General features: G+C 53.6%; 2 protein-coding genes and 1 non-coding gene across 6 annotated transcripts; 2 read left to right on the top strand and 1 right to left on the bottom strand.

Annotated features, from left to right (window-relative positions):
• Positions 1–3,599: 3,599 nt before the first annotated feature.
• Positions 3,600–12,476, top strand: CD74 (CD74 molecule). The gene is made up of 9 exons (XM_066342842.1): positions 3,600–3,843; positions 7,622–7,794; positions 8,000–8,079; positions 8,600–8,662; positions 9,533–9,628; positions 9,978–10,065; positions 10,958–11,149; positions 11,633–11,695; positions 11,952–12,476. The coding sequence occupies exons 1-9, from the start codon at positions 3,767–3,769 to the stop codon at positions 11,960–11,962; spliced, it is 843 nt and encodes a 280-aa protein (XP_066198939.1). The 5' UTR covers positions 3,600–3,766; the 3' UTR covers positions 11,963–12,476.
• Positions 12,477–13,707: 1,231 nt separating this feature from the next.
• TCOF1 (treacle ribosome biogenesis factor 1) lies at positions 13,708–49,507 on the bottom strand. Of its 4 annotated transcripts, none has more exons than XM_066342946.1 (31): positions 49,341–49,507; positions 46,488–46,543; positions 43,555–43,691; positions 42,923–42,996; positions 42,287–42,461; positions 41,667–41,740; positions 39,629–39,859; positions 39,017–39,226; positions 38,625–38,840; positions 38,245–38,460; positions 37,900–38,115; positions 37,478–37,693; positions 37,127–37,348; positions 36,744–36,950; positions 36,406–36,588; positions 35,975–36,229; positions 35,690–35,887; positions 30,546–30,686; positions 30,239–30,358; positions 29,897–30,100; positions 27,400–27,510; positions 22,928–23,114; positions 21,606–21,709; positions 20,124–20,237; positions 19,666–19,858; positions 19,141–19,214; positions 18,498–18,678; positions 16,113–16,643; positions 15,471–15,565; positions 14,833–14,875; positions 13,708–14,113 (listed from the first exon to the last, which is right to left on the bottom strand). In XM_066342946.1, exons 1-30 carry the CDS (start codon positions 49,446–49,448, stop codon positions 14,849–14,851), a joined length of 5,076 nt encoding a protein of 1,691 aa, XP_066199043.1. In that variant the 5' UTR covers positions 49,449–49,507; the 3' UTR covers positions 13,708–14,113; positions 14,833–14,848. The 4 variants fall into 4 exon arrangements, with proteins under 4 accessions (XP_066199043.1, XP_066199044.1, XP_066199045.1 ...); XM_066342947.1 differs by having other exon boundaries at positions 14,833–14,872; XM_066342948.1 differs by lacking the exon at positions 35,690–35,887.
• LOC136377991 (small nucleolar RNA U13) lies at positions 32,884–32,987 on the top strand. The gene has a single exon (XR_010746583.1). It is a non-coding gene; the product is annotated as a small nucleolar RNA U13 (small nucleolar RNA).
• Positions 49,508–60,948: the final 11,441 nt, after the last annotated feature.

The following is a 60,948-nucleotide window of genomic DNA, read 5'->3' as shown; positions in this document are numbered from 1 at the left end:
CTGACTCACTCTCTGTCTCTGTAAAAAATAAATAAATAAAATTAAAAAAAACCCTTTTAATTATATGGTTTTCTGTAAATTTACAAAGTTGTGCAGCCATCACCACTAATCTAGAATGTTTTCATCCCCTCCAAAGGAAACCCCCTGCCCATTAGCAGTCGCTCTCCATCCCGTCTCATCCCAGCCCCTGGCAGCCACTAACCTGCTCTCTGTCCCTATGGATTTGCCTAGTCTAGATAATTCACAGAGATGGAATCACAGTATGTAGCCTTTTGTGTCTGGCTTATTTCACTTAATATTTTGTGGCATGAAGCAGTACTCCATTTCTTTTAAAAGAATAAGTTTTAGTGAGACATTAATTCCTCTTTATGGCTAAATAATATTCCATTGTACAGATATACCACCTTCTGTTTACCTACTCATCACTTGGTGGATATTTGTGTTGTTGTACTTTAGGGATATTATGAATGTTGATGCTGTGACTATGTGTATACAAGTTTGGGTGTGGATATATGTTTTCATTTCTCTTGTGTAAATATCTAGGAGTGGAATTACTGGGTCATATAGTAGCTTTATGTTTAACTTTATGAGTAATTGCCAAATTGTTTTCCAAAGTAGAGTTACCATTTTATACTCCCATCAGCAATATATGAGGGTTCCAACTTCTCCACATCCTTGTCAACATCTCTTTTATATTTTGGCCATCGTAGTGGGTGTGATGTGAGATCTCATCATGGCTTTGATTTGCATTTTCCTGATGATTAGTGATAATGAGCATCTTTCATGTCTGTCAGCCATCTGTGTGTCTTCTTTGGAGAAATGTCTTTTTATGTCCTCTGCCCATTTTTGATTAGATTGTATATAGTTTTTATTGAATTGTATGAGGTCCTCATATTTTTTGGAGTTCAACCCCTATTCAGTTATGTCATTTGTGAATAACTCCTCCCATTCAGTAGGTTGTCTTTCATTTTGTTGGTGGTTCCTTCGCTGTGTAGAAGCTTTTTACTTTGATGAATTTCCATTTGCTTATTTTTGCTTGTTTCCCTTGCTTGAGGGGACAGATCCAAAAAGATAGTAGCAGACCAATGTCAAATAGTTTATTACTCACCAGCTGATGAGTAGGTAAACAGAAGGTGGTGTATCTGTGCAATGGAATAAATTTTTTTAAATTTTATTTTATTTTAATTTTTTGTGTATGTGTGTGTGGCAGAGACAGAGAGTCAGGGAGAGGGACAGATAGGGACAGACAGACAGGAAGGGAGAGAGATGAGAAGCATCAATTCTTCATTGCGGTTCCTTAGTTGTCCATTGATTGCTTTCTCATATGTGCCTTGACTGGGAGGCTACAGCAGACCGAGTAACCCCTTGCTCAAGCCAGTGACTTTGGGGTGAACCAGATGAGCCTGCACTCAAGCTGGCGACCTCGGGGTCTCGAACCTGGGTCCTCCGCATCCCAGTCCGATGCTCTATCCACTGCGCCACTGCCTGGTCGGGCTTACCTGTTTTCTTCTAGGAGTTTTATGGTTTTAGGTCTTACACTTAAGTTTTTAATCCATTTTGAGTTTATTTTTGTATATGCTGTAAGAGAGTGGTGCAGTTTTTTCAAAAACCACTTGTTGAAGAGACTGTCATTTCTTTATTGTATATTCTTGCCTCCTTTGTTGCAGATTAATTGACTATAAAATGAGGGTTTATTTCTGTGCTCTCTATTCTGTTCCATTGATTTATGTGTCTGTCTTTGTGCTAGTACCATTCTCTTTTTTGATTATTATAAATTCATAGTATAGTTTGGAATCAGGGCAGAAAATGTATGAGTAAATATTTGAAAAATAACAGTTCCATTTCTTGAGCATTTCCTATTGTACCAAGCTCTGTGCTAAAGTGCTTACTTAATCTAACAACTCTGCAAGTTTAGTATTATTGTTCTCACTTTACGAAGGAGAAAAACAATACATAAAGGCTGAGGGACTGGCTAAGGGTCACACAGCTAGGATGTTTCCCACATGGGGTTTGAACTCAGGTCTGGCTGCATCAAATGCCATGCATGCTTCCCCCTCGCCCCCAATATACAGTGTGTCCGTAAAGTCATGGTGCACTTTTGACCGGTCACAGGAAAGCAACAAAAGATGATAGAAATGTGAAATCTGCACCAAATAAAAGGGAAACTCTCCCAGTTTCATACCTATTCAGTGCAGTTCGATGTGGGCTCACGCACAGAATTTTTAGGGCTCCTTAGGTAGCTATCCCGTATAGCCTCTACAGACTCGTCACTGACTGATGGCCTACCAGAACGGGGTTTCTCCACCAAACTGCCGGTTTCCTTCAACTGCTTATCCCACCGAGTAATGTTATTTCTATGTGGTGGCGCTTCGTTATAAATGCGCCGATATTCACGTTGCACTTTGGTCACGGATTCGAATTTAGCGAGCCACAGAATACACTGAACTCTCCTCTGTACCGTCCACATCTCTACTGGCATGGCTGTGGGCTGCTCCGCAGTATACATGGTGTTACGTCATCATCTGCGCATGCGCACATGCTGCCACATCATCCTACAGAAACTGGGAGGGTTTTCCTTTTATTTGGTGCAGATTTCACATTTCTATCATCTTTTGTTGCTTTCCTGTGACCGGTCAAAAGTGTACCATGATTTTACGGACACACTGTGTGTGTGTGTGTGTATATACATACACTGTCTCCCTTGACTCTTCAAATCTAAGATTCACTGAATCTTAGAACCACAGTCTTTAAATTTTAAAAAGTTTATTAATGCAAATTGAAAAACTCAAAGGCATGAGATTAATAAAATGAACATGGTATACAAGTCACAGATAATAGAATAAAACTTTGCCAACACGGTGAACTCTCGCTCGGGTACCCTTTCCCAGTCCCTTCTCTTTCCCTCCCTCCTCCTTCCCCCACCTCTTCTGAATTTGAGCCACACAATTTGAGCATTAGGAGGCAAAGGGAAGAGTGGTAGAAAACATGGGCTTCACCAGTTCCTGGATGCCTGATCCTGGGGCAGTACTAGCCATGCAAAGACTCCATGGCTCTGCCGGGAAATGGAGACGATAACAGTCCTTGAGGAGCCACTAGACAGATTAAACGGAACAAAGTAAGCAAACCAAGTCGCACAGGGCCTGGCACAAAGTGGGCTTTGTACATGGTGGTAAATATTAGTACCAGAGCCTGAGAACCATGGCCCTCAGGTTCATAAAATGCTTGAGTTGGAAGAGAACAGAGGGAACACAAGTCCAATTTCCTTCCCCCGTTTTTAGATGATATCACTGAGGCCAGAGAGATGGAGAGGGACTTGTCTAAGCTCACAGAGGGTGAGCAGCTCCTTTCTGAACTCACATATCTATGAGTGAGAAGGGGAGACAAACATAGGCATTTTCTGCTTCAAAACGATTTTCTGTCTAGGGGCTGATGCTTCTGGAAACATCCAAAGAGCTTTATGAATCCAAAGGTCTGCCCAGAAACAAGTGATGAGGGCCCCGGATAGCCAATGGAAGGAAGCGTGCTGGCCTTTCTACCTGCCTGGGGGGCTCCCCCTCCCTATCCTGCTCCATCAAAGGCAGCTTTACCAAGTCAGGGTATTTCCAGCTTTGTGGCTTTCACTTCCACTTATGAGGACGAATCAGATTTCTCCTCAGCCCCAACTTTAAAAGGTGAAACGTGTTCAGGGACTCAGACGCGCAGGCAGCAGCGGCGGAGGTGACAGGAGAGGCAGCAAGGAAGTTGGGTTAGACCAGAAGCCAGGACCATGGAAGACCAGCGTGACCTTATCTCCAACCACGAGCAGCTGCCCATGCTGGGCCAGCGCCCCGGAGCCCCGGAGAGGTATGTGTGGGCAGCAGGAGAGGGCACACAAAGCCTGGGCCCCACAGACACGCAGAGGGACTGGGGTCACAGAGGCACGGCGTCAGGCTCTGGCTCTGGCAACGTTGGGGGGTCTTGAACCAATCTCTGGCCGACCCTGGGCTTCGGTTCTCCCTCCTATAAAATGAGGGAGCTCCTCTAGGGCAGGGATTTTAACTTTAATCATGTATTTTGCTTCTGAAAATCCGGAGATAGTTTGGACTGTCTCCCTAGAGTTTCACACTATTTTAGAGGCTTCACAGACCCCCCTGAAGCTGGACCGTGAACCTCAGGGGGCCAGATTTTGAAAATGTTATAGATCCTAGATGGAGAAACAAAGTTTCTAAAAGAATGTTAGAGCAGCTCATCCCAGAGGAGTTCCCTCCCAATAACCAGGGTGGGTATACATGTTTGTGTCAAGGGAATTACTGTCGCAGGTGTCTGTAGAGTAGAGGGAGGCATAGGCCTTCACAGGAGAGATCAAGAGATGTTGGAAGGGGGTCAAAATACGGCAAGGAGTGGGGCTCTTGATAAATTTCTAGAAGGGGCTGAGGGTTGATGTGGGATGTTTTCTGGCTGTGCCTCTATTCATTATAGCAAGGGGCCATCTAGAGGACCCCCACACCTGTCTCTCAGCCTCAAAATGGTCTCAATCATGTATTTTCCTGAAGAAAAGGGGGGGGGGCTAGAGTACAGTTACCCCAGTGTCCCCTGCTCTCCTCAGTCTCCAAAAAGTTATTTGTGAATTATTGGGACTCACAGCTAGATGTCAGCTGTTGCCAGGCAGAAGGGGTTTGAGAAAGACACTCAGAGATGTCATGAGGACCTCCCTTCTTGGGAATAGGTCACTAGATACAGACTATTAGAGCAATGGCCTTTTAAAATCCTGGGGACACCTATGGCTGGGAGGGCCAGCTCTCTTGTGATGGCTCAGTTCTGGCCCAGGTTCTATACTGTCATACATGACTTAGAAAAATCACTGCTTCTTTCTGGGTCTCACTACTAATAATGACAATAGTTATAATAGGTCCCATTCACTGTGTACTTGTTACCAGTTCTCAGCCGCTGTTAGTAATTATGTACACAAAACTAAATGCTAAATTCAACCCTAATTCTCACAGTAACCCTATGAGTCAGGTAACTTGTATTATCCCCATTTTTATATGAGAAAATTGAAGCTCATTTTGGTAAGTGACTTACCTAACTTATTAGAGCTAGTGAATGTTGAAGTCAGAATTTGAACCCAGGACTAGTGTGGTTTCAAAGATTGGGCTGAATACCATCTGGTCTCCTTCTAGAGTTACAATTTGCAGAGAGGGGAGCTGGGGCCCCTCTGAGCTGAGGCCACGTAGTGAGTTGCAGACCCACTGTGGGCTCAGTGTACAGAGAGGTTGCCCCCTTGTCAAATCTTTGTCTGATTTTCCTTTTAATTCAGTTACTGCTTCTAAAACTGGCTCAGCTCTGTGTGCTCAGGCCATTCCAGACTTGAACCTGTTTCGGACCCTTCTGTGAACACTTCTGCCTGGCAACACCTGTGTCATCATTCCTGTTAGTTCTGGTTGGCTCCTGACTTTGGCCAGTTACTTTATTATTGAAGGACACAGTGAAAAGGAGGAAATGAAGAGAGGGGTGATGAGCTGGCCCCCGTCCAGAACCCAGAGGACAGGCATTTAAGTATAAAGAGGAAGGAAGCCAGATGTTAAAATTAACTATTAACTCCCTTGAGAATAGCAGTCAGTGTTACCTGTGGAGGGCTATGTGCTAATAATGGAGGTGAGAGCTTTACCCTCATCTTTTTATTTATTTTTTTATTAATTTTAGAGAAAGAGGAAGGGGGAGAGAGAGAGGGAGGAAGAAACATAGATCTGTTCCTGTATGTGCCCTGATTGGGGATCGAACCGGCAACCTCTGTGCTTTGGGGTGACACTCCAACCAACGGAGCTATCCAGCCAGGGCTACCCTCCTGATCTTACTTCATATAGCAATGCTTTGAGTAGACGTTCTCACTGCAGCTTACCCAGAGAGGCTGACCTGCCCGGGTCCCTGTGCTAGTGGAGCAGCAGAGCAGCTCAGATCCAGATTGTGTGGTCTCCCCTTTAGTGTGGCTCTCTGGGCTCTGAGGCCGTATGAGAACCTGAGTCAGGGAAGGGAAAGGACTTCCCGGGCTCACAGCCTGAGAGGCAGCGCTGGGACTAGACTGGCTGTGGGGATGTAGAAGGAGTGAGCGTGTAGATGATGAGCTGGAGGCCCAGGGCCCAGGCAAGACCCAGGTTTGGGTGGGCTTTTGCCACTTTAAAAAAATTTTTATTTAGAAAATTGATTTTTTTCACCACCTTTAGAGGCTAGGCAACCCTGTTCTAAGAAGTGGGGTTATCCCTTCCTGTCTGGTCTCCTCCTTTTACCCCACACAGGGTTTTTGCTCTCTCCTTCTAGAATAAAAATCCCTTGGGCTGGGCCTTGGCTCAGAAAGTGCAGCAGGCTGGCAAGGAGGAAGCCAGTGAAATGAGCTATGTTTGTGACGTCATTAGTTACTGGGCAGAAGGGTGTCCTGGAGTGCCCCAAACTTCCTTGCTGGGTTGTAGAAGTAAACAGGGCCCAGTCTTATCCGACAGTTTCCAGTGGGGTTTTAGCAGTCCCACCCCGGGGGTCAGGTGGGAGAAAACAGGTCAGGAACTGTCATGGGCCTGGGGCAGGATCCTTACGTCCCCCATACTGTAACTTGTGATTTCCCCCCCAAACTGCATCCAAGGCCAACAGCTGCTAGGGCTCCGAGGTCTGAGTCTGCCTACCCCTCCCTGTGCAGCTAGCCAGCCCAGAGAACACAAGGAGTTCTCCCAGGTCACACAGGCCCAGGCACCAGACTCGGGCAGAAAGCCCTACTGCGTGGATATTACCCGGAAACATTGTGCCCACACTCAGCTCTTCAGAGAAAACTACCCAATTCTAGAATTGCTGAGGTGAGAAGTACCCACACGACAGGCCCAGAGAATGGCAGAGACTTGCTCAGAGACACACGGAGAGTCGGGGCCAGTGGGGATGGCGGCTGACCTGCTACCGCCCGACGCTGGCCAGTGCGCGCAGCCTTCCCTAATGTCAGGGCCCACTTCTCTTTTTTCAGGTGGGCCTGTAAGCTCTGCGTGCCTCCTTCCCTTTTCTGACTTCAGTGCAGAGGCTGGGCGAGTAGGAGGGTAAAAATCCCCTGCGCCTGGCGCTGGCCAGATAGCTCGATTGGTTCACACATCGTCCTGAAGCTCAGAGGTTGCAGGTTCCATCCCTGGTCAGGGCACGAACAGGAGCAGATTGATGTTCCTGTCTCCCTCTTTCCCTTCCTCTCTCTAAAATCAAGACAATAAACATTTAGAAAAAAGCAATGAAAAGCCCACAAAAATCCTTCCCCTCAAGGGCAGGCCCGATCCTTAGGAGACCCCCTGGCAGAGGGGATCTGGGGAGACCCTCCCCCTCGACCCTCACTGAGGTGGAACTGAGGCGGAGAGAGGACAAGGCGTTTATCTCTGGCTCTTCCAGCTCCAGGACTCAGCCTGAGAGGACTGTAGGGCCAGCAGTGGTTGGAAGTAGGGGCTGGGCAGTGTCTTTCAGTTGCGTGTCCAAAGGCACTTATTTGTGCCTTAAAGTTTGTCAGGAGTCACTGAAGTGGGTGAGCTGATGAAAATGGGGGGACACATCCCCCCCCTCCCAGCCAGTCCTTGGGCAGCCACCTCCATGGGGTCTCCTCTGACTTATTCTCCCTCCCCCCCAACAGCAAGTGCAGCCGCGGAGCCGTGTACACAGGCTTTTCTGTCCTGGTGGCTCTGCTCCTGGCTGGTCAGGCCACCACCGCCTACTTCCTGTACCAGCAGCAGGGCCGGCTGGACAAGCTGACGGTCACCTCGCAGAACCTGGAGCTGGAGAACCTGCGCATGAAGCTTCCCAAGTGTGCGTGCCCCCCCTCCATCCTGCCCCCCTCCCCCGCCCCTCTCCTCAGAGACCCCATTCCTGCACCTAGCTGGGCTCTGTCCTCTCCTTCTGGCCTGGATATCCAGCCTCTCCTCATCTGGGTCTGAGATCTTGGTCCCGGATCCAAGAACCACCCTCCCTGGGCGTTGGGGCTACACTCACGCTGTACCTCCTGACCCCACAGCTGCCAAGCCTCTGAGCAAGATGCGGATGGCCACCCCCATGCTGATGCAGGCGCTGCCCATGGAAGGCCTGCTCCAGGAGGTAAGGACGGCTCCAGGGTGGTGGAGAGGGAGTGTTTCTAGCCTGGATGGAGGGCAGGTGCCAGGGACAGGGGAACAGCTGACCCAGGAAAAGCCCAGTTGGGGAGGGGATCCTGACTACTGGGGGAGGACAAGGCCCACCCCTGGAAGGAGAGGGGTCCCAGAGCTGGGGGAGAGCCTCTGGGGGCCGTCCCTGACAGGAGGACCCTGCCCTCTCACTTACAAGGCGCTTCTCATGTCCCAGAGCATCGTACCATTCCCTCATTCTCAAAGCCCTTATGTATGGATGCTGCTATTGTCCATAAAGCCCTGGGTGGGAACGTGTACGCAAATTTGACCAATAAGGACACTGAGGCAGAAATATAAAGTGATTTGCTCGAGTTCGCACATTCGGAGGTGGCAGAGCTGGTCCTGTGGAGCACCTGGGGCTCTAGACTCGTACCCAGAACCCAGCTGCTACCTCTGTGCCAGGGCCCCTCCTCTGGGGCCAGTGCTGAGAACCCCACTCCTTCCTCCCACAGCCCATGCCGAACGTCACCAAGTACGGCAACACCACAGCGGACCACGTGATGCACCACCTCCTGGTGAGTGGGACCGCAGCACGCCTGGCTCACCAGGACGTTCCTTACAGGCTCTTCAGATTAGTTTTGTTGTTTTTTTATTTTTATTTATTGATTTTTGAGAGAGGAGAGGAGAGAAAGAAAGGAGAGGGCAGGTATCTCAGTTGTTTCTTCTATGTGCCTTGACCGGGCAAGTCTGGTTTTGAGCCGGTGACCTGAGCACTCCAGGCTGATGCCTTACCCCACTGCCCGTCAGGCGGGCTCACCCATTAGTGAAGGAAAGCGGGAGTGGCCCTTACACGTTGTACGTATGTCAGGCTCGCTGCTCCCCCCCTTTTCTGAGTGTTTGAGACGGAGAAACTGAGGTAGGTGCCCACTTTTTCCTTCTAAGTTTTTACTGCACGTCTACTCTGGGCCAAGCACTGGGCATGGCTCTGGGCCCCAAAGGGGAGCAGTCAGACCCAGGTCCCAATTCCATGGGGACCCCAGGGCAGCATGGGAAACAGGCAAGCGACCAGGTGATGAGGGATGTGCAGGGGGCTTTGCGAGGAAAGACGCGGAGGACCCGACCCAGCTGGGGGAGGTCCAGAGTCTTCCTGGACGAGGTGCAACCTGGAAGATGAGTAGCCTTCTGCAAGGAGTAGAGGACTGGGGTTACTGGTCTGCAACCTGGAGCCTGGGCCTCCCGCCTCCCAGCCGTGGGGGCTTGCAGCTGTGCTGCTGGTCTTCTCTTACCGCCTCCCCTCGCCACGGCCCCGTCCTGGCTGCGGGCTAGGCTCCAAGCTTGCCGACGCCTGGGTTCACCCCTCAGAATGGAAGGCCAGGGGAACGTGGGCCACACATTTCATCGTCCCTGCCAGGGAGCTCTTTTTAACTTTCCTTCCTGCCCTGCAGAGAGCTGACCCCCTGAAGGTGTACCCACAGCTGAAGGGGAGCTTCCCAGAGAACCTGAAACACCTGAGGGGCACCATGGAGGGCCTGGACTGGAAGGTCAGCAGGCTGCCCGGCCCTGGCACCCTCTGCCGATGGCCAGGGAAGGGCTGGGGCGGGTGTGTGTGTGTGTGTGTGTGTGTGTGTGTGTGAGGTGAGAGGCAGGCCAGCAAGGCCACCCTCAGCAAGCTGGAGGCTTCCCAGAACTTAAAAGCCACAGACACGGAAAAGGGCTTGGTGCTAAGGAACCAACCTGACCAAGCCCTGCGGGTGTCTAAGGAGTGAGGCTGCAGCTGGACCAGGGGGGCAGGGGCCCTGCCTGGCCCTCCATGTCTCTGCCCCCAGGGGCAAGGCCAGGCCGGGCTGGAGAGGGCTACTGAGTCTGAGCCCCTGCCTCTGTCCCCATTAGGTGTTTGAGAACTGGATGCATCAGTGGCTCTTGTTTGAACTGAGCAAGAACTCACTGGAGGAGAGCCTCACTGAAGGTTCACCAAAAGGTACAGGGAGTTGGGAGCCTTGGGCGGTAGGGCTGCTGGGCCAGCCGGACTGCCGGCCGCTCAACTTTCACTCCTGTCTCTCCTGCCTGTTCCTTCTGGGCCTGGCTGCCCCCAGCCCCGATCCCGTCTGAGCCCCCACAGGGTACAGAGGTCTAGACGTGATCTAGCTTGTGCAGGGTGGCACTGGGCAAGTGGCCTGCAGCAGAAACCACCCAAAACATGCCAGGTGTCATGGCAGTGACCTTTGCCACCCCTCAGAGAGACCTGCCACAAGAGCCGTGGGGTTTCCCATAGACAATGTAGACCCAGAATTTTCAGCTCCACAGCCGTTCAGAATGCTGTCTTAATCCTGGCTATAATCTGCCATGCAACTTTGGGCACCTCTTCCCTCTGGCTTCTGTTTCAGAAGAAAATCAGTGGCTACTCTGTGTGGGCCTCAGATGTTCCCACCATAGATAGACTCAGAAGGCATCTTAGATTCTATCCCAGCTAACTCCCAGCTGATGTTTGAATCCCTTCTACAGCACCCACAAACAAACCCCCATTTCTCCTTGCATACCTCCAGGGACAGAAGCTCAGACTTCACAAGGTGTCCATTGCTTTTCCCTAGAAATCAGGATCATGCGTGCAATTCTAAACTTTGTTAAGTACAGAGTGATGGAAGAAATCATCAAATTCTAGGATGAATTGGCCACACAGCAATACACTTCCTCTGATCTTGGACCTTGTCGGTCCAGTCCTCAGTTTCCCCATCTGTGCAGTGGGTTAGAGCGAGCATAGCCGCTTGTGCAGAAGGCATCAGGCCTTATGGCAGTGTCACGTGGACCTCTGGTGCTGAGACCCTGGCTCAGAGTCCACTCGCTCACTGTCTTCACAATGCCTGTCGCTTCAGTACTGACCAATTGCCTGGAGGAGGCCAGCCGCATCCCCGCCATCCACCCGGGCAGGTTCAAGCCCCAGTGCGACGAGAACGGCAACTATTTGCCGCTCCAGTGCTATGGAAGCATCGGCTACTGCTGGTGCGTCTTCCCCAACGGCACCGAGGTCCCCAACACCAGGAGCCGCGGGCGCCATAACTGCAGTGGTAAGCAGTGGCCACTGTGCCAGGGAGTGTCAAAGGAGCAGGAAGGAACAGGAAGGCTGAGGGGCAAGAGGTCCCTCCTGGTGCCCACGTGGCGAGGACACTCAAGATGGAAGCTGGGGGCAGCCATTCAGCCATGCATCCACCCCTTTGTCTACCGACCTGTGCATCCCTCCCGTTTGTCCGTCAGTTCTCTCCTTACATCCACGCTCATCTCATTCAGTCATCCTTGAATCCTTTCATTGTGACTTTTACCCACTGTGCGTGATCCACTCACTGCATCCAGAAGTCCTACAGAGCCCCCCGTCTCATTCCATCACCCCCGCCCAGGCCTTTCTCTCAGGCCCCAGCAAGCATCCTTTCCACACAGTGCCTGGTCTCTCAGGACTGGCCTGCGGCCAGGCTGGGAAGAAATAACCCCAGGCCCTCACCAGTGGGTCTCAATCTGGACTGCAAGTAACAAATGGCCTTGTTGCTCCTTTGCAGAGCCACTGGACATGGAGGATCTGTCATCTGGGCTGGGCGTGACTAAGCCAGATCTGACCCAAGGTAAGGTCCCCTCAGCAGGGCCAACCCCCTCACGGGTGAATGCCCAGCACGGCATGACCCTGGTCCACTCTCCAACCTCCCGGAGACATCCATTTCAGAGATGAGGAACAGGCTTCTGGGTGGCTACCCAAGTCAGCACCTGTTCCTGAGCAGGGGGCGCTGGAGGGTCGAGAGCCCGACTGCTCTGAGGCCGGGATGCTGGGAAGGGGCAAGGAAAACCGGTGACTCCAACCCTAACCTGCAGCTCTTTCCGTAGCCATCATGTGAAAACCACAGCCGAAGACACCAGCAGCATCCAGACTGCCCTGCATGGCCACAGCTTCCTTGCTCTCTGTCCCCCAGCCCCATACACCCCCTGCCATCTCCACCCTGCACCTCATCCCATGAGACTGGCGCCTGGCTCTCCATCAGCCCAGACACGAGCCACAGCAAAACGGCCTAGGTTTGGAGGGCCCTGATGCCCTCGGAGGTGTTCTGACACCACAGCAGCCTTCAGCATGGAGCTCCAAGAGCTAGACCCACGGGCGAGGGGCGGGTGCAGGGAGAGGCGACACTGCTCCCCTAAGTCCCAGGGAGGACACATTTGCTGTCCCCCCTTCTGGCTTTAGCCTTGGCTTCCCAGCCTATGCCACAGGGGCCGAGCCCCCCTTTCCCTTGCCCCAACACCCCTCCCAGGAAGGACCAGCCCCCACCACAGGCCCTCCTCACTCTCTGCACAGCGAGCTTGTCAGTCAGCCCTGAGGGACGCGGCTTCTGGGAGAATAAAACGTAGGAAGTAGAACACTTGCTCCCGGCTGTTCTGTTGGGATCTGGTTCCCTTACCGTCCAGGAGGTGACTAGAGGTCTCGCCTCCGGCAGTTGGGCAGGACGTAGCCCGGGAGGCCGGGCATGGGCCCCTGTGGCCAGGCAGGGCCGGGCTGTAGTGGTCTTTGGGCACAGATACACTTGTTTCCACGTTTCACCACAGGAAGTGGGCTCTTACCCGAGTTCTTGGTCCTGCTTCCCCTTTCCCACACCCCCGTTCCCACTGCTGCAGAGACAAACGTGATGACAGACGGCAACAACACAGGACCCCAGCCAGAGCTGCCAGGAGGGAGCAGAGGCCCCTGTTGCCAAATTTCTTGATTTTTCGAGAGGAAGCCACAATCAAGATATTCAGTGTAGTCTCCATTTCAATGAAGGCCAACAGGACACCCCCGTGTTCTAGACCATTTCCGATGGCTTTAGGCGACCCCTGTGTTTTGGTCGTTCGACCCCCGCTGGGGTCGCGACCCACAGGTTGAGAACCGCTGTTCTAGCTGAACACACTTAAGACCAGGAGTGAGCTGCTAGGGGGGCCTTGCCCAAGGGCGCTGGGTTAAGGGTGCAGCTGGATGCCAATCTCGGTCTCCAAGACGCCCCAGCTCAGAGCTCACTTGTTCTGCACAGCCTCTTCTCCAGCAGGACAGAAACTTGGGAGGAAGATCTCCCTGACCTCAGGAGCTCTATATTGCTCTGCGCCCAGGGAAGTGAGCCTGTGTGTTGCTGGCCACCGCCAAGTCCTGTCGACGTCACCCTGACTTATCTTTCGAGTTCACCTACTTCCTGCCTTCATCCTTGTTACCGGGACACAAGGGCAGGCAGCTCATCCCCACCTGGTTTTCCTGTTCTTACTGTGCCTCCTAGTGACTCTCCACCAGGTACCTCAAAAGGGCTGCCCAGCTCCAGTCCTAACTTCAAACTTCAACAGGTGGCTTAGAATGCCTCCCTTCCATTGCTTGCCTCTGAGTATTTGCCTGGCCAGCATCTGGAAACCATGACCATGCTGGAGCCTCCCCTTAGCTATGATGCCACCTCCTCCAGGAAGCCTCCCCCACCCAATTCAGCACCACTTAACTAAGGCAGGCTGTCCCACTGCACAGCATCCCAGAGGCTCGGTACGTAGTCAAGAACAAATCCTGAGCGGTGGTCTCTTCACCTCCAGGTGTCAACCAGACTCCCAAGAATAAGTCAGTTGCAAAACGTTTGCCCCAGGTGCATGGAATTTGCACCTTTCTTTAAGTCTTTTATTTTCTGAGTTTTTACAAAACCACAAAATGGAAAAAACTGACAGATGGAGGACAAACCCTCAGCATCAGCCGAGGACCAGGGACATGGAGGGAAACAGGCTGGGGGCCTCACTGGGTCTGCATGGGAAAGAGAAGTAGAAGGTCCCACTGCCTCTGGACATGTCGGGTCTGAGTGGGGGGGAGCAGGTCACTTAAAAATATATATAATATATATACTGTACACATCTACACGAAGCGTCCCGTCTCGGGACAGAAGTCAGCGCGGGGTCAGTGAGCAGAGCCCTGGAACTGGGCGTGCTTCCTCTTCTCCTCGGACCACTCTGCAGGGCTCACGTGCTGGGCCAGCACGGGTCCTGGGGCTGGCCATCTCCTGGGGAGGAAAGGAAACTCAAAATTCAATCCCAACCCACGGTGGGTAGAGGGCAGATGCATGCGGCTGGGCACTGCTTGGCTAAGAAACCCCTGGGGGGAGAAAACCCATCTAAGCGGAAGATTTCCTGACTTTTTTCCTGCATGAAGGAGAATCAAATCAAATCAAACCTGGCACATCTGGATGCAGGGGCTAGGCCTTCACTAACCACAGCGGACACGGGAGCACTGGCCGCACCGGGAAGCACCGGGAAGGGGGCTGAGTGCTCTAGTGCCTGACTTCACCGGATCCTCGCCCCCACTTAGTGCAGGCTCTGCGCAGCCGCACTTAACCCTTTCACCACCACCGGGAGGCACGGGTCCATCGGAATGGCTTGTCTTGGGCAAACTATTGAATATCTTCTTTCTCACGAGTAAATGCCCTCAAGTTAGTAAGGAAAAGGATCATCCTCCTCCACAAGGAGGCAGCACCCCGAGCCCCGAGGCAAGTGCAGGGCCTGCTCCCAGGGAGCGCCGGGTGCTGGCCATTGCCAGGACTGCTGTGCAGCTCGGGCGCCTGGCATCAATCAGCCCACTGACGTGGAGGGAGGAAACCTCTTTCCCTGGGGGCCCACTACCAGGTTCTGCCTGGCTCCCTGGAACCAGGGCAGTGCTGGAGCTGCCCTCCTGCCCTCACCAGGGGTGGGACGGTGAGCAAGGGTCCCTGGGCCGGAAACATACCTGCTGCCTGTGCCTCTTAGTCAGTCTCCTGTGCTGCCTTCTTCTGTGAGGAGAGAAGTGTGAGAGGCTCTGCTCGTACCTGAACTGTCCCCCCCCCATAGGGCACGTGGGGCTCTCTCCTGAGGATGCGAGGCACCCCCAGACAGATGTTCCGTATACAGAGCCGAAGCCCAGGGCGCTGCCTGCATGCCCTCAAGGAAGCAGCCAGGCCGCAGTACGGAGTCCCCCACCCCTGCCTTCAGGCGAGCAGCCTTTAACACCCAGGAAGCAGACGGGGGCGGGATGGGGGGGAGCGTTTCTGTGGAGGGGAACCCTGTCAGCTGGGGCACACATGTCCCAAGCACTGTTTCCTCTCTGACCTGAAACCTGCGACAGCCCCATCTCCTGGGGATCTCCCTCCTCCATCTGCCCCAAGAACATGTCTACCTCACAGACGAGGCAGGGTCACTTCTAGAACTTTATACACACACAGTCCTGGCCCCTCCTTGGTGTGGTCGCAACTCACAAGCTGCCTCCCCCGCATGGAAAAGGGGCAGGAATCTGGTCCGGCTCCCACCTGTTGCCTGCTGTGCTTAGGGATGGGGCTGATCACATTTACCCTTGTTATTGGCCTGAAACCCCTCAGGGACTCAGCCTACCTTTTTCTTCTTCTTCTTCTGTGGTTGTAAGTCAGGGTCTTTGGCTGAGGCCTTTTTGACTTTCTTCTTTTCCTTTTGTTCCTTGTCTTTTTTTTCTGAGGGAAGAAAGTAAGCTTCCTAAACAACAGATATTAAGCTTAAGTGTAGGGGTCAGTGTCAGGAGACACTCGGGGCGGGTCTCTGGGACCCTGGCAGCCACCCCTCTTGATGTTGGCTTCAGCTCCCCCCACACCCTGGGGAGCCAAGGAAACAGGGCCGCAGGCCTCTGCCAGCTTGCCCTGGCCGCATAATTTCTGCCCCACCACAGACCACCTGCAGCATCACTATTTTTAACTTACTTTTAAAAACTTGTACATTTTTACTTAAAATACCTAAATGGGAATGGACTAGCACCTCACACAGGTTACACGAGGTCCCGTCGCCCAGAGTCCAGCACAGAGCTCAGTAAGGGCAGTTCAACCTGAGGGGCACGAGCTAGGCGGGGGCCACGGGGTCTCCTGGGCAGTGCTGGCCCAGTGCTGGCTTTGTCAACAGCCCCCCCCCCAGCCTCCCCCTCCCCTGCTGGCTGAGGGCTGTCCCACTAGTGACCGACCCCCAGTGGAGGCTGGGGAGACGCGCTCGGGGCTGTGCATGGCCACTTACTCTTGTCAGACTTCTTCTTCTCCTTTTTGCTCTTTGGGTTGGCTGGCTCTCCTCCCTTGGCCGTCCCTGTCTCCGGCTCCCCTTCTCGCTTGTCCTTGGCCCCTTGGGGGCCGGGAGCCTCCTTCTCCTTCTTTTTCCTGTCACCACTTGCTGCGTCTCTCTTAGTCTTCCCCTTGGTGGTCCCGGGGGCCTTTGCTGAGGAGACAGCACCCTCCCCGCCTTCCCTGGCCGCAGGCCGCTGCTTCTTCTTCTTGCTCTTGGGGGCCCTGGCCGCGGCCGGGTCGCCCGACAGCTTCCGCTTGCGGCCCTTCCCGCCGCCCTGGCCGGCTGCCTCCGCGGCCTTCCTCCTCTCCTGCTCCAGCACCTCCGTCAGCACCTTCACCACCGAGGCCTGGGCCTGGGCCTGATCCAGGGGCCAGGGCTCCCCCAGGAGGCGCTTGGCAATGACACTCTGCAGGGCCAGCGCTGTGGCCTGGGGGTCTGCAGCCCCCTTCCCAGGCTTCTGGGGCGTGCTGCGAGCCTCTCTGCTGCCTACGGAGAGAGGACTTGTGACATGGGTGTGGGAGACGGGGACACAGACCTCTCAAGGTCCAAGAGACGGGGGGACCCAAGGACAGGCCTGACCTGACAATGGTATGAACAGGGAAAGCAAGGCCCAGAGGTCACCTGCCCCCATGGGGTCGCCGAGCTCACATCTTTCTGCCACCTTCTAACTTTGAGCTCTTTTCTTGTCTCCTTACATTAAGATCTCAAGTTCGGGTCGGGATGGAAAACGGCTGCGGAATGTTAACAGAAAGCGCCTGAACTCTAGCATCACAATGAAAGGTCAGATAGGAGGATGGGTCGTCTGGTCAGGAGTCCAGGGCCGGAAGGCAGAGACTTGGGTTCCAGCTCTGACTGCCACTAACCTGCTCTATGACCAGGCTCCCCCACACCCGTTTCTCTGTTTGTAGAATGGGGGGGGTCAGGTGAACAGTGAGGTCTCCCTCTTCTAAACTGTAGTCACATACATGTGGCGGCCATGCAGCCATGCCCCACACGCCATCTACACGCAGAGGGCCAGGCCCTTCCTGCCCAGGGGCGATGGGTGCAGTGTGCGCACGCGGGGCCACTAAGCAGGTTTGCTGGCTGCCAGAGTGACTTCTGGCGCAGCCGTTGTTTAGAATTTTCCACGCCTCTGCTCTCCTGTGATAACTGTGCTGACTACATGTGTGAAAAGCTCTCTCCACGGCCCCTCGGAAATGCTGGCCTGTAGCACCCGCCTCTCACCAAGAGAATGCCGGGGAAGAAAGTGAGCCAAGACTCCTCTGCTGAGCCGGCTCCGGGCAGGCTGCAGGCCTGTGGGACACCAGCACTGTCCCAACGCCACCCGACTTCCCAGAGAGCTGGCGGGTCCCGGCTCCACTCCGGGCCTCCCAGTTACAGCCCCTCCTATACGCAGGGCTCCGAAAGGTGCTCAGGGCCTGGCCCTGCAGCGTGCGGGGGGCCAAGGCCCAGCCCTGAAGCAGCTCTGGCTCTGTGCCGGGGTTGACAGGGACGGCGGCAGGGCAGGGCAGGGCAGGGCAGGGCAGGGCAGGGCAGGGCAGGACGAGCAGGGGAGTCCTGGGACAGACAGAGGTCCAACTCATTCCTTTGGTGCTTCTTGGCAAGGGAAGGAGTTGGGTGGAGGGGAAACTGAAGGGGGCACAGGTGGCCCTGCCAACCTCCTTCTCTGCTTCCTGTTTCCAAACCCCCAGAACCCCAAGGCTAGGGAACCCGAGAGCTGTCCCAAGTATGCCCATCTGAGATATCTGTCCCTCGGCTCTGGCAGAATCAGGAGTGGCTGATGCCCCAGGCTGGACGCCCTCCAAACAGCACGTGACTCTTTTCTACATGTGCCATGCCTTGACACCAACTGGATGCTTCACCCCGTGCCCTGTGTGGTTAAGACCCGGAGGCCCAGAGTGGCCAGGGGCTCACCTGAGGCTTTAGAGAATCAGCCCATCACTGGGGTCTTTACCATGTGACAGACTTCTCCAAACGTGGCTCTTCCTTTCAGCTGAGCTCCATGACCCCTAGACCCCACACCAACGGCCCATTTGTTAGCAAGTCAACAGGGTCAGCTAGAGAGCGTCAAGTATCTATACTCCACAGGTCAGGGCACCCTCCTTCTAAGGCAGGGGTCTCCCTACCTACCAGGTGCACCAGCGCCCACAGGGACCTAGGCGTGGGCCCCTGCACTTTGATGAGCACCCCGGCCTGATGTGGGGATACCAGGACTCACTTGGAGAAGCCCTGGTGACACAGGACCACACTGGTGGGACTATTTCTGAGGGAGGAAAAGAAGGAGGCCACTGCTTTGTCCCTCTGCATCCTGCTGGGTCCTTCCTGCAGGCCTCGACTCACCTGTTTTAGGGGACACGGGGCCTGCTGCTTGCTGGGGCTGTACTTCCTGCTTGTTCTCTGGGGCATCTTTGGTGGCCGCAGCAGAGGAAACCGAGGGCTTGGGGTCTGGCTTTGGAGTGGTCTTTGCAGCCTGGGAATGGGCTGGAGTCAGCCCAGGGGTTACATAACCTGAGAGGAGAGACTGAAGAAGCCAAGTGTGAGAAAGGCCGGGACCCCATCCCACCCAGCCCTCAAGTGCATGGCCTGCTGCAAAGGAACCAGCTGGGGACCCCAGATCGAGTTGACCCTCTGGGGCCAGGTGGTGGGGACATCAGCCCATGGTGTGTACCTCCTACACTATTTTAATGAATACATATTTTAGGCAGGAAACTTCTTATTACTAATGCAAATGGAAAAATCACCAGAGCTTGCCATGTGCAGATGATAACCTTAAAAGAAATCCCATCTGTTAGAGAATGTTTTTATCTGGGAATTACCTAACATCAGGCGAATCCTTTCTACAGACTCCAAGAGTCAACTACTCATGGCTTTGTGCTGAAATGGGGCCTCGGGGGAGGAGACAGCTTGGCTCCACAGACAGGGCCCTCCGCCCAGGGGGCTGGGCCTAGGACCCCCGAGCTGCCCACCGCCCCCTTGCGGTTACCTGGGAAGGCTCATCCTCGCTGGATTCTGCTGTGGTCTCCTCCACCAAGGTCTCATTCTTGGAGGGCCCTGGACCTACCGGGGAAGCACAGGTATCCTGTTGGGAGTTCCCGGTAGCCCGTCAGCCGGGCAGGCAGACCCCTCCAGGAGGGCCCCTGGGGTGCCCAGGTCCCTCTGACTGCGCCTCACCATCTCATCCACCATCACGGCATTCCAGGCAAGACACCTGAATAACAAAGCCGTCTGGGCTTTTCTGGGGCGGGGCTGGGATTTGGGTGGGGTCAGTTATGGGAGGCGATTCCAGAAAGCTGGGAGTGGTCAAACAGCAGCATCAGAGGGCCTTTGACAGAGTTGGATCAACTTCCTCAGGAGGGTGTACAGATGGGGAAACTGAGGCCCAGTGTGATACAGAAAGAGGCTTGAGCCAAGGGCTCCACCAGGCCCACCCAGCCTCCCCCGACCCCGAGACCCTCACCCAGCCTGGGGGCTGACGGGGCCCCCGGGGGCCTCTCAGCATCCTCCTCACCCTCTGAAGAGCTGCTGCTGCTGTCACTGCCATCTGAGGTCTCAGAGGCCTCAGCTTTGGGGCGTCCCAAGGCCGGGGCTGTGGCCCGCTGGACCGCAGGAACCTTGGGCTTCCTGAGCTTGTTGGTCACTCTGGCTTGTACCGGGGTGTTCTGGGGACTCGCCACCGGGAGTGTTTCCAGAGCACTGCCAATCTAGTCGGTAACAGGGGAAAGTGGAAGGAAAGAGGGAAATGAGCTCTGGTGCTCACCGCATGCCTCAGCTAAGGGTGGGCACTGCCTGTCGCTCCGCCCTCGGGCCTCGCTGAGTCCTCCCACGGCTCTCTCAGATGGGCTGCGGGGACTGGGGAGGCGAGCACACACACGGGCCCCTGCCTGGGCCTCCCTCCTACCCCCTACCCCATCTCTGATCACAGCCCCCTCCAGGGTAGGGCCTGGACCCTGGGGTTCCACAGCTCACCCCACTTGAAGATGGGGTTCTTGCAGCAGGAGGCTGGGCCTCACTGGCTTTCTGGGCAAGGACCTTCAGGGCAGCCTGGGTCAGCGGGAGGTTAGCCAGGTTCCTCTTTGTCACCTGTGGACAGCCAAAGGCAGCCCTGAGACCCCTGGGTACTAGGTGTCATCTCTGCTACACCCTGGTGAGATCCTGGCTTGCTGGGGTGGGAGGAAACCTGTATCTGCAAAGAGCCGTGGGGCTGGAGTGGGGGCTAGGGGCAGTCAAACGGGCCATGCTACCTTCTGGGCAGACTTGGGTCTGAGCAAATCACATCATTCTCAGGGCGTCCAAAACACTCCCAGCCCCCACCACTCAATCTGATGGGGACAAGTCTATCCTGGTGGCTGCAAGGGCCTCCTCAACATTCCCCTCATGCCACTCCTGCTGCTCATGCCCACCAGCAACTAGGGTGGGAGAACCACGAACTGGGTGTCACTGTCCTCCAAGTCAACCTCCTGCCCCCCACTGCCCTCTAGTGGCCATGCGGCTCCACTACGTTCTCCAGCTCGGAGCCCCCCGCACTTCCCCAGAGGGTCCCTGCACCCGGGTTTTCCTGCCCGTGGTCTCCCAGCTTGCTGACCCGGCTGCTGCTCCTGCTCCACGTCACTTTCTCGGGGCGACGGTCCCTGTCCAGCCCTTCTAAAGCAGCTCATCCCATCACTCTCCAGTCAATGCTCTTTCCTCCAAAGCAGCCACCAGTTACTACTGGATATTTTGGTTTTCTATTTTAGTGGCTGCCACCCCACTCACTCGGGAACCCCACAGGGGCAGGGGCCTTCCTGTCTTGTTCCTCCTGTGTCCCTAGGGCCTGGCACAGACAGGTGCTCAGCACCATCTGCTGGCTGACTGGCCAAATGGATGCAGTGCCCACAGCCCAGACACCTGCCCAGCTGTGATCAGGCCCTCTGAGCTGGGGTGCCCACTCCTGCTCCGGCCTCCCCTAACTCCCTCCTGCCCTCTCAGAAAGGGTGGGGAAACAGGACAACCTGGTCGGGCCCAAAGAGCAGCGGGCTGGGGGCCAGGAGACCTGGGTTCTGGCCCTGCCTCATCATCCAGAACGAGCCATGAACCCTACCCGTCCAGCTCTTAGACCCAGGCAAGGACCAAGTAAAGATGCACTGAAAATGGTAAAGGCTGGGAAGTTATTAAATCATTAGTGTGAACACTAAAAAAACCCAGCAACTTTTATTTACAGCCTCTCAAAACTGGGAGAAAAAAAATCAAAAGCTCAACTCTGTGGGAAAAGCTGACTAGACACTCATGGGGCAACAGTGGCTCTGGCTGGTGCCACGTCCCAGATTCCTCTTCCTGACCACTGCCAGGTGAGCCAGGAGCTTGATTGGGAGTAGCCAGAGGGCCCAGACAGTGCTGGGCACGAGGAGCAGCTACTTCTGGGGTGGGGTAGGGACCTCCCTTTCCTGCTGTCCTACACACCCCTCCACATACCTGAGTGGCGGGTGTCTCCTGTTTCTTGCCATCTGTCACTCGACTGGACCCGACGGCTGTCCGTGGGAGGGCCGTGGGCACGGTCACCACATTGGTTCTAGTGGCTGAAACGGAGTGGGATGGAGTTCCCATGAGGACACAGCCTCCCCAGCTGTGCCAATACCCAATTCACCAGCCCTTCCGGGGACCGACGTGCTGCTCAAGGCTCATGGGGTAGAAGCCTGTGTAACGCCCTCCCCAAGACTCTGATGAAGGAGCTGGCGAGGTCTCCATGTTAGGCTCAGGGAGGCCATGGGGCTGCTGGGGCAGAGACCCTGGCTCTCCCCTCAGCCCCTCCCACACTTCAGTTCTTGGTGATGTGCCCCTCCAGCTGGCCCGGTTGCTAAACAAGACTCTCCATGTATTTACAACTGTCTCTCATGAGAATCCTCATGGTCCTCTGCAAAGGCTCGGTTCAATGATGCTCACTACCACTCTGTATAAAAGCCAAAAAGTGCTTCCTCCAAGAGGGCACTGGCTAAATAAACTAGCATATACCCACCCACAGGACTACTTTGTAGCTAACAGGAATCAGGCTGTGAATATGTAATATCACATTATCAAGTAAAGATTATTGACATATATACAACATGGTCCTACTAAAAACACATGATATAGCTCAAGTGTTTATAAAGCTGTTGTAAAATGTTAACAGTAATTATTCCAGGCAGTAGGATTATAGGTCATAGTTTTTCTTTTGCACTAGTCTGTATTTCCTAATTAGCCTACCAAAATTAGGTATTAATAGCCACACTAAAAAGGTCATAAAAATAATAGTAATTAACCACTTTCTTGCTATCACTGGTAGAATCAGATTCACAAACATCAAAGAAATCTCAGATGTGGGTCTGTCTGCCGCTGATAGATGGAATCCTTCCCTGCCATGTCTGTCTAAGGATTATCCGATCCCTTTTACATACCACCAGGAACAGGAGGCTCACTACCACCTCGCAGCCCTCTCCATGCTCAGGGTGTCAGTTGTAACAGAGCTCTTCCTTAGACCCTGTAGAAACCTGGGTCCTGCTGTGTGTAACCTCTGGCCTGGGTTCTACACTTTGGAGCTGGTACAGAGAAGCCCTGGCAAAGATTTCTCCTGGGCCAGCCCCTCATTGGGAGGAACCAATGTGGTACCCAGAGACCTTGCCCTATACCCCTCTGACCACTGGCTTGCTCTGTGACCCTGCCAGCTTCCTCTGCCTTCTGGGTGTGTGCAGGCAGCCCTCCCAGCTGAGCCTGGCATTTTCCGCAGGGGACTCAGCCCTTGGGGGCAGGCCCATGCTCACCGGAAGTCAAGCACTGAGTAGCAGGGACCACATCCTCATCCTCGCTCTCTGAGGAGGAGCTCCTGGCTGTGTTCTCCGAGGCCCGGGCCTCCCTCCGGGCGCTTGCAGCCTGGGCTGGCATGGGGGTAGCAGCCTGACCAGCTGGACTACGATTAGGGTCGACAAAAATCAGAGGGGTTTTAATCACCTTGAAAAACAAAAACAAAACACATCCCCCCAGTGATTAAAGGGGCCAGGGGGAGGGAAAGATGGGGTGGGGAAGGGCTTTAAGGCAAGGGGTCCCGAGAGCTCAAGGCAGCTGACAGAGGCCACCCCAGCTGCCCAGGGCACTCGTAGCTCACTCCAGCCCACGCACCCGCTAAGACCCAGCCCAGCATCTCCCAGCTCCCAGGAGCCCACCCAGCCCTCACAACAGACCCCGAGGTCAGCAGTGTTAGCTGCATCACACAGGTGGGGAAACCCTAGTCAAGTCCAGAGACGGGAAGATGCCTGCTAAAGTCACCATATACATCCAACCAGGAAGCTGTCCAGTCTAGCTGTCCCCACCCCAGATTCTGTTGCCGCCTGCTGAGATGTGGCCCAGCACACAGCAACCCAGCTACACTGGCCCAGTGCTTCCACAAATAAACTGCACGGGGGAAAACCAACAGGTCCACACTGAGAGCACCCAAAGCAGCGTGTGTCCCTTATTTGAACACATGATGTAAAAATCTCATTCATGAGATGGGGGAAATGGGGTTACCAACTGGGCAAGTCAAATTTTTAGGTGTGATCTGTGTTGTAGTTGTGCTTTAAAAAGAAGCAATCAACTGAGTGGAGGGTTTGATGAAATGGACCCGGCCCCGAGTTCAGATCGCTGAGGCTGGGGAGGGTGCGCGGCGGTTCTTTACGCTGCCCTATCTGTGGGCGTGTTTTACATTTTCCAATAAGACAGACAGAGGAAAACAAGCAGCAGTGCTCCCGGGTATTCTGTGGACCGCCTGGGAACCACAGCACCGGGGAATGTGACCACTGCGTGCGCAGCACACACAGCCACGGGCCGGGGGGGCAGTCCTCTTTCCATCCCCAAAGGTCAGGTCTGTGCTCCCTCCCTCGGGCCAGTGAGGAGACGGAGGCCGGCAGGAGGATGCTGCTCAGGTCGGGGTCTGGGACCCAGGACTCCTCCACACCACCAGCCCGCCCACCTCGCGGAGCCCGGCTCCACACCTCGCCCCCAGAAGGCCGTGGGAGAGGAAAAGTGAAAAGTAAAGCAGAAAGGGACCGCCGAGGGTGGAGGCTCTGCAGCGGGCCCTTCCTACCCCTGCCAAACAGCCTCCCCCAGGCTGCTATGATCTGCCACTTGCAGAACCTTCCTGCCCACGTGATGAAAGAGAGAAGGATGGAAAGTGGGAGAAGGCTTACAGTTAAGGGAGAGGGATCTATATATACGTGAGAAGACAGAAGAACAGATTGTCGGGGGACCAAGAGAGGCAACGAACCCACCGAGGCAAACAATAGCGTCTGGGATGTTAAAAGCAGCTCAGCAGAGAAAGCCGCTTCCTCCTCACTCCACCTGCCCACGCTGCCCGCCCCAGCCTGTGAGCTTGGGGGGGGGGGGGGTGCAGGGGACCACGGCCGACACTTGCTTCTGATCCCATCTCCGCCATGACCTCACTGTGTGGTCAAGCCCCTGAGCTTTGTGCCTCAGTTTCCCACCTGGTGAAAGGGCTGTCAGTAAGGTCAGCCTGTGTTCCCTCACCAGGGGTGCTCTGATGTGCTTTGGAAACTGCAAAACACCGTGTAGGGTGATGAGGGCCTTCCTTCCGGGGTGGTTAGGAAACGTTCACGGAAAGATGAGGCAGCCTGAACATTTGGCTGTGCCTCCATGTAGGCGCTGGGCAGTGAAGACCCAGAAGGAATACAGGAGATCCCTTCCTGCTGTAGGCTCCGGCGTCTGCAGAACCAAACATGGGGGCAGCGCTCATCACCACCACGCTCTCATTCCAGTCTGGGCAGAGTTAGGGCGAGGAGCAGTTGCCCAGGCTGCTGACGCTGGCAAGGGATAGCCATGAAGGCACAAGGTGGCAGAGCTCCAGAGGGCAGCTCTTCTCCAAGAGCCTCTCTCAGAACTGCCCCATCCCAGGGGATGTGGAGTCCCACTCGCTGGGAATGTGGCCTGGAGCCTCCACGGTTTGCAAGCCCCCAGGGTGTCTCATCCCAGGGGTGAAGAAGACTGAGACTGAGACGGCATATGGCCTCACCCGGGGTGACCTGCAAACTGGTGCCAAAGTTACAACTGGAAGTTAGTTCTTCAGGTACCAGACAGGAGCTCCTTCTAGCCATGCTATGGCTCCTGATTTGGTTTCTTTCAGGTCTTTTTTTCTCTCTGCTGGATCAGAAACGTTTTTGATCTGGTAGCTATGCCAAGCCTCACCACAGACCCTGGCGGGGCGAATACCAAGCACAGTGGGCTGAGACACAAACCATCCCCTGAAATCTCTCTCAAAGCAAGAGGGTGAACCCTTCCTCTGAAGGAGGGGAAACTGAGGCACAGTGAGGGGGCCTGGGAATGGAGCCTCTCCACCTCCCAGCCTGGGGCTCTGCCCACTGCCCTGGCACTGATCCCTTTCCCCCCGATGGGTTAACAGTAAAAACAGAGCGAAACTTGTCCATAGAGAAGTGCTTGCTAAAAGCATAATAATGAGCCCTGGCCGGTTGGCTCAGTGGTAGAGCGTCGGCCTGGCGTGCAGAAGTCCCGGGTTCGATTCCTGGCCAGGGCACACAGGAGAAGCGCCCATCTACTTCTCCACCCCTCCCCCTCTCCTTCCTCTCTGTCTCTCTCTGCCCCTCCCGCAGCCAAGGCTCCATTGGAGCAAAGATGGCCCGGGCGCTGGGGATGGCTCCTTGGCCTCTGCCCCAGGTGCTAAAGTGGCTCTGGTTGCGGCAGAGCATCGCCTCCTGGTGGGCGTGCCGGGTGGATCCCGCAGGAGTCTGTCTGACTGTCTCTCCCCGTTTCTAGCTTCAGAAAAATACAAAAAAATACAAAAAAATAAAAACATAATAATGATAATCATAATGAGTGACGAGGAAATTAAGGAGCTAAAAGCCCCCCTGGCCGGCGGAGGCAGCAGCTTCCCCAGGCTGTACTTTTCTCCCCATCCTCCTCGGGAATGCACAAGCTGTTTTCCCCTTCTTTTTAAATAGGGACTCCAGAATCTTCAGGACTAACGTACCAATTAAATGTTTCAGTTTAAGCATGATGTTCATTTTAATTGTGTTAGTCTGCCAGCCCGCCCCCACAGAGAAGGGCAAAGCGGCCCCCGCCCTGCCAGCTGTTTGATCCTGGAGGAGAAGGCAGCCACCTAAAGGCACCACAGAGCAGAGGGCAGCCCCCACCTCGCGCCCTTCCTCCCCAGAGAGGGGAGTGCTGGGGTGGGGCGGGGAGCAGGCCAGCATGTCGACAGCCTGGTCTCAACGCCAGCCCTGCCCACCTGCTATCAGCCATGCCTCCTGGGCAGTCCACCTGCCTTCTCTGAGCCTCATTCCTTCCTCCTTAAAATGGAACTAATGGGAGGACATATCCTCCTCAGGCTTGCTGTGGGGCTTGAACAGAGTCATAGGCACAGAGCCTGGCACACAGGAAGTGACAATAACATTAGCTGTAGCTGCCAGCACTGTTCTGTGTAATCTGTGCTAATGAGAACGCAGTGAGCAGCCCATCGCCGGGCGTACAGGCAGCACCGGACCTTACTGACGGATTGATTAGCACATGGAACATGCAAGGGGGAATGGATAGTTCCTACTGGTCTGGGAGCTGCAGAAGTGTCCAGGAGCTTGGGGCTAGAGGAAGACAGAGGGCAGTGCTATCTGCCAGACAGCCTGGGTCCACACGAAAGCCTGGACAGACATGGACCTCGGAAACGGGGAGACGGATGGGCTTGGTCCCGCCCTTGGGGCACAATTGGAGGAAGGTGAATGGAGCACAGAGCCTGAGAAGATGGGCCACAAGTGCCTGATCTGCCCTCGGGCCAGGCCCACGGGATTCCCGTGAGCCCTGCAGTGAAGACTCCTGGTCCTACACAGGGAGCCTGAGGACCAATGTCTGACCTTCCTCAGCTCTATGGGTCATGAGAATTTCAGGAAATCACTTCAACTCGTAGACCCTGAATCCTGATGTCAAGTGGGCAGCACCACGCGCCCTCCTGCAGGAGGGAGGATACTCCCTGCCTGTGGACAGCTGGCCTCCGGCCTCAGAACAGCTGGGCGTGCCACGGTCACGAGGCTGGAGGCAGAGCCAGCTCTGACCCTACACTGCCTGGTTCCGAAGCCTGGATGTCTACCTCCCAAGATTATCGTGCAGATAATGTGTTGAAACAGGAAAGAGCTCTGGAGACTGTGAAGCACTGTTTAGACGGGAAAGCTCTGCCCTCGACCCCACAAGGCCACCAGCCCAGGCCTGACTCCGCGGCGTCCTCAGGGAAGGTGTGGCCTACCTGGCTGGCTGGCAGCTCCTCGTCGCTGCTCTCTGAGGAGCCCTCTGCGCTCTTCTTGGGGGGTGCTGGGGCCAGTGCCTTTTTCTTGGCAGTTTTGGAGTTACTCTCCTTCTGAGGGGACAAGCACATGGCAGAGAAGAGGGGATGTTAGCTGGGGGGGGGGGGTACAGCTGAGGGGCCGGGAGGCCACAGCCAGTGAGCACGACCTAGGGATGCAGGGGGCCCCTTCCTGCACGTACATGGGAATGCTGGGGGTGAGGGAGAGGGGATAAATGAATGGACACAGGGCTGCTAGGAACACAGGCCTCATTCCGCTTGTCCTGACTGAATGTGAGAGGGATGTATGACTAGACACTGCTAAAACCTGAGGACTAAGTGCCATTGGCTGGGCATCCGAACGAGAGGTGACAGCAGCCTGGGACAAGGCTGCCGGGGTGAGCCAGTGGCCCAGCACCATTCACACCTGGCTCTAATGCCAGGTGTCCTAATGCCTGCCATCACTCCTGCCAGGCCAGGCGTAAACAGTGGGCAGGCTGGCTGGGTGCTGCAGTCAGGGGGCCGGAGGAGGAGAGGAGAGCAGTGAGGAGCCGGCGCTGCTGACCAGCTCAAGGGAGCCCAGGGCGCAGACAGAGGGCAGCTCTCTGCTTCCCAACTGCCACGATGGTCCCGCCGGTCACGACTCAGCCTAGCTAGCGAAGTGAGGCTGAGCTTCCCAGTTGCTTCAGAGAGGCTAGGAGACCCTGATTTATATGTGTCACTTCCCAATTTTTAAATGGGTCAACTAAAATACACCCTGCAACTGCCATGCTGGTGTCTTGCAGGCTTTGAGAAGGATGGCCCCTTTGACCAGCCAATCACGGAACTGCAGGCCCCTCAATGGTGAGTGGCTTTGGGAGGGACAAGTGCCTTAGATCTGAACCAGATGAGGTGAGATCAAGTTGGCTGGGGAATTTCTTAGCTCTTTAAAAGATGCTGCAGCCCTGTTGTGACAATGATGCAGGCGAAGCAGAGTTGGAAGAAATCTGGGCCACCAGTGAGGCTGAGGTCAAGGAACAACCTGTATAGCAGCCTTACCCAGGGACTTGGTACACCATGATAACCATTCCCTTTACTACCTAAGCTCTTGTGAATTAGGTTTTCTTCTACAGATTAGGACATCCTAACGGACACAGCAACTCATTTAAAGCTTAAAAAGGAAAAAAAAAAAGCTGCACAAGGCAAAATATGGCAGAGGCCCTTGCTGTCTTAGTCTGGCTCTGTAAACGTTCCTGGTAACAAGCAAGCAGAAGTGACTGTTGCCTGATGTGGGCCTTTGCTGACCCCAGCTGACTTCCTGTCCCTTCCCCCGGAGTGCCCGTCTCTACGCACCCCGGGTCTCCGTTCGAGCTCAGCTCAACCGTCTCTTCTGGCCTCTCAGGGCCCTGCTCCAGCCTCATCACATAGAGCAGTGCCAGAATATGCTCCAACATCCAGTCACCCGTCTTGCCCTACAGACTATCAGCTCCTTGAGGGAGGGTCGCCTTTTTTGATCCCTTTACCTCTATCAGGAAGGTAGGGGGCTCAACGGTTGGTCTGATGCATCGACCAGAGGTTAGTGCCAGGAGCATTTCACGGCTTCCTGCTGCTTGTTTCACTCATAAATAAAGCAAACCTAAGACGGGATGGTGCTTGGTCTGGTACGGGGACTTCTGGCTTTCTTTAGGAAATGGAAGATCCAGTCACAGAAGATACATTTCTACAAGGTCACCACTGGCTGGCACTGACAGGGACTGTCTCTCGGATGGGGCAAGGGCTCTCTAGTTTGCCCTGGTTGCCAACACTCCCTACTGTCTCTCCTGACACCAAGGCTCAATGTCAGTTGCCATCTATCACCTCTCTACCAGGCCTGTGTCAATCATTTCCATCACAGGTCCGAGCCCTGCAAGCCCTGGAGTTTGTTACTACGAACTCAGGCAGGACTCGGCCACCCCTGCTGCCTTCTGCAGGCAGACCGAGAGAAAATCACCCACATAAAACTCAGTTCCTCGTTTTCTGTTCCTGCACCCCAGGCTTCATGCTCGGCTGGACGAGCTCTCCCCAGGGAGATGCACATGCCCACGTGAGACCCCAGGAAAGGGACATGACTTCCTCTAGTTCCCCGGGGCCTGTGGTACCTGTACCATCACGCAAGCCTCCCCATGACAATCTGACTGTGACATCTTTGGATTCTTGGCCTCATGTACTTCGGTGGGAGTTTCTGGCCTGGCCTTCCATGGGCCGGTGTGCCCACTCACACCGTGGAGGCCTCGGGAGATACGGGAGTGCTTAGGATTCCTTTCATCAGGGTGGCCTTGGTTTGGGGAAGTTTCACAGCAGGTTTCAGCAAAGGAGACGTGGAAGACACCCTGGACTCAGTGCCTTATCTGGTCCTCCCTCCCCACCTGGCCGAGCCCCAGCTCTGACCGAGGAATGGGTGACAGTGGCTTGGCACTGTAGCTGCTTCCTCATTGGGTCTCACCTGAGCTGGGGTCGCAGTGCCCGGCGCCTCCCCGGCGCTCGCCGACTCCTTGCTGCTGCTGTCGGAGACCTCCTGCCTCTGCCTAGCTTGGGCGGCCGTGGGTCCTGTCTTCCCAGGGAGCAGCGCAGCAGGCCCTTTCTTGGGGGAACCCTTGGTGGGGATCGAGGCAGCTCTGACCTGGGTGGTCTTCCCTGAGGGCTTCGCCTGGGGGGCGACAGAAACAGAATCAGGGAAGGAGACACAGAAGGACATGGGCGGGGCACACGCAGCCGTGTGTGGGGACTCCAGACACAGAGGGGAAGTGTGGAAGCCTAGGACTGCCCCTGCCCTCCCCGGCCTCACCTGAGCGGATGCCGCCCCCTCGATGTCCGTCTCATCCTCACTGCTCTCGGAGTCATCCTCAACTGGCCCCGGGGCCTGGGCAGCTGTGGCCACTGCCTTCCCCACAGCTGGAGGCTTGACCTGAATTGCGAGGTAGCAGTATTGGGCAAAGAAGTGGAACGTACAGTTCCCGTTAGGCTAAGCCCCACCATGGCGATGGTGCTGAGGATGCTCCCGCCTGCACAGGGCCTTTGTCCAGGCTGGGGCCACTGCTCGGTCCTCCTCTGCTCCACCCCCGGCACCTCCTGTGGCTTTTGGTCTCACTTGCCTTGGCCAGGGACCCCTGTTTGGCTAGAGCAGCTGCAGTGACCACTTTCCCAGGAGCTGAGGCTGCCCCTTTGGCTGAAGACACTCTGGTGGAAGAGGCTGGGCTGGCTTTAGTCTGAGGGGTTTTCACTGAGGCCTTCACCTGGAGAGAACAAGGAATGACGGAAGGAAGGTGAGATGCAGCAGAATGGTCAGCTGGGAACATGGACTCGGGAGTCAGGGCCCAAGTTTGGATTCTGGCACCTCCATGGAACAGCTGTGTGAACCTGGGCAAACCCTTTAACCTCAATGGGCCTCAGTTTCCTCCTCTGTAAAATAGGATAATAATATGGCCCAGCCACAGGGTTATCATGACAATGACATGAGATTCACTGTTTAACAGTTGATGGTAAGTAACAAACACAGAAACTCGTTATTGTGAGCACTTTTCTTAGTGCTAGCTCAGCACGAGACTACCCCGAGCAAAGGTGTCTTCTAGGCTCCTTTTCAAACAAATGATTAAGTTCTAGCTAATGAAATTGAGATTGAGCACACATTTGATTTTCTATACAGGTAGGAAACACATGTCTCCGTCCTCTGGCTGGCTGGGATGCTGACGTAGTAGCTGGCACCTTAGCAACCAACTTAGCCTATGAGGTGGGAGCCAGGTTCTGAGGATGGCAGAACAAAACAGAGAACCAGTGTTGTTTGAGTTTTTCTTCGGCTTAACCTAATGTTACTTGATTCTAGGGAATCCCTAAAGTGCCTGTCAAGGTCCCTAGCAAATAGAGACCTAGAGAGATAAGAGTACTAAAGAACGAAATCCTCGACAGGAGTGCAAGAGCGAGACCCGCCGATGCGAAACAGAATGGGCCACCGGCAGCTTGCAAAGCCCCTGCCTGTCAGAGACGTCACTAGATTGGGGCCAGAAACCCTGCGCAGCCCAGTCCCTCACCCACAGAGGAACAGTGAAAGCAGGAATCAGACTTGAAGACAGTCCCCTATAGCACAGACGATGGGTCACGTACATCCACGGTGCTCACTGGTACAGCACTCGGTTCCCCACGGGGAGGAATGCCTTTTACAGATGAAACGCAAGGTACGAAGGCTGACCTGACCCGTCAGTACATTTTTTTTTTTTACAGAGACAGTGAGTCGGAGTGAGGGACAGACAGGGACAAACAGGAATGGAGAGAGATGAGAAGCATCAATCATTAGTTTTTCTTTTTTCTTTTTTTTTTTTTTTTTCATTTTTCTGAAGCTGGAAACAGGGAGAGACAGTCAGACAGACTCCCGCATGCGCCTGACTGGGATCCACCTGGCACGCCCACCATGGGGCGACGCTCTGCCCACCAGGGGGCGATGCTCTGCCCATCCTGGGCATAGCCATGTTGCGACCAGAGCCACTCTAGCACCTGAGGCAGAGGCCACAGAGCCATCCCCAGCGCCCAGGCCATCTTTGCTCCAATGGAGCCTTGGCTGCGGGAGGGGAAGAGAGAGACAGAGAGGAAGGCGCGGCGGAGGGGTGGAGAAGCAAATGGGCGCTTCTCCTGTGTGCCCTGGCCGGGAATCGAACCCGGGTCCTCCGCATGCTAGGCCGATGCTCTACCGCTAAGCCAACTGGCCAGGGCCTCATTATTTTTCATTGCGCGTTGCAACACCTTAGTTGTTCAATGATTGCTTTCTCATGTGTGCCTTGACCGTGGGCCTTCAGCAGACCGAGCAGCCCCCTGCTGGAGCCAGTGACCTTGGGTTCAAGCTGGTGGGCTTTTGCTCAAACCAGATGAGCCCGCGCTCAAGCTGGTGACCTCGGGGTCTCAAACCTGGGTCCTCTGCATCCCAGTCTGACGCTCTATTCACTGCGCCACCGCCTGGTCAGGCGACCCGTCAGTACATTTAAAAGAACTGAAATCACACAAAATACATTCTCCAGCTACCACAGGATTAAATGGGAAATCAAAAGAAAGAAATCTGCACCATCCCAGACACTTGGAAATGAACCGACTTCTAACCCCACAGTTCAAGGAATAAAAATAAAAACATCATTTCAAAATTCATGGGACGAAGGTAATTTTGTTCTAAAAGGGAAATTTATAGCTTTACACACTTACATCAGAAAGAGTTAAAATAAAAAATTTATATTCTACCTTAGGAAGCCAGAAAAAAAGGGAACACATCAAAACCAAAGTAAAGGAAGGAATTATAAAGGTCAGAGTGGAAATTAGTGAAATAGAAAAGAAGAAAACGATAGAGAAAACTCAATAGAAACCAAAGTTCTTTCCTTGAAAAGAAAAACAAAATCGACGTCTTTAGCTAGACTGATCAGGAAATAGGAAAAGACAAAAATTATCAAAAATTAGATCCTTTTTCGGTTCATAAGTGTGATGATTGGGTGTTCACGCTCTTGTGTGACATGTGCCTCCCTCAAAACTTGTTACGACATCGGCACAATACCCATCTGACGTGAAAAAAAGAAAAAAAAATCAAAAATTAGGGAAGAAAGCAAGACATCAGTATACACTCTACAAAAATGAAAAGGATTTTAAGGGAATATTATGACCAAATTTATGCCAACAAAGTCAACAAATGAGATGAAAACAATTTTTTTAGAAAGGCAAATTATTAAGTGTCCAAAAAATATTAAAAGGCAGAAAATATTAACTGACTCAAGGAAAAAAAATATGCAATATCAAATAAAGATATTGATTTAGTAATTAACTCCCCCCCAACCACCATAAAAGCCCAGGATCAGATGGGTTCACTGGTGAATTCTATTAAGTAATAGTACCAATCTAACATAAACTCAAAAAACAGAGTAAAGTTGATTTAATATCTGAAAATTAACTAATGTAAAAAAACAAAACAAATAAAAAACCCCTCCAAATATGACAAAAACCCAACTCCAACTCGTGATAAGAACTCTTGACAAACTGGCACTAGAAGGATCCTTTCTCAATCCGATAAAGGGCATTTATGAAACCCTACAGGTGACATCCTACCTAACGGTAAGAAACTAAAGGCTTACCCCTAAGAGTAGAAACAAGGTGAGGATGCCTGCTCTCACCACTACCATTCAACATGGTATTGGAGGTTCTAGTCACAGCAATAAGGCAAGAAAAAGAAATAAAAGACATCTAGAACAGAAAGGAAAAAGTAAAACTGTCCTTATTTGCAGATGTGCTCTGCATGTGTAGAATCTACAAAAGCTACAGATCTGATACGGAAGTGTAAAATGACACAGGATGTAAGATCAACAGGAAAAGGTAGGCCTAGCAGACATCCCACCACTTATTCAGCCCAGATCACACAAGGGCATGTAAGTCCTGAATAATCTCCTTCCTGAGTCTCTGGCACCTTTGTTTTTCGAAAACCAACCCTTGCCTTTCCTACTTTTTTTTTGGACCATGGTTCCCAAATGGATGGTTTACTTAGAGCTGAGCAGCTGTCACTGAGCAGACCAGAGACTGACTCATTTCTGACCTCAGCTAAGCCGAGCAGTGTGAAACCCAGGTAGTATGAATAGCACTTTGAGGTTGAGGCGATACAAGTGTTACCTCATTTAACCCTCAGCATAATCCCACAACAGAGGCATGGTTACCACTCTCATGCTGCAGATGAAGGCAAGGACAAGGGGGGTGGTCAACAAGACCCCACCCGTTTTAGCAGAGGCTCTTCAGACCTCCTGAAGCAAGGAAAGAGGAAAGGCACCATGTCCGACAGGGCATCAGGCTATACGCTAAGCCCCTAGAGAGGGATTAGCTTCTCTACTTTTCACCCCGAGAGAAAGTAAGGCCCCAAACCATAACCATTTCTGGGGCTGGAAAAGTTGTGGCCAAGCTGTGGCAGGAGAAGTGAGATGGGCAAAAGGCTGGGCCCTCACTGGGAGGCTGGACTGGAGCAGGTCACCAAACAACTCCTTTCGACTCCAATCTCCTTCCCTGGAAACCAACGCAAATGAACACCTGCCTCACGGGACAGGTGGCAAGACACATATTTAAGTGATCGGCATACTGAACTGGCTCGGGAATGTGTCTGCAGCTTGGGAAAAGGGGGTAGGAGCCTGCTGAGCTGAGACGTGAGGAGGGCCCACAGAGTTTAAAACCTCAGCTGAGGAATCACAGGACCTTGGGTCCCACAAGGTAACAGTAGAGGGGAACGAAAAAAATCCATAGACATCTGTGAAGAATGACTCATTTGAGTGGTTAGTGTGTGTGTGTGTGTGTGTGTGTGTGTGTGTGAGAGAGAGAGAGAGAGAGAGAGAGAGAGAGAGAGAGAGAGAGAGAGAGAGACAATTATAAACAGTGAACAGTGGGTGGGTGAGTGCAGGGCGTAAGCTATCTCCACTTCTCCGGGCTCCACCTGGCTGGACAATGACTCCCAATTCTGCTGCACAGGCCCTGGCTGCAGGCAGACAGAGCTGGCTGTGAGCAGCCCCTCGCTGGGTGTGGCATGTGAGACCTTATTAAATTCTCAACCCTGCAAGTGTTGACTTTAAATTTACAGAAGAGTAAACATCTGTAAAGAGTAAACATCACTTTTTAGGGACTTGAACCCAGACACCAAGCCCACCACTGGTTGCCCCTACCACACTGTCTCCGCAGTGACCCCACCAGAATGCTGTTTGGGGCAACTCACCCAAGCCGGGCACTCTCCCACACCTGGGCTTGGCAGAGGCTGGGGTTTCTCTGGAACACCCCATTGTCACCTGGCCAGCTCAGCCCAGTTTCGATGCCACTTCCTCCCAGAGGCCTCCCCTCGGGAGAAAGCCCTGGCCGCTGTCACTTGCCATGCTCTATTAGCCCAGGCACGCACCCTCTACCGCTGCCCGACCCCACCATGCTGGAATCACCTGTGTACAGGCCCCCACCCCCCTCCCAGGCTGAACCCCGAAGGCAGGGCCACGGGAGCCCCAGAGAGGAGAGTACCTGGCTGACAGGCTACTCAACAGAGCCTACGGAAAGCAAAGGGGACATTAGTGGGAACTCAAAAGGCCACGCAGGAGCCCTGATGGGCAGGAGATAGAGTAAAAGTGGGGAATGAGGCTGAGCTGAGGCTGCCCGAGACTTCTGCGTCCCTGGAGACGATGACAGAGCCCAGAGAAGCCCATTCTCAGCCCTGGCCCAGGCACTGATGGGGATGGATGGGCTGGCTTGTGCGAGGCCTCACCTGGGCTAGAGCCGAGGTGGCTTCTTCGCTGTCTGATTCTTCCTCACTACTCTCTGAGCCTGTGTGTGTCTCAGCTTTGACCTGGGCCTCTGTAGGCAGTGCCTTCCCAGAGAGTACCGGGGTGGTTCCTTGTCCCGAGGGCCCTTTTGGGGGTGCCGAGGCAGCTTTCGCTGGGAGGCTTTTCCCCACAGGCTTAGCCTGTAATGGCATGAGAGAGGACTGTCACAGGAACCCCAAAGACCATGGGGGGCTGGCCCTGAGTCAGCGAAGCACCCTTGTCCTCACCTGTTTCCCTGCTGTGGCAGGAGCCGTCTCCTCCTCACTCTCTGACTCCTCGCTGCTTGAAGAGGCCTCCTCTGGCCTCTGGGCGTTCCTGGCCACAGCTGGGGATGACGTGCAGGCTGGCGAAGTCGCTGCTCCTGCTTTCCAAGGGGCTGGTGTGCCCACCTGCACTGGGGGGGCCTTGGCAGATGCAGGGGTAATGGGAGTGCCCTTCCTTGGGGAGGCCTTGGTCTGAGGAGTTTTCATGGCTGCTTTTGACTGAGAGGACACAGAAGTTAGAAGCTAGAGAAGAATCCTGCATTCCTAGCCTCCATCTGTCCTGGGGTGAAGCTCATTGCTGTCCTTCCCCACAGCTCCCTGTGGGAGCTGCCCAGTGTGGGTCACTCAGGGTCAGGGTATGGGTCACTCAGGGTCAGGCCGTGTTGCGGCCTCACCTGGGCTGAAGGCATGGCTGCAGATTCCTCCACCTCACTGTCGGACTCCTCCTTGATGCTTGCCGAGGCTTCCTTGGACTTTTTGACTTTGACCTGGGTGGCTGCAGGCCCTGCCTTCTGATGGAGCCCCTTGCTGGAACTTGAGGCAGCTCTCCCCTGGAGAGCCTTTCCAGAAGACTGTGCCTGGGATGAGACACTCAGGATCAGGGGAGGGAGCCAAAGCGTCTGTGTGCAGGGACACAAGAGACCGAGGGCAAGCGGTCGCAGTGAGCAGAGAGGGAGGAGGTTCTGTCACTGCAGGGGGTAGGGGAAGAAAGGCCTTACAGGCAGGGACCCACCTGGGCCAAGGCCACAGTGGCCGGTGGCCGGCCCTCGCTGTCTGACTCCTCCTCGCTGCTGCTCTCCAAGTCCTCCTCCGGCTTCCAGGTCTGGGCCACGATGGCTGCAGACCTTGCCTTCCCAGGGGGTGCTGGGACAGTGCCTCGGCCAGAGGGTCCCATGGCTGAGGCGGCTCTGGCCTGGGAGTTTTTCCCTAAAGGCTTTGCCTGGGAGTGACAAAGGCCAGGATTAGGGCGGAGGGCTCACAGAGGGAATGTGTGTGAGGTGAGACTGAAGGCGAGGAGGGTAAATGGGAAGCCAGGGCTCTAGGTGCAGTGGGGAGAAGAAGCCCACCGGGGCTCTGCAGCCAGCACACAGGCCAGGTAGTGTCCTCCAGCCTCACCTGAGCCAGGTTTGAGGTAACAGGTGCTGGTGTCTCCCCGTCACTGTCCGACTCCTCGCTGCTGCTCTCCGAGTCCTCCTCCGGCCTCCCTGCTTGGGCCTGGGCAGCCGCAGGCCCTGCCTTCCCAGGGGGTGCTGGGACAGCTGCTTTCCTGGGGGACTGCTTGGTGGGGGCGGAGGCAGCTTTGACCTGGGGGGTTTTCCCCGAGGGCTTCGCCTGGACCTAGAGAAGCACAATCAGGTGGGACAGGGCTCTGAGCATGCCGGGGCTCTCGTCCACTGGGAGACCAAGTCCTCGAAAGGCCTTCTGGGGAGCAGCACAGGCTGCAGGCTCTCCCTGCCCAGGTCTCACCTGCAGTGCGGTCTGGGCAGCCGGAGTCTCCCCGTCACTGTCCGACTCCTCGCTGCTGCTCTCCGGGTCCTCCGTCGGCCTCCCTGCCTGGGCCTGGGCAGCCGCAGGCCCTGCCTTCCCAGGAGGTGCTGGGACAGCTGCTTTCCTGGGGGACTGCTTGGCAGGGGCTGAGGCAGCTTTGACCTGGGGCGTTTTCCCCATGGGCTTCACCTGGACCTACAGAAGCAGAATCAGGGCAGGCAGTTGGAGGGTGCATGTGAGGAGACAGGAGACCCCACAGGGTGACAACACCCCACAGCCCCACACACACAGCCCCCCCCCCACACACACACGTCCACGCTCTCGTCCACTGGGAGACCAAGTCCTCGGAAGGCCTTCTGGGGAGCGGCACAGGCTGCAGGCTCTCCCTGCCCAGGTCTCACCTGCAGTGCGGTCTGGGCAGCCGGAGTCTCCCCGTCACTGTCCGACTCCTCGCTGCTGCTCTCTGAGTCCTCCTCCGGCCTCCCTGCCTGGGCCTGGGCAGCCGCAGGCCCTGCCTTCCCAGGGGGTGCTGGGACAGCTGCTTTCCTGGGGGACTGCTTGGCGGGGGCTGAGGCAGCTTTGACCTGGGGGGTTTTCCCCGAGGGCTTTGCTTGGACCTAGAGAAGCAGAATCAGGTGGGACAGGGCTCTGAGCATGCCGGGGCTCTCGTCCACTGGGAGACCAAGTCCTCGGAAGGCCTTCTGGGGAGCAGCACAGGCTGCAGGCTCTCCCTGACCAGGCCTCACCTGCCGTGCGGTCTGGGCAGCCGGAGTCTCCCCGTCACTGTCCGACTCCTCGCTGCTGCACTCTGAGTCCTCCTCTGGCCTCCCTGCCTGGGCCTGGGCAGCCACAGGCCCTGCCTTTCCAGGGGGTGCTGGGACAGCCGCTTTCTTGGGGGACTGCTTGGCAGGGGCTGAGGCAGCTTTGATCTGGGGCGTTTTCCCCATGGGCTTCACCTGGACCTAGAGAAGCACAATCAGGGCAGGCAGTTGGAGGGTGCATGTGAGGAGACAGGAGACCCCATAGGGTGACAACACCCCACAGCCCCACGCACCACACTGAGAGGGGTGGGACAGGGCTCTGAGCACGCCCGGGGCTCTCGTCCACTGGGAGACCAAGTCCTCACCTGCAGTGCGGTCTGGGCAGCCGGAGCCTCCCCGTCACTGTCCGACTCCTCGCTGCTGCTCTCTGAGTCCTCCTCCGGCCTCCCTGCCTGGGCCTGGGCAGCCGCAGGCCCTGCCTTCCCAGGGGGTGCTGGGACAGCTGCTTTCCTGGGGGACTGCTTGGCGGGGGCTGAGGCAGCTTTGACCTGGGGGGTTTTCCCCGAGGGCTTTGCTTGGACCTAGAGAAGCAGAATCAGGGCAGGCAGTGGATGTGAGGAGACAAGAGACCCCATAGGGTGACAACACCCCACAGACACACACACACGTCCACGCTCTCGTCCACTGGGAGACCAAGTCCCCCGCAGGTGCTCTGGGGAGCGGCACAGGCTGCAGGCTCTCCCTGCCCAGGTCTCACCTGCCGTGCGGTCTGGGCAGCCGGAGCCTCCCCGTCACTGTCCGACTCCTCGCTGCTGCTCTCCGAGTCCTCCTCCGGCCTCCCTCCCTGGGCCTGGGCAGCCGCAGGCCCTGCCTTCCCAGGGGGTGCTGGGACAGCCGCTTTCCTGGGGGACTGCTTGGCGGGGGCTGAGGATGTTCTGACCTGGACAATTTTCTCTGAGGCCTTCACCTAGTAAAAGAGAAAGGGCAATTTATTCCCTTCTTCCTGAAGACCCCCCTGGCGACACCTTCAGGGTAAAGCTGCGGCCTCAGTGGGGCTCTCCCGTGACTGATGCTCTGACCAGGCCTATCAGTTCCACACGCCTTAATTCTCGAGGTTGTTACACGCCCTGGCACCACACCATCCTCTGGTCCCAGACAGACACCAGTTCCTTCCTTCTGGCGGTTGTCCCTGATGCTCCTGCACTGGCCCACCGCTGCCCTGCACACAGGGCATCACAGCCTGGCCCAGCTGGGCTGCCCCATCCCCGAGAAAGCTGTGAGCACAGGCACTGTGTGTGGCTGACCCGCTCCAAGGAGTCTTCTCTGGCAGGAGGTGCTCATTATATAGCCAGGGCCGTGGGGGCCTCACCTGGCCGGGTTTCCCCGCAGGGGCCTCTTCCTCACTCTCGGTGTCCTCCTCGCTGCTCTCCAAGTCCTCTTCGAGCTTCTTGGCCCTGTCAGCTGGGGTGGGGGCACCTCCTCTGACTTGAGGTGTCACATTCCCTGCTTTCCCAGGAGCAGGGGCTGCCCTTTTGCCTGGCACCTCTTTGGGCAGGACTGGTGAGGCTTTGACCTGTGGTGGTTTTGCTGAGAGTTTCACCTGGAACAAGAGGACAGAATTAGGGAAGGAATAGTCAATCATCTTTACCCCAGAAGGAGATGGCCACTTCATGGTTTATAAAGCCCTCTCAAACAACTCGCGGCAGATACCACTGTTACACCTGCTTCCCAGAAAAGAACAAGTGGCTCTGAGAGGTTAACCCACTCAGGACCAATGTTAAGAGACAGAACTGTGCATGGAACCCATGTCTGTGTAGCTTTGGGGACAGAACTTTCAACCACTGTGCCCCTCTGCCACCTAGCGCACAGGGTCCAGCACAAGGGGCAGCCCTTCCCCAAATGGAAAGCCCTTCCCCGTCTGCCTCTTCAACTCCAGTATCAGGTCACGGTGGCCATCCCAAGGGCCAGGAGGCCAGTGACTGAAAAGCAACCTTGTCACTGGCTTGCTGTGTACCTTGGGCACGATCCTTCCCCCTCTAGGCTTCCTTAGACTTCTAAGAGTCCGACGTTCCCCCGCAGGCAGGGCCCTACCTCCACCAACGCTATCAGTGAGACATCACTTGACCCTGGGGCTCTGCGGCAGCCATCCTCTCAACCCCAAACTCTTCCTTTTGCTGGAGCCCTGCACCGGCCTCTGGCCCACTGCGGCCACGTGTTTAACTGCTGGTTTCCCGGGCAGCCTCGCGGCTAGCTGTGGCTGGGCCCAGAGGTGGGGATGGAGAGTGGGGAGACGGTGACCACGTGAGGCAGGAGGACAGGTGGAAGTACTCCAGGCACCAGGCCAGTCGATGCCTGAATCCTGCTCGTTCCCCTTCCAACATCTTTCTACAGGGCCCCTGGTGCCGGCCGCCAGCACTTCTCCAACAGCCCCTCAACGGTCTATTTTCATTCTGTCCTCCAAACCAGAATACAACCAGTGAACTTCATGAAACATAAATCAGGTTATCTTGCCTTTGTGCCTGAAACCCTACAATGGCTTCTCACAGCCCCAAGACTAAAACCCCAACTCCTGCCGGAGGTCCTCACGGCCAGCAGTGGATCTGGCCCGATGACCCCACCTACCTTACATCCCTCTCCTCCTCACTCACAATGTAGGTCAGCGTTCCTTAAAAGCACCGAACTCTGTCCCTGTCTCTGGCCATGCTGTCACCTCTGACTACATCATGCTCCCGTCACTGCCCCTCATGGCTCTCTACCTTTCCCCTTCCTAGTAACCATCATACTGTAGTTAAACCTCAGAGGGACCACCGTGGCCCCAGAGCGACAGGAACCCTGCCCGTCTTGCTCACCACTGCACCTAGGCTGGGCACTTGGCAGATGCACAGCAAGAAATGACCCTCAGGTCACAATTCAGAGAAGAGACAAGCCCACAGACTAAGACCTCCCCATCTCTGGCCAGGTGCCTTGGACTGGCATTTGCCAGTGGGCTCACCCCACTCCCCCCGACTGCACCCCAGGATGGCCACCCTCCTGCCCCTGGGCCTTTGCTCATGCAGCTCTTCCTGTGTGAGCACCTTCCCCTTATATCCCTTGCTTGATGAAGGGCTCTATGTGTCAAGGTCCTGCTCCAGTGACACCTCTCCCAGGAAGCTTTCGTCTCACAGGCAGGATAGGGTCTCCCCCCAACAACTCTAGCCCCTTCTCAGGCCCAGCTGTAATGAGCAGCACCTGGATCTCCCCCCCCCCACCCCCCCACCCCCCGTTCCCCAGGCCTCAGCCTTTCCAGCTCCCAGTCGCCCTGAAACACTCGCTGAACTGTCTGGTCCCACTGGTCTGCGAAGCCAGGCTCCAGGGAGGGAGGGTCAAAGGTCTGCAGAGGGCAGTTCCTGGGCATGGGTCATGATTACCTCCACGTCCATCTCATCACTCGAGCTGGAGGTGTCCTCGCTGGAGCTTTCGACCTGGCCCGCTGATGCCACTCCTGAGGGACGAACAGGGAGGGCTGAAGGCCACCTTCCCAGACCCTACCACACCAGCTGACCAGGGCCAGCTGCCGAGCGCTCGCCTCACTGCAGCTCTACCGGCCCTGGAAGACCCACAGCTGAGGTGTGTTCCACTCGTGTCCCTGTTTCCGTTCACCTCCGAGTCCTCGTAAGGCATAATAGGTCCCAACACATGTGCCAGCTTAGAAAAATCTCCTTCCGCCACTGCACAGAGGCAGGCAGGGCACACAGGCATTTCACACGAGAAACAGAGGCAAACCCAGGCCTCTCAGTTTAGTCTCAGCCTCCGAGGTGGGCCTTGTACCCACCTGGGTGCACAAAACCAGAAAATGCTCCCCCACCCTCCATGCTGCTCAACTCCGCAAAGCCTGGTGCTGTTGTGGCTGACTCTCCCTCAACAAGGGGAGGGGAAAATGGTCTGAGGTAGGGGCCCTCCTTGTCATGGAGACAAGCCTCTGACTTCCAGAGCGTCAGAGTCGGACAAAGCAGTCGCCTGCACCCAGCCCACACTTGGTGCTTCTCACCAGGCTTGGCAATGGTCCTGAGGCCCAGGACACTGCCTGACGACGCAGTTTCTGAGGCCAAGATGGTATTTGCTGATTTTCTGGGAGACTTCCCGGAGAGGAGATGGGCCACTGCCTTCCCGGGGACCGGGTGTGACGTGGAGTTCACTGTCTTGTTGACTTTCTCGGTCTTTGCCTACAGAGAACAAGTGACAGGTACACTCGGGTGCAGCCAGTGAACGAAGAACAGACCACATCTGAACTCAGCTCTACGACTTCTGAGCGTGTGAGTCTGCACAAAGCACTTCCCTAGGCCTCTGTTTCTTCACCTATGAAGTGGGGCTAAACATGGTGCCTCCCTTCAGAGGTGGGGAGAGAACCAGGTTACCATACTGGGAACACAGTTGTTAACGGCTAGGTGGTGACTTCTAGTTTGTTGTGGTTATTATCATTATTTCATAATTATTTTTATAGAAAAGGAAACTGAGGTTCATAGTAGTGATAGGACTCACCAAGATCACAGAGCTGGTAACTTAGGGGCTGAGATTTGAATCCAGGTTAGGCAATTACTCATATAACTTTATCCTTCTCTGACAAAGGAGACTGTCCCCTATAGGGCACTTCAACTCTTATGGGCAATAGCTTGGTCCCACTCACCTTGGCTTTTTCTTTTATGCTTGATGGCAAAACTGCCCCTGCGACTAAGGAGTTGGTGGACGTTGGCGTTGGAGCTGCAAGACACAAACAGCTGCTGGGTGAGCCAGGCGAGCTTTCTCTCATCTAAGAACAGCAGACAGGTTTCAGCTGCTCACTTAAGGACTGGTGGGCTGCCCAGTGCTGGAGAAGGATCTGAGCCTGAGCCCTGATTCGTGGGAAGAACTCGTGTGGTGCTAGCCACGCCCACTGGGAGCACGCGTGAGAGAGGCAAAATGAAAGCTACATGGCCCCTCGATGAAGTCCTAACTCCCTGCTAATGAGATGCTGAAGCCCCCAGAGCAAAAGGACTGGCTTGCAGTCCTGATTCATGCTACCAAGAAGGCTCCAGGCAATGTTCAGTACAGAGGAAGGGCTCAAAAAGATACCTAAACAGATAGGTAGGCCCTTCCGATCTTCCCCAAGGAAGGTTTTGGTTTTCCCAGGGCTCACTGAAGGAGACGCTGGAGGTAGGACCCCCTGGAATAACCCAATACCTATAGCCTGTTCCTGAAAGTTGCCGGGCCCTGGGCTAAGCCCCCTCAAGCACCAATGATGCCCCCACCCCAGTAGTAACCAGCACGCGAGGCTCGTACCAGCTTTGGCTGTTTCCGCTTCTGACTCCTCCTCCTCTGAGCTCTCCGAGCTGCTAACGGGGTCTGACACACGGGCCTTATTGGCCTGCAGCGCCGCATCTTCCTCTGCCTTCCGCTTCCGGCCAACCTCTGAGGTTCTGCAGGACAAGGGTGACTGGCTATACCAACCGGTGACAGACAACTCCAGGAGATCTGAAAAGACCTCACATCTTCCCTCCCCTCCAAAGGGAGTATGCAGTTTACACAGCGACGAAGACAGCGTAGATAAAATCCTGCATTTTCACTCATTTCATAAAGGGCTGTTACAGTTCTCCAGTATTAGTCTTCAAGATATTCAGCAATGGTCAATCACATAGTAACAGTAGCTAACTGGTGTTGAGTGACAGGTGCTGCACGTGCAGGCACTTCACAGAGCCATCTAGGTTCCTCCCTGCTCCAGGACTCTTGGCATCTGCTATGCCCTCTTCCTGGAAGACTCTGCCCAGGTCCTCCTGTCCTTCAAGGCCTCAGCTCCAACACAGCCTCTGAGAGGTCCACCCTGATCACTCTCCTCACCCAAGACATCTTGTTTCATTTTCCTCCAAACACTTTTCTCTCCTGTTATTTCATGTACTTTCTGCCTGATGCCCCCACTATACAGTAAGGTCCAGGCAAGGGGAAAGTTGGCAGGAACCTTTTTCAGCTCACTAAGGTACCCTTATCACACACAGCATGCGTCTCAAAAAATGGGTTATGGGCTAAGCCCAGGGTCAAAGAGTAAGTCTGGGGCATGGTAAGAATAAGCACTCAGACGGCTGAGGCCCGGGAATTTTCAAGCAACATCTCTTTGTCCCCACACTCCCACCCAGACGGAGTCACTGTCTACGCCACGTTCTCCAGCTAGATCGACCTTGCTCCACCACAGGCTGGGATGTGCTGCTCACGTCCCTGGTTCCCAGGAAGGTCACTTGTTGAGAGTCTCTTGCTAGACAGGTTTCGTGTATTGTCTGTATCAATTGTCCTGACTCTTTTCCCAACAGAACGTAAGCTTCACAAAGGAGGTGTTCTCCGGTTTGTTCCGTTACATCAAGAACAGTCCTGGCTCAGAGCAGGGGCTATCTAAATTGGGGATGGGGGAAGGAGAATGCCTCCCCTGGTTAGGCTTAGAACTTTGTTTACTACTATTATCTTCACTTTCCAGATGAAGGCACAGACTCAGGAAAACCGTTTGTCATGGTCGTCTAGCTAGCTGCTGGGTCTGAATTAGCCAGGAAGCACTAGGGTGGGCTTCCTCTGGTGTGTGAGGTTTCCGTCTCACTCTGTACCCCTTACCCATAGGGGCCAGGGGCAGGGGCTTGTGGTGCAGCTCACTACAGCAGTTCTCTGGGGACGGAAGTGCTGTGAATAACGCCCAAGACACCTGGGCAAGTCAGGGAGCGTGAGGGAGAGGAAGTTGGGGCTGTGCCCTGTGCTTGCTTTAGCAGCGGAGAAGAGCCAAGAACTGAGGGCTGACTGGGCTTTTAAAAACCTTGGAAGCTAGGATCCTTCCACACCATTCCCATCTTTTCTTACATACCTCTGATAACAGGAAGCTCACCACTCCAACTGTAGCCTACTCAATTTTTGGATAGCTCTGATGACCAAGCACTTGTGTTCAGAAGCTGAAACCTCTTACTAAAGCAGGTAAATACAGATCCCACTTCAGTCTCCCAGGGCCGCAGAAAACATGCCGTCCCCTTTATCCTCAGAGATGTACAGTGGTCCCCTCACCTGCCCCTTTGCCATCTCTTTTTTGTCCTGGGCAACTCAGTATTCCCAATGGGACATCACTACAGGTCCTTCACTCACCACTCACCTAGTTGGCGGCGGTCAGGCCAATGCATGGAGAGAATATAATTATCCCCTCCTTCATTCTCAAACCATTCCTCTGTTGATACACCCTTGGGTTATTTCCCCGTTCTTGAAAAGGACTTAAGTTTTACATGTTTCATAGGCATTTTGCACTTACTCTGTCCTTGAAATTTCTCCTCCAAATCAGACTCCCTTCTAGCTCCATGCACAAGCCAGGTACCTGGGATTAGACGAGACTGCCTCTCCAACCCATCCATAGATCCTGGTTTCATCCCTGAACATCCCTGGAACGTACTTCCTATCTCCAATTATTCCTGTCTCAGCCCCATCAGCTCTTGCCTGGATGATGATGTCCACAGCCCCAGTCTGCAGAGCAACCTCACCACTTGGCTTCATCCTTCCATAGCTCCCACTGCCCTTGGGATAAAGACACAACTTCTCACCATGGAGAGCAGGCCTCACATGGGGCAAGCCCTGCCAACTGCCCAGCCTCACCTACACTGTGCCCACAGCTACAGGCCTCAGCACCAGCAGTTTCCTCTGCACAGTGCACGCCACTTGCTACTCCATATCTATTGCCTAGTTCACTCCCACTCCCTGAAGCTTTCAAATCAAAAGTCACTGCAGGGAAGTGGCCCCTAGCACCCCAAGAGGTTTTTGTGGTTTTGGCACCGAGTACCTCTTTTTCGTAATCTTTACTACCATGTAATTTAACATTCATTCATTTCATTCCTTGATGTGTGCCTACCTCCCTGACTCCAATGTCAACTCTAGGAAAGAAGAAGGCATGTCTGTCTCATGACACTGCCATGCTTAGAACAGGGCTTGGCATTCAATAAGTGCTTAATAAATGTTTGTTGATTAAATGAGTAAGAAATTGCTGAGAAGCTTCTGTCTTTACTGTTCTTCAATACTGATCACGGCTCTCAACGTCCTTTCCTACCACCAGACACCCCACACATGTGACCTGGCTTCCTGGGGGCGATAATGGCGTATACAGTGGGCTACAGGGACAGCTCTTACACCAGATTAGTACCCTAGCTTATTCCAAGCTGATAGCTTGGAGTGTTCCTACTCCACACCTTCAGCATCGTCAGACTTACTGTTGCCAGTGTGTATATATGTCCAGAAGGGTTACAGGCTGAGTCGGGAAACTTTTCTGCAGAAAAGAGAGAGCAGCAATTAACACCCTAGCACAGTAAGGGTCCTCCTGGGGCCCAACTCTCCACAACCTCATCACTTGCACAGAAAGGTGGTTGAGAAGGGGGTCTTTTTGCTCTGGGAAATCTCTCTGCCTGGCCCTGCCAGTATCACCCAAACCTTCCAGAGACAAACAGGGCAAGAATTTCCAATTAAAACCTGCTAAGACAACATGTTGGTGAGAGGTGCCTTTGAGAGACTGGAGTTGGAATGTCCCAGGCCAGCATTTTTCAGCCCCCAACCTCCCTGGCACTCTCCATGCTTAGAGGCCACAAGACAGTGCTTTCCCCACCCATGACCTTTTAAAAGGCTTTTAAAGATCGGGCTGGTCAATCTCCCCAGGGCGGTATGAACCACAGTCCAGACATCCGAGGCATCCAGGTGGCATGATCGCAGTCTACTTATCCCCTGGGAAAGTAGTGGGATCAAAGGGTGCCAGTCCCTTGGTAGAAGCAGAGGGAACCAGGTGAAATCCAGACCTTTGGAGTCAAGGCCAGGGGGCCCACTGTCTCTGCAAATATCAAGAACCTGGGATATCAAGCGCCCCAAGGAGGCTGAGCGAGCAATGTGTGGCGAAGGCAGAGGGTGTCAGGGATCTGGGCAGAGTGACCAAGAGGGTGCATCTGGAGTCGTGCGGAACTCCTCTGTTAAATAGCCGGGCTAATCTCTTCACCTCTTCAAACTTCAGGTTCCTTCTTTATGACATGGGGTTAAGCACCCACCACCGAGCAGGCTGCTATCAGGCCTGAATGAAATAATCTAGCCAGTGCCCAGCACAGTGTGCCAGAAACACTGAAACTTCAAGTGTCAGTTTCACCCTACTCTACCCTAGGCACACTGTCCTCCTGACTGTCCCTCAGATATGTCAGGTCGCCCTGCCTCCATCAAGACTTGCTATTCTTTTTGTCTGGAATGCTCTCTACTGCTAACTACACAGCTCATCTCCTCCCTTCCCCTTCAGGTCTCTGCCCAAATGTCACCTTCTCAGTGGGGCTTCCCGATGACCCTATTTATAACAGGACATTCTTGTCCCCTTTGCCTGACTTTATTTTTATAGCTAGCACCTACCATCACCCAACACACTAGATCATTAATTTTTTTTTTAATATGTGTCACCTGTCTGTTCCTGCTAGAATGTACAGTCCATGAATAGGATACTTTTACTTAGGCAGATGACCCAATAAAGACAGGTACTGTCCTTTGCCCTCCTTAGCTGTTAAGTAATATAAACGGAGGAAGAAGGGCAACTTAAGTCTAGAGGGTTGGAAAAAGCACAGATAAAAAGTTAGGGCCCATCACCCTTTAGTCCAGGGGTCCCCAAACTACAGCCCGCGGGCCGCATGCGGCCCCCTGAGGCCATTTATCCGGCCCCTGCCGCACTTCTGGAAGGGGTACTTCTTTCATTGGTGGTCAGTAAGAGGAGCATAGTTCCCATTGAAATACTGGTCAGTTTGTTGATTTAAATTTACTTGTTCTTTATTTTAAATATTGTATTTGTTCCCGTTTTGTTTTTTTACTTTAAAATAAGATATGTGCAGTGTGCAAAGGGATTTGTTCATAGTTTTTTTTATAGTCCGGCCCTCCAACGGTCTGAGGGACAGTGAACTGGCCCCATGTGTAAAAAGTTTGGGGACCCCTGCTTTAGTCTCTCCAGGAAGTCCTGAGAGCAAGCATCAGGACTGGAGCTTGCACTGCAGCCAAAGGAACATTGACTAATCATTTTACCAGCTTAAAACCCTCCAGGGGCTTACCACTGCTCATCAGATTAAGACCCAAACTGCCTACAATAGGGCTCCAACCAGCACGCCCCTTGGGCAAGGGACCTGTATCATGCCTGTACTCCACATTACAGCCATAGTGGATTTTCCCAGGGCCGACAGTCAGCAACAAGTTCCCTCCCACCACAGGGCATTTGCACCTCTGTCTGGAATATCCACCTCCCTCCTCTCAGATCTCAAACCAACATCCAGTTCCTTGGGGAAACAGTCCTGGATACCCCTGACAGGGGCAATCTGCCATCCCTGTCTTAGCACTCTATCTATGCCTCTCATTCTCCGCAATTAATGTAGTTGTCAAGTGTGTAGCTACTTTTGTGATTCTTCGATTTATGTCCATCTCCCCTACTAGATTTAGAATATAAGCTCTAGGAGAGCTGGAGACAGTGCTCATCAGTTTATCACCAGCATCCTGAGCCCCAGATTAACAGTTGCAGAAAGAACGAATGAAGAAATGACCACACCAGAAGATCTAATCCCAAAGTTTCGTATAAAAGGGCTGCTAAAGGCCTGAGCTCCAGCTCAGTTATGGGGCCACAGACCCCTTCCCTTGGCGCTGGAGCACTCCTTCGCGTCCCTCCCCCCTCTCAGTCCCAAAGGGGCTGTTTGCAACCCACCCCTCAAACTTGCTGCTACCTTTTTACCCTAGGGGGCCGCGCCGGACCACGTGGCCCGGAACATAGGAAACTTGAAATCGCCGCTTCCAGGAAGAGGGTGGAGGTACTGAACGGACGCGGGAATTACAGATTCCTGAGCGCGGATCACAAGTCCCGGCCCGCCCACTGCATAGGATGGGGACATTGAGGCCCAGAGGGGCTGGGAGCCGCAGCGGGGGCCAAAGGATGCGACTTCTTCGGACCCCTGGTCGCGTCCCCGGCACTGAGGGACCCAGCTCTGGGCGCCCATCAGGGGAAGGGGAGCGGGTTGCCGCTCTCCAGATCCAACACGCGGCCCTCACACACGACACGCGCGCACGCTTACCTGGCAGCTCTGCTCCTTCACTTCCCGAGCCGCGCGCACGTAACCTGCCTGCAACAGATGCTGGTAGATCAGGGGAAGCAGCTCCCGCCGCTTCCTGGCCTCAGCCATGCCGGCGACCCACGGCCGGCACGCTCACCTGCACGCCCCCTCCTCAGTCCCCGCCCGCCACTTCCCTCGTGCCCTTAGACCTCGCGCACCCTATTTCCGGCTCCTTATTGGCCCTGGCCGCGCGGCACGCCGGGAAATGTAGTCTTATCTTGAGTGGCCGGTCGGCCCCAGAGGGTGTAGGAGGCGCAGGCTCCGAGGGGCAATGAGATCTCTTCTTTGTGGGTGTGGGCTTGATTGGACCTGAAGCCGCCCCTGGGTCAGCCGGGAGAAGTGATTCCCCCTTAAATCCTTCAGCTTTAACCCCTTGAAGGAGTTCGTCTTCCATGGTAGCTCTCTGACGGTTGTTGTCGGATGATTCATCTCTGAACTCCTAATCTGCATCTCTTTCTAGACTGGAACTTCCAGTTAGCAACTCACTCATTTCACGCTTTTTAGGGCCCATGAACTAGAAACTTGTGGACAAAAAAGGAACAAACTCAGGAGGCCTGACTGGGGGTATGGGGGCTTACAACCTCACAGACTTAAAGTAACCACATAGGATGGTCTGCAATGAAATCTTTATGCCTGACCCGAGGTACTGCAGTGGATAGAGCCTCCACCTGGGATGCTGCTGAGATGCCAGGTTTGAAACCCCCGAGGTCGCTGGATTGAGCACAGCCTCACCAGCTTGAGCACAGGGTCCCAGGCTTGAGCATGAGATCATCACATGATCTTGTGGTTGCTGGCTTGAGCCCTAGGGTTGCTGGCTTGAAGCCCAAGATCACTGGCTCTGCTGGAGCTGGTCAAGGCACAAATAAGCAATCAATGAACAGCTAAAAAGTGACGCAACTACGAGTTGATACTTCTCATCTCTTCCTTCCTGTCTGTCTCTAAGAAAAGCAAAAAACAAAACCCCCAAACCACTTCCTGACTAAAAGTGAGTCATGACAGGTAGTTAGGCTGGTATCTTCCTTGTCAAAGGTAAAACCTTAAACTTAACTGATCCTGTTTACTATCTTTTTTTTCTTTTTTCTTTTTTTTTTTATCGAGGGAGGAGGGGGAAGAGAGAGAGATAGAGAAGAGCATCAATTTATTATTCCACCTACTATGCATCCATTTCCTGGTTGACTCCCACATGTGCCCTGACCATGGATCAAACCACAATCCTGACGTATCTGGATGATGCTCTAACCAACTGAGCCAACTGGCCAGGGCCATTATCTTTTTGCAGCTAAAATAATATACCTTTGGAATTTCAGGGTAATTTCTTTTTTCCAGATCCCTCAGAGCACAATCACTGTGCCAGAGGAGGAGACCACAGAGCCCTTCATTGTTATGTTAATTGCTAACTTAATTATCCTATACCCACCAATATAAAAGAAGTATGTATCTATTCATTTTACATTTTATCTAATCCTAGAGATTCCCCCACCCTTGCTTTCTCCCACTTCCCTAATCTATCATCAGTGGGTTTCATGTAAATCTCCTTTTGATTGTTAATGCATAAAATAAGCTGTGAAACTGCCATTCCCTACTCAAAGAGCATTTTCTCAATCCATTGAGGGTTTTTTTTTTTTGTTTTTTTTTCAGAGACAGACAGTCAGAGAGAGGGATAGACAGGGACAGACAGACAGGAACGGAGAGATGAGAAGCATCAATCATTAGTTTTTAGTTGCACATTGCAACTCCTTAGTTGTTCATTGAATGCTTTCTCATATGTGCCTTTACCGCAGGCCTTCAGCAGACCAAGTAACCCCTTGCTCAAGTCAGCGACTTTGGGTCCAAGCTAGTGAACTTTTGCTCAAACCAGATGAGCCCGCGCTCAAGCCGGTGACTTTGGGGTCTCGAACCTGGGTCCTTCGCATCCCAGTCCGATGCTCTATCCACTGCGCCACCGCCTGGTTAGGCTCCATTGAGGTTTTGCTTCCAGCATTGACAGTTTGGCTCAAATAAACTCATAAAATTTCTTACAGGTTTGGATGTGTCTTACGTTGATAAACTTTGTCATCACCATTTGTTCACTGAACAAATTGTTACCGAGCACCTAGCTTGAGCTAGCACCCACCTCGTAGAATGGGGGGAAGAATAAAGAGATGAACTCAAAACTCACAGAAAGAAGAGACACGGTAACCAAGCAACTATGATTCAATGCCTTATGTGCATTGTTTGGGACAGGCAGAGCCTGTGGGAGAGGGACGAGGGGCTCCCAAAGAGACAGCTAGGATGAAGCTTAAAGGTGGAGTAGGAATTTCTAGGTGCAGAGGCAAGGACTGGCATTCCAGGCAGAGGGCGCTTCCTGAGACAGACAGGGGAAGCTGTAGGCTGGAATAGGTTGGTAAGTGTAAGAATGAGACGGCGCTCGAACTCCAGGTGTGCAGCTTTATTAGAGAAGAAAGACCTGCCGGGGCACTTCTCCGAAAGAAGGACCCCCAAAACAGACTGAGGTAAAACTTTATAGGGTTGGGGATAGCCTCGAGCAAGGGTGTACTGGTATGTTCGGCTTTCTGGAATAGTCCTCTTTGGGGTGATTGACCAGCTTCCTGGAATTCCTTTGTCCTAGGGGCGATTGTCCAGTAATTAAGGGTGGGGTCAGGCAGCCAAATGGAACAGCAAAAGGGCAGTTGTAATTCATGTATCTATCAGTAAACCTAAACACAGAACCCAGTCTGTGCTGCTGGGCTGTAGCGTTGGGGTGGGGGTAGGAAGAGGAAACACATGAAGACACATGAGGATAAGTAGACAATTCTACAGCATCCCTTCACCCACCTGCAGAAATGTACTTTGCTTCAAAAGCAATAGTCTCTGACTGGTGGCCTGTGTTTGTGTTTTTAAAAGATTTCTGTCACCCAAGTGTGGAGGATGGATTTGCAGAGAAAAACACGAGAGGCTGTTGTAATTGTTGAGAGGAGGTTGGCAGGGACAGGATGAGCTAGGCTGGGGACTGTTTAAATAAGCTGTTCTATAACTTCATGGACCTATTGAGAATCTGAAGATAACACGACCCACCTAGCCTTTGCTTTAAAAAACTTAGAATGTGTACAGACACTTAACATTTTTCATCAACTATCAGGACGTGGGTAGGCATATACCTGAACCTCCTACGGTTAGCAGTTCTCCAGGAAGAAACAGGGACAGGATCATGTGGCTGACTGACTACAATGAATGAAGAAGAGAGGGGAGACTAATCTACATTCAGTTGTTTTGCAAATACTTATAGAGCACTCACTATTGGGAGGTAGAAACAGTCTATACCCCAATAGAGCTTACAGTCTAATGGGGGAAGCACGTGCTACACAAATAGTCATACCAATACGTTGTTACAGTGAGTAAGTGCAGAAAGGGAAAGGATAGTGTTTTCTGTCCTGGAGTCACACTGCCCCAGTTCAAATTCTGGCTTTTGCTTCTTATTAATGTGACCTTGGGTAGGTTACATAACTTCTCTATGCCTCAGGTTCTTCATCTGTACAATAGAGATAACTATCATTTCTACTTCATAAGGTTGTCATAAGGAGTAAATGAGTTCTACATGGAAATTCTCAGAAGAGCTGCTAACAATGTGTATGAATGCTAGCCGTTATGGTAAAAACATTTAACAGGAAGGAGGGGTCTATCTTTTCCTGGGTTTTAGGGAATGATTCTCTGAGGAAATGGCGTTTGTGAGAATTCTTAACTATGTTTAGGGGAGGGTGGGGTTGGGAAAGAATCCTGGGCAGAGGAAGGAACCTGTGCAAAGGGCCTGAGGTAGAATATATAGCCGAGAGAGGAAGCAGGTAAAGTTCTTTGTAGCAGGGCCCAGAGGGAGAGCAAAGGGATTGGGAAGTATGGAAAATGGGTGGAGCGTAGATTTTACACTTAGGATCTTTCTGTTCATCCTGAAGCCACTGACAGTATAGCCTGAGAAAAACAGGATGATGTTTGAATTTTATTTTATTTTATTTTTATTTATTTATTTTTGTATTTTTCTGAAGTTGGAAGCGGGGAGGCAGTCAGACAGACTCCAGCATGTGCCCAACCGGGATCCACCCGGCATGCCCACCAGGGGGCGATGCTCTGCCCATCTGGGGCGTTGCTCTGTTGTAACCAGAGCCATTCTAGTGCCTGAGGCAGAGGCCACAGAGCATCTTCAGGGAAAGAGAGAGACAGAGAGGAAGGAGAGGGGGAGGGGTGGAGAAGCAGATGGGCGCTTCTCCTGTGTGCTCTGGCCGGGAATCGAACCTGGGACTCCTGCACGCCAGGCCGACGCCCTACCAGTGAGCCAGCCGGCCAGGGCCTGATGTTTGAATTTTAATGTGACCTGCGTGAATGTCCAGTGGAGAATGGAGTAGTGTATGTATGAGCAGATACAGGAAGACAAGTTAGGGTTAGGAGTGCAGGCAGGCATCCAGGGAGAATATGATGGGGGTGGTGCTAATGACAGTGGAGTTGGAGAGTGATGGGAGCTTCCAGAGTTCCCAGGAAATAAAATTATCATCGAGATGTGTTGAAATGAAGGGTAAGGGACAGGGAGTATTAGAATGGACTCAGAGGTCCCTGTGCAAACAGGCAGACGGTGACTTTCACAGAGATGCGGAAAGCTGGAGAGGTCTGGGATGGAGGAATGCCTGAGGAAGGGAAGTGGGCAGGGGCACAGAAGAAGCACAAGTTCTGCTCTGCACATGTTGAGAGTGAAATGCTTCGAGACACCGAGTGCAGATGTAGAGTAGGCACCTGGAAGCCTGGTTTGGATTCACATGGCGATGGGAAGTCGCTGGTAGAGAAATGAAAACTGAGGCCATGGATGAGGGCAGGATTCCCCAGGGAGAGAACGTGGAGAGAGAAGAGGAGTGGCCCAGCATGGAGCTCGGCGGCACACCCACAGCGTAGGGCTGCGGAGACGGGTCTGGCTGCAAAGGCTGAGAGGGGAGCGGACGGGGAGGGAGGAGAAAACCCGCGGCAGCCGCAGCGGGCCGTAGGGAAGGAGGGCAAGGGAAGCATTCTGAAAAGCGGGGACAGTCCATGCGGAGTGCTCTGAGAGGCGGGGCAGGATGAGAGTGGAACCCCTGGCTTTGGTGTAGTGACACCCATGGGGGCCGTTGGTGGCTGTAGGGAGTGCTACTTCTGTGGCACGGCGGAGAAGGTCCGATGGCAGTGGTCAAGGAGGGAAGAGGGAAGGGGGCTGGGGAGGCAGTGGGTCTTTTGAGAGGTTTTCGTGAGAAGGGGAGGAGAGAGCGCTTCCTGTGACAGGCCCGTTTGTGTTGGGGGAGGTGTGTTATGAGGCGATAGAGACCTGAGTTTGTTTACAGGCTGATGGGAGATCACTGGGAGAGAGATTGCCGAGGGGCGTAGAGAACAGGGGAGACAATCAGAGAGCGAGGTTCCCGCCCGAGCGCCTGTGGCCCGCGAGGGGAGGGATCAGGCTGTAGGTGGAGGGGTTGTTCTGGGAGAGGAGGAGGGATGACTTCTTCAGAACCAAAAGGAGGAACAAAGAGAGGACGGGTGCAGATGACATGTAGGTTTGCAGTGGGATGTTAAGGGAGATTTCATCTTGAGCGTCTATTTTTTCTGCCAAGTGGGAGGCGAGGTCTTCTGCTGAGAGCGAGGAAGAGCTGGGGAGGAGTTCGGCGGAAGGAGGGCAGTGAGCTTTCAGAGAGCTGGAAAGCAGACTTGCCCACAGAGCCCCCGACTGCCTGACAGTGTTGTCAACCTAGTTGAGGGTGGCGGCCGTTAATTTATGTGCGTCCCGTCCTGTTCTGCTGAGTGATGTCCCTTTTCATAGCTCACCCACCTGGATACTGGCAGGGGGACAGTGCTTAGTGGGATGTATCCAGGCCTATGGCTTTGCTCCATGGGGAAGGCGGAAAGGGCACAGGGGTCTAAGTGTTGGCAAAAGAGATGTCCACTCCGTAGGCCCTGAGATCTGGGCAGGGAGGGAAGTGAAGGCAGCAGGGGCAGTTTTCAGGGAGACAAGAGGAAGCCTTTGTGGATGGGGCCAGCACGGGGCTGGTCATCAGGAGCCTGCGCTCACAGAGGGCTGGCAGCTTGAATTGATGGAGATGCCCAGGTTACAGACTGAGTGGCTAGATGGCAAACAGGGTGACAAGCATCAAAACATTGGGAGAGGTTTTTTTCACCCTTCCAAGAACCAGTTTTCATCCTCTCGGGGGGTGCATTTTTGCCCCAGTAGAATGCAAACCTCAGTAGAACGTGAAATCTACAGAGGCAGATTTAGGGTTGCCTTGTTGGCTGTGCCCCAATCAATAAATACCAGCAAATGCAAGGGTGGTCCCAGCCCGCCCCCTGAAGATGAGAGGAGGGCAGAGCCGGCGGGCACACACTGTGAACACAGGCCTGGGAACAGAAGTGTGGAAGGCTTCTAGAAGACCAGGGAAAGGATCCAGGGTCTGAGTGAGACCTTGGCTGACCTTGGAAGAAACGGAGAACTGGTATTAAATTAAAAAACTAAAACCCAAACCAAACCAAGATGGTCTAATACCTTCCCTTTGGGAGCAGATTGTCTGTTCTTTTGTTTTGTTCCTAATACAATTCATCTGAGGCACTGAGGCTTTTTTCTCGGCTCCTGGGAGGCTGCCTCTTTTGTGGACAATTTCTTTATTTCCTTGATTTTCCAAATCATACCCTTCACTGAATTGCCTTGGGGCCCAAGCACAAAATTAAAACATTAAACTGATAAAATATAACATGGCAACAATTAAGACAGCAGCAAACAAAACAGTGAGTTAAAAAAAATAAAGCCTCAGAGCATTTTTCTACCCATTAGAAAAAGATGTCTTTTTTTAACAGCAGAAGCCAGAAGCTTCCAAACCACTCAACTGCGAGCGCCTCTCAGGTAAAGCAACACGTCTCAGTCATCTTGAATTTTCGAGCAGGGCACAGTGAGGGCACTTGGAAAATGAGTGAAGGAAGGACTGTCAGGAGAAGAGAAGGAAGCTAAGTAGGGGGGGCATTAAACCCTTGTTTCCCAGCAGGAGTGGCTGTTTCCCACAGAGGTGGGAGGTAGCGTGACACAGGGGAAGGCTACTGGGCCAGGAGTGAGGTAATTATCCTTTTGACCTGGCTCTGCTGTGTGACCTTGGCCACTGTCTTGCCCTCTCTGATCCTCAACATTTTTTTAAAAATTTTATTTATTTATTTATTTTTTACAGAGACAGAGAATGAGTCAGAGAGAGAGACAGACAGGGACAGACAGACAGGAACGGAGAGAGATGAGAAGCATCAATCATTAGTTTTTCATTGCGCATTGCAACACCTTAGTTGTTCATCGATTGCTCTCTCATATGTGCCTTGACCGTGGGCCTTCAGCAGACCAAGTAACCTCCTGCTGGAGCCAGTGACCTTGGGTTCAAGTTGGTGCGCTTTTGCTCAAACCAGATGAGCCTGCGCTCAAGCTGGCGACCTCGGGGTCTCGAACCTGGGTCCTCCGCATCCCAGTCCGACGCTCCATCCACTGCGCCACCGCCTGGTCAGGCTCAACATTTCTTTTGGTTCGAGAGGTTAGAAAAAGGCCCTTCTAATAGTGGAACCCTCAAGAGAAGGGCTTATCTGGGAAGGCTGCCCTTTTCCCCAGGACCCAGAGAGAGTGTCTTCATCCCTGGTAACAACGGGTTCCCCCTGGAGCCAGTCACTTGGGCAGTAGGTTTCCTACCACCTCCTTTCTTCTCGTGAGATGACAATTTCTCTCTTTCTTTCTCCTTTAATCTCATTGGAGATTTTGAAGGTTTACAAAAGGTTGAAAAGTTATTACTGAAGGAACAAGTCAAACAATTTGTAAGATGTACAGAGATGAAGTTAATCTTTTCTTCCTCTCATCCATTCCTCGCCCATTACCCGCATTCTAGGCACTCCCCTCTGCAACCAATCTTGGGGGGTGGGGGGCTGCTATCAGATTCCTTCACTTCCTTTCTCTGCAGGAACAAACCCAGACCTCCTTTATTAGTTTTTTATTTTTTTATTTTTTTTTATTCATTTTTAGAGAGGAGAGAGAGACAGAGAGAGAGAAGGGGGGAGGAGCTGGAAGCATCAACTCCCATATGTGCCTTGACCAGGCAAGCCCAGGGCTTTGAACCGGCAACCTCAGCGTTTCCAGGTTGACGCTTTACCCACTGCGCCACCACAGGTCAGGCTCCTTTATTAGGTTTTAATCATCCTTTTCTTTTTCACTTCTCTTTTTTACAAATGGGGAGCATACCAAACACACAACTCTGCAACTCACTCCTTTCACTTAATAATGTATCAGAGCTGTGTCTCCAGACATTTGAGTCCACTGTAGCCTTGTTTTTTTAAGATTTTATTTATTCATTTGAGAGAGAAGAGAGAAAGGGGGGCGGGGAGAGAAGGGAGACACAAGGGGGGAGGAGTAGGAAGCATCAACTCCCATATGTGCCTTCATTGGGTAAGCCCAGGGTTTTGAACTGGCGACCTCAGTATTCCAGGTTGATGCTTTATCCACTGCGCCACCACAGGTCAGGCCGCCGTAGCCTTTTTTTTTTTTTTTTTGTATTTTTCTGAAGCTGGAAACGGGGAGAGACAGTCAGACAGACTCCTCCTGCATGTGCCCGACTGGGATCCACCCGGCACGCCCACCAGGGGGCGACGCTCTGCCCACCAGGGGCGATGCTCTGCCCCTCCGGGGCATCACTCTGTTGAGACCAGAGCCACTCTAGCGCCTGGGGCAGAGGCCAAGAAGCCATCCCCAACGCCCGGGCCATCTTTGCTCCAATGGAGCCTCGCTGCGGGAGGGGAAGAGAGAGACAGAGAGGAAGGAGAGGGGGAGGGGTGGAGAAGCAGATGGGCGCTTCTCCTGTGTGCCCTGGCCGGGAATCGAATCTGGGACTTCTGCACGCCAGGCCGACGCTCAACCACTGAGCCAACCAGCCAGGGCCTCACCGTAGCCTTTTGAGTGACAACTCACATCTGTAGAGTGGGTACCCTGAGCTGGCGCTGTGCTGTGTGGCGTATCAGGGCTAACTGGTTTGACCCTCAGAGCACCCTATGGGGCACGTGACTGGGTCCCAGCCCTGTTTATAGATGAGAAAACTGAGGTTAAGAGAGGTCAAGACCTGGGCCATGCAGCCAGTGAGTGGCAGGATTTGGACATGTTCCAGCTGCCGGCATGCTCAGTCTTTGAGTGACTGACAGAGGCGAGAGACAGCGTGACATAGATTATCCACTTCTAGTTTTCTGGCTAATACAATGGGGCTGTTCTGAACACGTTAGTAAATACAGCCTCACAACCCCGAGCTTTAACTATGGTAGGAGGGAATCAAAAGTGGGCCAGAGGGCATGCGCGGGTTTATTTTAACAGCTAAAAGCCAGATTAACAACCAAAAGGGTAGTAGCAATTCACAGTCCCTTCGGCATAATTTCTTATGTATGCGGTTTTATTTCTCAGAGCTGGAAGGGTCCTTGGAGAGCATCAAGCCCAGTTCTCTCCTTTTACTGATAAGGAAGCAGGCTCAGAGGTAGGAATTGACTTGGTGAGGTGCCCATTGGCGTAGAGGCAGAGGCAGGCCCTGTCCCTCTTCATCTGAACCATTGCCACATTGCTTCTTCCTCCACGCTGTCGCTGCCTCTGCTCTCTTCTCCCTGTCCCTTCTCTACAATGTACTTGGCATTGCAACACTTCCCTGCTTATCACCCGCCCACCCTGCCCCGTGAACCACTGACCGCAGGAGCAGGTCACAGCTTCTTATAGGCATTCAAGCCCATCCGAGTCTGTTCATCTTTCAAAGCCAAGTGCAAATGCCACCTCTTCAATGCTGCCTTCCCTGACTGCCCCAGCTTCTTACCTCAGGCAGGATCATCTCTGTTCCACAACAAGGCCTGTCTTCTGGCTGCTCTTTCTAGGGAAGAGCCATATTGCAGAAGGACCTGCCAGGAGGGGGCAGTGTACAACCAAAGAAAGGTCTCCCAAAGGTCAAGGTCACCTGGCTCATCACAAGTTCTCAGGTGTGTATCCCTTAGTCCCGGGGGTGGGGGGGGGGGTGGGGGGGGTGGGGGGGGTGGGGGGGGGTGGGGGGGTGGGGGGGTGGGGTGGTGGTGGTGGTGGATGCCCATGGGAATACGGGGTTCCACTGGAGTCTATGACCTTTGGCAAGCCTGCCTCCTGTGCCTCGTTTGCATCTCTTTAAAACCAGAGGGTTGGACCAGTTTCGTGTTTCTGGAAGTGTGGTGACGCATCACGTAACATCAGGAGAGAAATAGATGGACCCTTAAAAATGGAAATCATTATGTTTATTTTAGTGTGTATTAAAAAAAAATAACTAGCACACCAAACCTGTTATTTCACAAATATTATTGCTTAGAACAGGGCTAAAGTAGGCATTCAAGTAAGAAGGCAGTGAGTGGATATGAAAGAAGGTGCCAATTAAATAATAGTACAGGTGGTAAGACGGCAGTGAATGACTGCGATGGAGAAAACACTGGTTTGCCTTGGATATTCTAGAATTCTGTGATTTGTGGTGACTCCTGCCCTTGTTAGGGGTGGACTCAGGGAGGAAGGGCGCTGGCCCTTGGGTCAGAGGGGCAGGAATTCAGCACTGGGCCTGTTCCTACCTCTGACCCTCCTCCACCTGTGGAAGGGTGAGTGCTTGTCCCCTCCCCTTCTTTCTCAGCTTCCCTGCAGTTTCTAAGGTGTGGGAGGCTGACAGGGGCCGCGTTCTGGAAGCTCGTCTGCTCCCTCATTCTCACCCAGCACCCTGCTTGGCATAAACTATTCAGGGTGATGATTCAACGAGGATGCAGGGAGGTACTGGGGGTGGGAAGAGAAGATAAGGCTGCGTGGACTGAGTTTTCTCACATACATAAATGTCCAACCTGGAGTGACCGTCTCATGGTTCCCAAACTTGGCCATGTATTGGAATCACTTGACAATTCAATAAAAATACATTTCCAGGGCCTACCTCATGTAATTCGGATTAAGGGGCTCCTGCATTTATGTTTTTAATTTTAATTCTTTTTATTGATTGATTAATTTGAGAGAGAGAGAGAGAAAGAGGGGGGAGAAGTGGGAAGCATCAACTTGTGGTAGTTGCTTCCTGTATGTACTTTGACCAGACAAGCCCAGGGTTTTGAACTAGTGAGCTCAGCCAGGTTGACACTTTATCTATTGTACCTCTATAAGTTGGGCCTTGCATTTATGTTTGTTTGTTTGTTTGTTTTTGACAGAGAGAGAGAGAGAGTCAGAGAGAGGGACAGACAGACAGAAAGGGAGAGATGAGAAGCATCAATTTTTTGTTGTGGAACCTTAGTTGTTCATTGATTGCTTTCTCATATGTGCCTTGATTTGGGGGCTACAGTGGAGCGAGTGACCCCTTGCTCAAGCCAGCGATGTTGGGTTCAAGCCAGTGACTTTGGGCTTCAAGCCAGCGACCTTTGGGCTCAAGCCAGCGACCATGGGGTCATGTCTATGTTCCCATGTTCAAGCCAGTGACCCTGCACTCAAGCTGGCGAGCTCACATTCAAGCTGGATGAACCTGCACTCAAGCCGGCAACCTCAGGATTTTGAACCTGGGTCCTCTGAGTC

Source organism: Saccopteryx leptura, chromosome 6 (assembly GCF_036850995.1).
Source record: "Saccopteryx leptura isolate mSacLep1 chromosome 6, mSacLep1_pri_phased_curated, whole genome shotgun sequence".
In the NCBI taxonomy this organism is placed as follows: Eukaryota; Metazoa; Chordata; class Mammalia; order Chiroptera; family Emballonuridae; genus Saccopteryx; species Saccopteryx leptura.
This window is presented reverse-complemented; position numbering and strand designations above follow the sequence as displayed.

Coding starts and splice junctions, on each gene's coding strand:
- CD74 (XM_066342842.1), top strand. CDS start 3,767: ATGGAAGACCAGCGTGACCTTATCTCCAACCACGAGCAGCTGCCCATG. Junction 8,080..8,599: donor TGGAAGGCCTGCTCCAGGAG/GTAAGGACGGCT, acceptor TTCCTCCCACAG/CCCATGCCGAACGTCACCAA. Junction 9,629..9,977: donor TGGAGGGCCTGGACTGGAAG/GTCAGCAGGCTG, acceptor TGTCCCCATTAG/GTGTTTGAGAACTGGATGCA.
- TCOF1 (XM_066342946.1), bottom strand. CDS start 49,448: ATGGCTGAGGCCAGGAAGCGGCGGGAGCTGCTTCCCCTGATCTACCAG. Junction 35,888..35,974: donor CTGCCACAGCAGGGAAACAG/GTGAGGACAAGG, acceptor ATGCCATTACAG/GCTAAGCCTGTGGGGAAAAG. Junction 19,859..20,123: donor GAACCCCATCTTCAAGTGGG/GTGAGCTGTGGA, acceptor GTTACCGACTAG/ATTGGCAGTGCTCTGGAAAC.